This window comes from Thamnophis sirtalis, unplaced genomic scaffold, assembly GCF_051295495.1.
Source record: "Thamnophis sirtalis isolate CommonGarterSnake01/CBP01778 unplaced genomic scaffold, rThaSir2_p1.2 scaffold_15, whole genome shotgun sequence".
Classification (NCBI taxonomy): Eukaryota; Metazoa; Chordata; class Lepidosauria; order Squamata; family Natricidae; genus Thamnophis; species Thamnophis sirtalis.
In genome coordinates, this window is record NW_028261395.1 from 38,378,114 (window position 1) to 38,448,709 (window position 70,596).

The 70,596-nt window shown below is 45.6% G+C and overlaps 3 protein-coding genes across 3 annotated transcripts in view; 2 read left to right on the forward strand and 1 right to left on the reverse strand.

The window, feature by feature from the left end:
- Nucleotides 1-4,589: 4,589 nt before the first annotated feature.
- On the forward strand, nt 4,590-27,036 carry RCC2 (regulator of chromosome condensation 2). Its single transcript, XM_087701954.1, is given in 13 exon segments — nt 4,590-4,815; nt 4,818-4,930; nt 7,139-7,232; nt 12,361-12,504; nt 12,627-12,758; nt 15,050-15,138; nt 16,038-16,152; nt 17,590-17,756; nt 18,944-19,124; nt 21,364-21,469; nt 22,046-22,118; nt 23,723-23,800; nt 24,817-27,036. Coding segments are annotated over 13 exon segments (1,608 nt in total). The 5' UTR covers nt 4,590-4,604; the 3' UTR covers nt 24,922-27,036.
- A 2,242-nt stretch (nt 27,037-29,278) lies between these two features.
- LOC106543110 (protein-arginine deiminase type-1) lies at nt 29,279-53,922 on the reverse strand. The gene is made up of 16 exons (XM_087701824.1): nt 53,737-53,922; nt 50,086-50,269; nt 48,492-48,564; nt 48,147-48,208; nt 47,507-47,624; nt 46,479-46,604; nt 45,470-45,648; nt 44,543-44,646; nt 43,743-43,854; nt 42,312-42,419; nt 38,699-38,853; nt 37,082-37,220; nt 35,130-35,223; nt 34,119-34,210; nt 32,916-33,074; nt 29,279-30,890 (listed from the first exon to the last, which is right to left on the reverse strand). Exons 1-16 carry the CDS (start codon nt 53,826-53,828, stop codon nt 30,657-30,659), a joined length of 2,031 nt encoding a protein of 676 aa, XP_087557950.1. The 5' UTR covers nt 53,829-53,922; the 3' UTR covers nt 29,279-30,656.
- A 15,085-nt stretch (nt 53,923-69,007) lies between these two features.
- The window catches only part of LOC148042561 (protein-arginine deiminase type-1-like), a 21,190-nt gene continuing 19,601 nt past the window's right edge, over nt 69,008-70,596 (forward strand). The window contains exon 1 of the mRNA XM_087701995.1: nt 69,008-69,159. Coding sequence (XP_087558121.1) covers nt 69,068-69,159 — 92 coding nt within the window. The 5' untranslated portion in view covers nt 69,008-69,067. The remainder of the gene's footprint in view (nt 69,160-70,596) is intronic.

The following is a 70,596-nucleotide window of genomic DNA, read 5'->3' on the forward strand; positions in this document are numbered from 1 at the left end:
AGTCATCCTGTCCTTCAGAGGGTGCTGTGCAGACGGGAGAGGGGGCCCTTTCCGGACCAACTCCAATCCGTTTTTTCTCTCCTTTCCTGCCCATACATGTGTTTCTGTTTTTGTACTGGCGGGTGCCTATTTATATTTAAGTCGATCTGGTGGGTGGGCTCTGCCCAAGCTCTCCCCCCCCCTTCTTCAACCCCCCCTTCACAGGAAGTAGTGCAAAACATTTAAAAAAAAATTCAAAAGCTTTGCTTTTAAACCCACCCACCCCCGCTCCAAAAAAAAAAAAAAAGAAGCATCTTTGGGTACTGACTTATGCATTTGCAACCCAGCTTTGCCATTCGGATCCACGCTGCCATTGGCAGGAAGGTGAAAGTTTGGCGACGTGTTTTATTTTCTCTTTCTTTCTTTTTTTTTGCAAGATTGACGGAAGGAGGGGGGGATGTCAAAGACAGAGAAAGACTAAGGAGGGGGTGGATTTTTTTTAAAAAAAGGGGGAAGGAAGGCGGATCCACGTGGTTTAATCGGAGACAGACAGAGGTCCCATTGTTCAAAATCAATATAAAAAAAAAAGGCAGGCAGAGGAAACGGGGGGTGGGTGGGTTTGAAGGGACGCTGCAGAAGGGGGGGGTGTCTCCTAATTCTTACATCGAGGAGTGTAATTTTGCAAAGAAGCCTCTCTCTCTTTTTTTTCCCTCCCCCTTCCAGAGCGGGGTGGTTGAATAAAGCAGCCCACCCTTCCAGAAGACGGCTCTCCAGATCTTGCAAAGTTTGTTTGCATCTCTCTCTCTCTCCCCATCTCCTCTTTTGGGGTTTTTTTTTTCTTTTGATTATTTTTTTTTTTTGCAAAAGCAAGGAGAAAAAAAAAGGCAGGTGGAAGGCGGCTTTTTCCCCTCTTTTTTTAAGGCCTTGGGGGGGGAGGAAACAGACGGAGGAGGAGGAAGAGGAGGAGGATATATTTGAGAGTCTCGGGGCAAAGGCCCAGCCCCCCCCCTAAAAAAACGAGAAAAAAAAAGTCAAGAAGAGGAGGTGGGTTTGAAAAAAAAAGAAAGAATGAAAAAGAGGAAGGAAAGAGGGAGATAAGAAGGGCCAGGGGCGTCTGGTTTGGAAGAGAGAGGGGGGCGGGGGTCGTGGATTGTTTTGCATTGGCGGAAAAAAAGTCCCCACCGGGAGGGGGAAAAGGTGGGTGGTCGCGTTTTGTGCAAAATTACCTTTTTTTTTTTGCAAAAGGGGAAACGACGGTGGGAGGGAGAAACGGGTGGAGGGGGGTGCTACAATGCCCCCCCCCAAAAGCGAGTTGGAGAAATCTCTCCTGGGTGGGGTGGGAAGTCTTGCATTGGGGGGGGGCTTCCCTTGCAAAAAATACGGGGAGGGGGATTTTTGGCTGGGAAATCGTGCATTGTTTGGGGGGGGAGGCGAAGCGGGGTTGCGTTCAGACCAAGACGCGTGTCCGGGCGATTCGGTTCCCCTCGTCTTTGTTCGGCGGCTGGCTTGGTGGTGGGATGGTGGGGGGGGGGGGGAAGGAGGAGGGTCCGATGTGCCCAAATCGCCCTTTTCTTCCCTTTTTTTTAAAAACTTTAAAAACAAAAATAAATTCGTTCTGCTGCCTCCTTCCTTCCCCGGGCGAAAAGTTTGCAAATTCTGATTTTTAAGTTTTGCAAAAAAAAAAGATCCTGACTGTGCATGGAGGGAGGAGGGTGGTTAGGCAAAGGGGGCAGGTAATCTGGGGTTATTTGCGGGGGAGAGAAAACTTAGGGGGAAAGGGTAGCAGAGAAGGGTTTTGGAGGGGAGGGGGACTCAGGACAGACGCAGGGAGGGGGGCACGAGAGAGAAAGGAAGAGATTCCCTCCCCCTCCTGCCTTCAAATCCCCCCTATGTGAAAATGGGGAAGGGGGTTTTCCCTTGGAGAGGAGAGGGGTCTATTAGGGTCTGGAGGATGGGGAAAGGGGTCTTCTCCCCCATTTCAGAATGGGAAAGCGGCCTGCGGAGTTGGGCAGCGAATAATGAACTTTTAAGGGTCTTCTTTTAAAGTGGGGAAATCCCCTGTTTTTCACCCCCACCCCCAAAAAATACAGGGAAGGGGGGGATAGAAATCTCCCTGTTTGGGGGCCTGGGTTACAAAGGGAGATGCGCTGGGAGGTGGGGGGGGGGAAGATGAGAGGCCTCACCTAGTGGCCTCCTTTCCTCAGGTGAGGGAGGGGCTTTGTGGCCCTCTAACACCCCCCCCCCAAGCCTTAACGTGGCTTAGAGGGAAAATAGACCTGGGGGGTGGAGAGAAAACAGGGGGAAAGGGCAGCAGAGGAGGATTTGGAGGGGAGGGGGTTTCAGGACAGATGCAGGAATGGGACATGTGAAAATGGGGAGGGGATTTCCCTTGGAGAGGGGCAAGGAGAGGAGGGGGTCTTTTGGGAGAGGATCTATTAAGGTCTGGAGGATGGGGAAGGGGGTCTTTCCCCCCCCTCCATATCTGCACCCCATTTCCAAGTGGGAAGCGGCCTGCGAAGTTGGGCAGCGAATAATGAACTTTTAAGGGTCTTCTTTTAAAGTGGGGGGGGGGTTCCCTGTTTTTCACCACCACCCCAAAAAATACAGGGAAAGCGGGGATAGAAATCTCCCTGGTTTGTGGGCCTGGGTTACAAAGGGAGATATGCTGGGGGGGGGAGATGAGAGACCTCACCTGGTGGCCTCCTTTCCTCTGGAGTGTGTGAGGGGCTTCGTGGCCCTTTAACACAGCCTAAACCTGATTTCTGATTTAGAGGGAAAATAGACCTGGGGAGGGGGGGAGATCTCAGTTTGTATTATTAAGATTTCTTTCCCCTAAAAATGGTTTTTGGGGATGGGGTAGACATGAAGGGATATTTTTGCTGTAAAAATGCAAATTTTCCTAATTAAATTTCTCCTTCTGGTCCATGTTTCTGCCCGCTTTTGTTTTTTAATCCACAGGGTTTCTCTCCAGGCCCCCAAACTGGGTTTCCAAACCCTGGGAGCTCTTTATGGGGGTCCCTTAAAAAACTAACCCTGATTGATTTATTCCTGTTTATTCCTTTTATTAATGTTTAAATATTAATTATTTATTCCTATTTATTACTTGATCTCTCCCAACAGCCTTTCCACCCCCCATTTTTGGGGGGCTAGGTGGGGGACATGACCCATTGGGGGGTTCAAGCCCACCCAGATCATGGCTGAATTGGGTAACACCGTTGGGTTGGAAGTTGCTTCAGCCAAGCAAGCCAGGTTTCTAATCCTGGCTAGTTCCAATTTGGTTTCCTTGGAACAGGGAGGAAAATGGGGTGGTGGGCTGGGGTCGCCCCCCCCCAGGACTCCCAATTAAGCATGTCGGGCTTGTGAGGCATGCTCACCCCCCCCCCAACTTAATCTTGGTTTCCACTCATTCTCTCTGGGACTGCATCCTGGCTTGTTGAGGGGCTGAAGGTGCCCATTTGGGGAGGTTTTGGCCTTCTCTGAGGAGGGGCCCAATGTAAGCCTGTCTTTGCCCCCCAACATTAGGGGTTTGGGAGGGTCTTCCTGGGCCTTAGAGACTTTTTTTGTCAGAATAGAGTTGGAAGGGACCTTAGAGGTCTTCTAGTCCAACCCCTGCTCAACTTGTGGAAAACCAAGGAAGAGCGTGGGAACTTTTTTAAAGAAAAAATTCTCCTTTTTGTCTCACCTTTCTTTTTCTCTCCCCTTCTCAACTTCCCCTTTTTTTCTTTTCCTTATTTCTTCTCCCATCTTCCTGTGAGGGAAGAATCATTTTTAAATATTTATATATTGTTTTATGGGGGGGGGGGGTTTCCCTGTCAGCTCTGCGAACTTCCTCATTTTTAAGGGGAAATGAGCAATTTATGAGGGGGGGAAATATCAAATATTGTTTTCTTCCCTTCAGTCTTTACAGCTTGGGTCACTTCTTTTCATTTTTTAATATTTATTTTGGGATTGTTTGCCTGCCAGGTAGGGGGAGGAAAAATCCCCTCATTTGTCAGCTATAAATTCATTTTTTTAGCTGTGGGGAAAGGAGGAAAGATGGGGCACTTCTCGTTTCTACTTTAATTTTCAGCTGCATTTTTTGTGTAAAAGTATTTCCATGTTAGGATTCATGCAGGTCTTTTTCAAGCTGAAACCACTTGAAGATGTGAGGACTTCAACTCCCAGAGTTCCTCAGCCAACATGGCTGACTAGGGAATCTTGGGAGTTGAAGTCCGTACCTGTTAAAAGTGGCCAAGCTTGGAAAAAAACATGTTAATTAAGTTAATACTATCTCTCTTCTGTTCTGCCCCTTGGGAGCAAATCCCGCTGAATCTAATGGGTTTTTGTGATTTTAGGCATGCACATCCAGGCATTTCCCACAAAATGCAAGATTGTGCCCTTAAGCAAACTCCTGTGTGGAATAATAAAATAACCTCTCTCACACACACCCTTACACATCCTTGTAAAAAGCTGTGTAGAGGCTAAACTCACAGCCTTGCAGCAGGTAGGAGGTTGTGAGAAGACACAATTATTGTCTCTTTTTTTTTTAGAAACTTTGGGTGAATTTCCTCGCTTTTCTGGGTTCCTTCCTTATTAATCTTATTTCTCTCTCTCTCTCTGTTTGTAGAAGATAGGCGGTTACGAAGATGCCCCGGCGGAAGGCGGATGCAGCCAGTTCGGGGAACGGCACAGGGGCAGCGCGCAAACGGGCAAGCACCGGCCGGGGCCCCGCGCTGAACGCCAAGAAAAAGAAACGGAGTGGTGGGGGCAGCAGCAGCAGTAGCAGCAACAATGGTGGCGGGGGCAGCAGTGGAGAGGAGCAGGACGGACTGGTGTTGCCCATACTCTCGGCCCCCGGAGAAGCAAGAAGGCGCCCCGGCCCGGAGGGCGAGAACCGCAGAACCCCCCCGGCTTGCAGTCATCCCAGGCCGCCGTGGTAGTCAACGAGCCCGAACACACCAAGGAGCGCATTGTAAGGAAAGATCAGTCTTGCCTATCTGGGAAATGGGTCTAAGGCTGTGATGGTGAATCTAGGGCACGCGGAGCCCTCTGCGGGGACACAAGCCGTTGCCCCAGCTCAGCTCTACCACGCATGCACGCACCCTCCCGCCCATTAGCTGATTTTCGGGGCGCATGTGGGAGACACTTGCATGCGCGGGAGGTAACCTTTTCCTCCTCATTGTTCTTCACCACCCACAGAAAGAAAAAAAAGTTCTCCAGAGCAGAGTACAGACTGAAATGCAGGACTAGATTGCTAGCATTTTGTTGGCCAGTTTTTAGCTATTATTATATTATTTGGAAACATTAGCTTTTTTTATTTAATGCAAAAATGCTGCAGGCATTTAATTTTTATCCATACTGCTTTTTTTTTTTAGGATTTTATTTCTTTTAAAACACAAATATTTCATCATTCGTCAATCATTAAAACATCGAAGTACAATTTTTTTTGTGTGTGTGTGTGCCCCTCCACCCCCCTACCCCCTCTCCCCCTCTCCTCCCTCTCCTCCCCCCCCCCCCCCCGACTTCCCAGAACCCGTACACGGTATGGATTTTTAACAAACACAGTCTAAAATCTATTGGGGAAAAAAAAGAAATTAAGAAATTAATGACATTCTGCATTGACCTTAGCTTCTTCTTGCTGAATTAACTTTAAACAATTTAAATCATTTCTGATCTTAAGCATAGGCTAACTGGAATTTCTTGGTCCCGTATTTATTTTGTATATAGTCAATCCATTTTTTCCAGTCTCGTTTATATCTCTCATTTGAGTGATCTTTAAGATATGCCGATATTTTAGCCATCTCGGCTAAGTTTGTGACTTTCAGTGTCCATTCTTGGATTGTAGGCAAGTCTTCCTTCTTCCAGTATTGCGCCACCAACAGTCTTGCTGCCGTTATTAGGTGCAAAATCAAGTTAGTCTCTACCACTGTAAAGTCAGTACATATACCTAGTAAAAAAATTTATCCATACTGCAAATGCATTCGTTCTTAAGATTTGGGAACCTCTTGCCTCTTCTGGATCCCATCGCCTCTGTTTTTTTCCCTGGTTGGAAAGTTGTGTGAACACAGAAATTTTGCACCTGTATCTTACCCCCCCCCTTCCTTTCGATATCTGTGTTTCACTAACAAGTTTTCCACAAATTAAAAACTCATAAAATAGCTGTCCGTGTTTCCTCTTTTATTTCTACTTGGAAACCACTTCTGGACTTTGCGCTTGAGGTGGGGGAAAAAATGAAACTGATTTTTGGTTTTACTAATGAGTTAGAATTGTTGTTATAGAAGTGGCTGGATTCATTATTATGAAAAAGTGAAAAGTGGAGGATAGATGTTAATGCCTTATTTTACTGCACCAAAGGATTTGAACGTCAATGCCTTTTTTCTTTTTCCCTTGCTTTCCCCCACTGTCCCCTTTTTCCTTTCCTAATTTCCCTAATATTTGCTTTTGTACCCTGTTTTCCCCGAAAATAAGTCCTCCCTGGATAAAAAGCCCAGTCAGGCTTTTGAGCACATGCGCTAAAATAAGCCCTCCCCGAAAATATTTAAACGCACGCTCAGCTGGTCCCCGCCATTTCCTGTGGCGGAGGGGGGAACATGCCCCACGCATCCCATATGCACCTGCCATCCATGTGGAATGGCCTCATGGAGGTGGCTCCCGCAAACCCTCGCTACCGTGCCCCTTCTCTTAGTGGCGGCTGCAAAGAGCCACAGGCCCAGTGACGCTAAGGCTGGGCAAGAGTGTGCCATAAACAGAGACAGAATTTCCAGCCCTCTCTTGATCAGCTGATCTGCAGGCCGTGGGCTGCACCTTAAAAATAATAAGACCTCCCAGAAAATAAGGCCCAGCAGTTATTTTGGGGGTCAAAAGAAAACAAGACCCTGTCTTATTTTCAGGGAAACACAGTATTCTTTTTGTATGTCGCATTGTAAATTAATAAAACTAGAAAAAAAAATGTTGGGGAAAACCGCTATCCGTGTTTCCTTCAATAAATGCAGGATTCTCTTTATTTTTGCCGTAGGCTAAAAATAATCTTTTCTGCCACGGATGCTTAAAACCCTCCATTTTCTGTAAAGGATTTCGACCCAATGATTTAGCCGTCCGCTTTAATTCTTGATTCTCATGGTTCTCGGGACTTGACACCACAGCTCACTTCTAAAATCAAAGCTTTTCTTTCCCTTTTCAGAAGTTGGAGGGCTCGAAGTGTAAAGGACAGCTTTTGATATTTGGAGCCACCAACTGGGACTTGATTGGCCGGAAAGAAGTCCCAAAACAGCAAGGTAAGTAAAGCATATTTAACAGAACAACAGAGTTGGAAGGGACCTTGTAGGTCATCTAGTCCAATCCCCCTACACCATTTCTGACAAAGCAGTGGAACAACTTGCCTCCAGAAGTTGTGAATGCTCCAACACTGGAAGTTTTAAAGAAGATGTTGGATAACCATTTGTCCGAAGTGGTGTAGGGTTTCCTGCCTAGGCAGGGGGTTGGACTAGAAGACCTCCAAGGTTCCCTTCCAACTATGTTATTCTGTTCTGTTCTGTTCTATTCTAAGTGGCAGTCCAATCTCTTGAAAGTTTCCAGTGTTGAAGCTCCCGCAACTTCCGTTCCATGGGTTGATTGCTCTCACTGTCAGAAAACTTATTTTATCATTTTGGATTAAGTGAGCTGAGGGTGCAATCTTCCCGCGTGGAAACACAATTGAGGAAGGCCGTTGCTCCAGCCAGCTGTGGCTGCAGCCGATTGCTCTTATTTCTAAGAGAACATCTGTGACTGGATTCAGACAAGGGCAGCTGTTGTTTTTTTTTAAGGCTGGGTTTCTTTAATGGGTTCCATTAGACTTTTATTCCAGAAGAAATATAAAGCACCTCTTTTTGGTAAAAGCTACGGCTGAGCGTGATGATGCTTTTTTCCCCTGGAGCACTGCCTTCTTAAATAAACACAGGGCAAGAATGCACAGGGACCCACCCAGAGTAAAAATGAAATAAAATTTTAAAAAATCATGTTCGCCAGCTGAAATGGTGGAGAAACCAAAAAATAGCAGTTCCTAATTCAGAATAAACGGTTAAGTTTTCTGCACCAGTTGAGCCAGAATTGTGGGGTTTATAATATAGCAGTAAGCACTTAGACTTATATCCGGCTTCACAGGGCTTCACAGCCCTCTCTAAGCGGTTTACAGAGTCAGCCTCTTGCCCCCAACAATTTGGGTCCTCATTTGACCCACCTCGGAAGGATGGGAGGCTGAGTCAACCTTGAGTCGGTCAGGATCGAACTGCTGGCAGTGAGCAGAGTAAGCCTGCAATACTGTTTTCTAACCATTAGGAAGGCAGGAAAGAAAATAGCGATAAGAACTTAGACATATATATCATTCACAGTGCTTTTACATCCCTCTCTTAAGTGGTTTTTACAGAACCAGCCTCTTGCCTCCAACAATCTGGGTCCTCATTTTAGCCACCTCGGAAGGCTGAGTCAACCTTGAGCCTGGTGAGATTTGAACTGCCAAATTGTAGGCAGCCGGCAGGCAGCAGAAGTAGCCTGCAGTAGTGCACTCTAACCACTGCACCACCCTGGCTCTTTCTTGGCTAATGGCTAGATCTGAGGGAGGTGGAAGGTTTAGAAATAGGAAATTTAAAGAAATTCAAAATTCTGCATTGATCCAAGCATGCATTTTTTCTGCCCTGGAGGTTAGGGTTAGGGTAAGAGTCGTACGTTTTAATATTTTGGGGAGAGGACATATTAAAGTTACTAGTCCCTTAGTTGGGCCAGTCCAAGCACAACTTGTCATCTTAATAATGCAGATGGTCCTCGACTTACGACCCCAGCTGAGCCCAATCTGTGTGTTTATGAGTTTTGCCCCATTTTACGACATTTCTCGCCACAGTTGTTAAGTGAATCCCTTCAGGTCTTTACTTAGTAGCATGGTTGTAAAGTGAATCAGCTTCCCCATTGACTTTGCTGGTCAGAAGGCCGCAAAAGTGGATCGCATGATCCCGAGACACTGCAACCGTCATAAATATGACTCAGTTGCCAAGCGTCTGAATTTTGATCCCCTGGCCATGGGCTGCAGGGATTGTAAGTGTGAAAAACAGTCATAAGTCATTTTTCTCAGTGCTGTTGTAACTTGGGACAGTCACTAAATGAACCCAAGGACTACCTGTTCGTTTAGCAACCTTTGGAAGTTACAGTGACACACTGAAAAAAAAGTGATTTACACCAGTCCTTGCACTTAAGACCGTCACAGCATCCCCATGGTCACGTGAAAAATTTTTTGGCCTCTGATAGTGTTAACAATGGTTTTCCCAGTTGCAATGGATGGCTGTGAAGGTTGGACCATAAGGAAGGCCGAGCGCCAAAGATCCTCATATGTTTTAGCCTCCAGTCCCCTAATCATCTTGGTTGCTCTTCTCTGCACTCTTTCTAGAGTCTCCACATCTTTTTTAAATCGTGAATGCAGTATTCCAAGTGTGGCCTTACCAGGGTATTAGAAAGCGGTATTAACACTTCACGTGATCTTGATTCTGTCCCTCTGTTTATGCAGCCTAGAACTGGGTTGGCTTTTTTGGCAGCTGCTGCACACTGCTGGCTCATATTTAAATGGTTGTCCACTAGGACTCCAAGATCCCTCTCATAGTTACTACTATTGAGCAAGGTATCACCTATACCAGTGTTTTTCAACCACTGTGCCGTGGCACACTAGTGTGCCGTGACATAGTGTAAGGTGTGCCGTGGGAAAAACACTTTATATATAGTCAATATAGGCACAGAGTTAATTTTTTTAAACATTTTCTAATGGTGGTGTGCCTCGTGATTTTTTTCATGAAAAAAGTGTGCCTTTGCACAAAAAAGGTTGAAAAACACTGACCTATACCGTATCTGTGCATAAGAAAGGCTGAGCGCCAAAGAATGGAGGCCTTTGAACTCTGGCGCTGGAGAAGACTCCTTCCTGCGAGTCCCTTGGACTGCAAGGCGATCCAACCAGTCAGTCCTATAGGAGATCAACTCTGGCTGCTCTTTAGAAGGCCAGATCCTGAAGAGGAAACTCCAATACTTTGGCCATCTCATGAGAAGGAAGGACTCAATGGAGAAGAGCCTCATGCTGGGAAAGATGGAGGGCAGAAGAAGAAAGGGACAGCAGAGAAGGAGGTGGCTGGATGTAGTCATTGAAGCAGATGGCGTGAGCTTGAATGGACTCCAGAGGATGGTAGAGGACAGGAAGGCCTGGAGGAACGTTGTCCATGGGATCGCAATGGGTCGGACAAAACTTCACAACTAGTAACAACTTATTAATGGTTGCAGCTTTTTGGATTCAAATGATCAAGTCACATTTGTGAGCTTCCCAGCTGGTTTCCGAAAAGCAAAGCCAATAGGGGGAGCCAGATTTCCTTAAAGACCACATGACTCGCTTAACAATCAGGACAAAAAAAAGTTCATAAAATTAGGCATGACTCTTGTAACAACTGACTTGCTTAGGATTGGACATTCTGCTCCCAATTGTCACAAGTCGAGGAGTAACTGTAACTCATTAAATTTGTCCATCAAAAGTCAGTCTTTCTGAGAAGTAGCCAGAGTGGAACAAACACACTGTAATTTTCAACAAAATGACCTATTTTATTTCTGTGCATGTTCTAATTTCAATAGAATGGAGTTAGAATAAGAGTTGGAATCAGAATTGGAATAAGAACAGAATAAGAATAGATTGTCTCCTGCAAACTCCACTCCCCTTTTATGTCCTCTGGGAGGGGCCATTCATCTTCCACCTGTGGCCTTACTCCCAAGTCGATCTCTGTTCCTTAGCTGTTCCCGTCGTCTGGCAACTCTGGGCATGCTCACACTGGGAACAGGCTCCAGCTGTTCGTCTCCCTCACTGATCTCCGACTCTGAAGGCAGCTGATAACTGGCAGATGGCTGTGGCCCCCTCTCTGCCTCCGACACAGAGCCCTCATCCGAACCTTCCCCAGACTCCAGGACTGGCCCATGTTCCTCCCCAATCTCCTCACTGTCCGAATTTATTGCCAGCTCCATTGGCGGAGCCACAACACCCACAACCTTTCTTATCTCGTCGCGGTCTCCAAGCCAGACTGAGCCCCTTTTGTTGTGCTGTCTGGCTTTAAAGACATCTGCACTCAGCCTGTAATCTCCAGCAAGAGAGCCCAGGAGAGGGGGCAGAGTCTGGCTGGCGCAAGGCGAGGAGGCACAATAGACGGGCATGTAAAATGCATGAGGCAACTTCAAGGCCTCCAGCATCTGGTTCTTTCTTGCTGAGAACCCAGGAAAGTTCATTTCTGGAACTTCCTGGGGAAAAAAACACAAACTCCGTAATGGAAGTTTTAGTCTAAAGCGAAATACCCAAATATAATTTTTTTTCTGCTTTTTTCAAATTTTGCATGTTCACTTTTTACTCGTTTGTTGCTAATTTCCCCCTGCTAATTTTTCCAAGCCACAGAAGAGAATCTAATTGGCTGACATTTTGAGTCTTCTTAAAAGTAAATTTAAATATAAAGAAGAACGTAAATTCTGAATTATGAACAGTTTTAGCAACAAAGGAGAACTCCCAGCAGCCCAGTCTCTTTCAAAAAATGCAGGCCACAAGGGGGAGTTCTTGCACCTGCTTCCTTATGTTGTTATGTTGTTTTATTTTACTTTTTAAAAAAAAAATCCCTTTATTCTCCTTTTTTTATATGTGTTTGGCGGCAATTCTCTGGGACCATACAGCCCATTCAGCCATGCAAGAAACAAATTGTGGTTAAAACGTCCCAGCTTAAAGAGTTGCATAAAGGCATCCCAGGTTATTTAAAAGGCTGAACAAAGGGATTTTTTTTTTTAAAAAAAAATGTTCCTATTTCATTGTATTCAGATATTGGGGAGGGAGTGTCCTGATCGAGGCCTCCCAAGAGCAGGAAGCCAACTCCAGGTCCCGACAAAAATCCCTTTTATTAATTGACTGTCAATTCTGCTCATTCACATCCAGCAAAGTCTTTCAAGGGTGGATTTACAGTCACAGACCTTCTCTGGCTTGGAGAGCTGCCAGACCGATATCTGCAAAACTTGGCAAGGAATCTCAGAGCCTCACGAATCAATTAAGTGAACTAATTGTCTCTTGTAAGCTCCACTCTCCTTTCGCTCTTCTGGCCCCATCTCTGCCTCCGACACAAAGCCCTCATCGGAGCCTTCCCCAGACTCCAGGACCGGCCCATGTTCCTCCCCAACCTCCTCACTCTCCGAATCTGCAGGCGGGCGACAACAGGGAGCTGGTACGATTTATCTTGCTTTTCTGATTGTCTCAGTTCAGGCTACCTGTGTGGTTGTATATTTTAATCATTTATATACATTTTTGGTTGTATACGCTGCCAGGAGTCCCATTAGAATTGGGTTGCTAGACCAAATTTGAACTAACAATAATAATCTTTGCAGCTGCTTATCGCAACCTTGGCCAGAACCTGTGGGGGCCGCACAGGTACGGATGTCTCTCGGGACTCCAAGTCCGGACGGTAATTTCGGGCCCGTGTGCCGCTCACAACCTCTTCATCACAGTGGAAGGGAAGCTGTGGAGCTGGGGTGAGTTTTCGTTGTTTCGTTTTTGTGTCTCTTAGCTGGAGTTGAGCTTATCAAGATCTCAATGGGAAAATGCACCGAGCAGACTCAAAACTGTGTGTTTCCCTGTGTCTCTCTCTCCCCAGGGCGCAACGACAAAGGACAGCTGGGCCATGGAGATACCAAGCGGGTCGACGCCCCCAAACCTATCGAGGTGCTCAGCAGTGACACAGTTGTGTCGGCCGCTTGTGGGCGCAACCACACACTGGCCCTCACAGGTATTTTGGTGCCTTGGGTGGTGTCTCTGTGACTTTCCCTTTTCTTATAAAGTTCTGCCAAGATATTTTAGAATAGTGTTTTTCAACTTTGGTCGTTTTAAGAGGTGTCGACTTCAACTCCCCAGCAAGCTATGAATTCTGGGAGTTGAAGTCCAGACATGTTTGGGTTTTTTTTTGCTGGAAATCAGAATTTACTTCCAGTTGGCCAGCAAAAAAATTTGCCCTTTGGCAGGAATGGGTTTGCTTAACTGTTGCCACAGAAGTCGTAAAATCGGGCATAAAATGTTTTATAGGTGGCATTTGCTGCCTGCAAGATTGGCCAAAGTGTATAAGAATTCCTCTGCCAAATGCTGGAAATGTAACCAGATTTCAGGAACCTACTACCACATGTGGTGGAGGTGTAGGAAAGCAAGGAATTACTGGGAGAAAGTTCATAATTGGTTGGAAATGATAACGGAGCAACCTTTTGAGTTCAAACCAGAAACATGCCTCTTAGGTATACTATCGGAAAGTTATGATATATTTAGTGCTACATATATTGACGGCAGCAAGAATTATATATGCTAAATATTGGAAAAAATGTGAATACCCCTTCAGACAAGGATATAATTAGGAAAATTTGGGATTGTGTCTACATGGATAGATTAACCTTAAAATTTAAAGATAAAGAAGACTCGAAATAGTATCGGACATGGAATAAATTTTATGACTGGATAGAGACAAGAGGCAGAACTGAGAGGGAAAATAAGTTTGTGAATGTCAATAATTGTTAGTATGGAAAATAAAGTTGTATAAAACTGACTATAGCAAGGGAAAAATTGTAAATAGTCTAATGTAAGTAGAAATTTAGTTAAAGCTCTTTTTCTTTATTCTTTTTGGTAACATTACTATAATTACTGTTATTATATTATTGTTATAGTGACTAGCTTGGGTGTTAAGATTTACTATTAACTTTTCTTCGGCTTTGCTTTATTTGTAATTATTATCCTGACATGGCACTGTCTTTTCAATTAAATTTTTTTTAAAAAAGTCATAAAATTGGGCAGGATTATGTGGTGACTTGCTTACTGACTTTCAACCACTGCCCCTGCCAACTCCCAGCCACCTCAAGCCACGTCACAGAAAGGGACCAGGAAGGAACATCCCGGAAGCTGGCCTCTCCAAACTGCTCCTGTAATAGATCCATGGTATAGCTTCCTGGGGCTGTCAAATAATGCTACTCTCCCTCCTCATCAGCTCTCTCTACTACCACTAATTGGCACCATGAATTCCTAGGATAGATGGCTTGCAGGCGGGGGGCCCAGCCACAGCTGAACTGCGCCACCCCTCTGCGGAGGAACTGGGCTCCCGACCGGCCTTCGCTGGGCTGCATGGTGGCTTCTACATCACATGAGAGATAATAAAAAAGATATTAGATTGTGCAGAGATGAATAGGTTGACAATGAAAATAAAGGATAAAGAGGAATCGGGGAACTTCAAGACATAGGGAAGATTTTATGATTGGCTAGAGAAATGAAACTAGAAAAGAAAGTAGGGAGAAGATAAAAGTACCCAGACGACACACTATTAAATGGAAAAGTGGGGGGAAGAAGGGGAAAACAGAAAAGAAAATATTAAATATATAAGTATATATTCAAGAGTGAGATATAAAAGGGGAGGGGGGACATAACTAGGATAGACTAGTGAAGGTAAGGGAATAAGAAATGATACTAAATTATATTTGGGTTGGCGGAAATACCATCCCAAGGAAACATGAACTTTGAGTTTTGAAATGCACACCAACAACAATAGAAAAAGAAAGGGAGAGAGGAGGAGAGAATGAAAGGAAGATGGTGGAAAGAAGAAAGAGGTAAGGAGAGGAGGATGGAAGGGAGAGAGAGAAGGAAAGAGGGTAGGAAGAAGAAGAATAGGAGTAAGAAAGGGAAGGGAAGAAGGAAGGGGAAGGAGAGGAGGAAGGAAGAAAGTAGAGGAGGGAGGGAGAAAAGAAAGACAAAACAAGGTGGTGTTACAAAAAGAGGAAGGGATGGTTTTGGTTGCACCGTAGGCTGACCACTGTCTCCCCCACCCCACCCCCCACCCCCAAAAAATCTGGCACAACCTCCTCCTTCAGCACCACCTCTTCTTTGGCTCCCGCCTCCGTCAAAGGCTGCAGGCCTTCTTCCATCCCCAGTAATGAAATTGTGGTTTTAAGTTGAGAATGACCTATCTTAAGATGCATTTGAGCTTTGTGTTAGGACTGGTTTTGACCAAGTGAGATAAGAAGGGTCTTTTTAAAAATCTTTTCCTTCTAGAGAACGGATCCGTTTTTGCTTTCGGAGAGAACAAGATGGGGCAGCTTGGATTGGGGAACCAGACTGACGCCATTCCTAGTCCTACGCAGGTACAAGAAGCAGTTTTTCAAAATGCAACATTGCCTCCTGTTCCTAATTCAACGTTTTCTCCCGTTTTTCCCATTTTCCCACTGCCTGAACCTACTAACCTCCCTCAACTGGAAACATTAATAATGTTCCAGCTCCTCTTCCAAAAACTTTTAAGATCCAATTTGCCAAAGAGATGTGTATTTAAAAGCAAAATTTAGACAGGCTTGTACTAATAGCAGTCTGAAGTATCCTTGAATTCGTGGCGCTTGTGTTCTGACCGATGCTTCCCAAGGGCATGAAGCCAACTCCTGGTCCCGACAAAAAAAACCCTTGTTTTAATTTCCTGTGAATTCTGCTCATTCACATCCAGCAAAGTCTTTCAAGGGAGGATTTACAGTCATAGACCTTATCTGGCTTGGAGAGCTGCCAGGCTGATATCTGCAAAACTTGGCAGGGAGTCTTGGAGAGTCACGGAAAAATGAAGCGAACTAATTGTCTCCTACAAACTCCACTCCCCTTTTGCTCCTCTTTTATGTCCTCTGGGAGGGGCCATTCACTGCCCACCTGTGGCCTTACTTGCAAGTCAACCCCTGTTATTTAGCTGTTCCCTTCGTCTGGCAACTCTGTGCATGCGCACACTGGGAACAGGCTCCAGCTGTTCTACTGATGTCTGACTCTGAAGGCAGCTGATAATTGTCGGACGGCCTTGACCCCATCTCTGCCTCCGATACAGAGCCCTCATCAGAGCCTTCCCCAAACTCCAGGAGTGGCCCATGTTGCTCCCCAGTCTCCTCACTGTCCGAATCTGCTGCCAGCTCCACTTGGCCACTGGCGGGCCACAACAGCTTGGAGAAAAAGAGAAGAAATGTGTTTTTCAGTGTTTCCTTAAACCTTTGTGTGTGTGTGTGTTTTCTTTTAGATCATGTACAACGGCCAGCCGATTACCAAGGTGGCTTGCGGGGCAGAGTTTAGCATGATTATGGATTGCAAAGGGAATCTTTACTCGTTCGGTTGTCCTGAGTACGGACAGCTAGGTAGGATTCTCTACGGTCTTGGATGGCTTTGGGGATACAATACGGAATTCTAATCTGTCGGACAATGAGACCGAGTCAGATAGAGATTAGAAGAAGATAGAACTATGATAAAACATGAAAGCACAGTTGACATAGATTTTAGGAGAGACTGGAAATAGAAAAGGTCTGAGAGGAGTAATAAGGGTGTACCTTATGAACGGTTTACTACTGCGTGTGAGGTCAGAGTATGCAGTGTAAGGTATGAACTGCAACAGTACCAGGAAATGTTGGTAATACACAATGTATGTACAATTAGTGAAAGATGTACTGTATTTTTCGGAGTATAACGCACCAAGGTTTTGAAGAGGCAAAATTTTTTTAAAAAGTTTTTGCACTCTGCAAACCTCCCCAAAATGGCCTGTTTTTGGGGGAAATGGCCCCGTTTTTGTTCTAAAAAGGGCATGAATAGCTTTTAGGAGGCTTGTAGAGTGCTCCTGTGGGGGGACCAAAAATGAGCCAAAAAATGGCCCGTTTTTTGTCAAAAAAAGGGCATAGATAGCCTTTAGGACGCTTGTAGAGTGCTCCTGGGGGCTGGATGGGGCAAAATTGAGAAACTTATTTCTGCCCTCCCCAGCCCCCAGGAGTACCCTACAAGCCTCCTAAAAGCTATGCAGGGCCATTTTGGTGAAAGGGGTGGGGTTTCAGGAGGCAAAAAATGCTGTATTCAGTGTATAAGACGCACCCAGATTTTCAGCCTCTTTTGAGTGAAAAAAGGTGCGTTTTATACTCCGAAAAACACAGTAAATGTTAATGTAATTACATGCAAACATTAAATATTGTAATGTGAGAGAAGCTGTAAAGGAGAAACTGATCAGATTACACCATTGTTCCAGCAATTGTAATATAGCTGATATGTTAACAAAACCTGCGTCTGTAGAAAAGTATAAAGATTAGGTCAAAGCATTTGCATTTTCAGCTGCATAGCTTTAAATGTGAGGAGTGTCAGGTAATGAGGAGGATTTAATAGCTGCCAGCTGATGTAAGGTTGTAAGCTGTAAGCTGATGCAAAGAGGATGATTCAGCAAAATATGATATCGCCTCTTTAAGACTGATACAAGTCTTAAAGAGGCGATACACAACACAAGTCTTAAAGAGGGAATACACCACACAAGTCATTTCTCTTTTAAAAGGTGTCTATATATAGGTGGCCATTAGAGGGCGTTTCTCGTCGTGTATCTCATTTCTCTCCTTGTGTTCGTAGCTGAGTGGTAAGAAATTTATCTACCATGTATTTGTCTCTATATATGTATATATCAACCACTTAATTGCCTAAAAGCATTGTGTGCTGTGTTTTGCTCCTGGGGTTTTATCTCATAATAATAGTCACACTGCCAAACCTCTGACAGAAAGTTTGAAGGACGCCCCTTAGATTCAAACTTTCTGCCCCCCCCCCAACAGGGCACAACTCTGATGGGAAATTCATCGCCCGAGCCCAGAGGATAGAATACGACTGCGAGCTGGTTCCCCGTCGCGTAGCCATCTTCCTTGAGAAGACCAAAGATGGGCAGATCCTACCGGTCCCGAACATCGTCGTGAGGGATGTGGCGTGCGGTGCAAATCACACGGTAAGAGATTTAGTTTGGTCTGTGGTTTTGTGTTCAGCGACAAACTTTGGCTGCAGAAAAACAGGGGAGCCACAGAAGAGATTGAAAGTGGGTCGGCGTGCTGACTTTCTAAACGATTTCTTGCTGTTAAGTGTCACAGCAGGTTGGAGTGGATGAGGAAGAAGACTTTAAAAGGTTTCTCTGATGTTTTCAATGCCAAAGGAGGAAAAACACCTCGTTTAAATGTTGCCGGTTCATAGGATCTGACTGGAATTGCATTCTTGCCTTAAAACGGACCCTTCAAAATGAAGAATAGAAGCTAGAAGGAACTGTTTTGAGGCAAAAACTTTTTTTTTTACCAAAAAAACTATCCATCAGTCTGGAACCTAGTTGAAGAACATTTCATCTCCTCCTCCTCTTCTTCTTCCTCCTCCTCCTTTTTCTTCTTCTTTTTCTTCTTCTTGTGGTTCTCCTCCTCATCTTCTTCTTCCTCCTTTTTCTTCTTTTTCTTCTTTTTCTTCTTCTTCTTGTGGTTCTCCTCTTCTCCTTCTTCCCTCCTTTTTCTTCTTGTGGTTCTTCCCCTTCCTCCTTCTTTTTCTTCCTCTTCTTGGGGTTCTCCTCCTCCTCTTCTTCTCCTTCCTCCTCCTCCTTCCTCCTTTTTCTTGTGGCTCTCCTCTTCCTCTTCTCCTCCTCCTCCTTCCTCCTTTTTCTTCTACTTCTCCTTTCTTCCTCTTTTTTCTTCTTCCCCTTCTTCCTTCTTTTTCTTCTACTTTTACTTTCTACTTTCTCCTTTTTCTTCCTCCTTTTTCTTCTTGTGGTTCTCCTCTTTCTTTTCCTCCTTTCTCCTTTTTCTTCTACTTCTCCTTTCTTCCTTTTTTCTTCTTCCCCTTCTTCTTCCTTTTTCTTCTTCTACTTTCTTCTTTCTCCTTTTTCTTCCTCCTTTTTTTCTTCATCCTCCTTTTTCTCCTCCTCCTTTCTACTGCCTTCTTTTTCTTCTCCACCTTATTCTCCTAATTGTCCTTCTGATTCTTCTCCTCCTCCTAATTCTTCTCCTCCTTCTGATTCTTCTCCTTCTCTTTTTCTTTCTCTCCTCCTCCACCATCACAACCTCCACCTCCTCTTTCTTCTCCTTTCCTTCTCCTCCTCTATCACCTCGCCTCCTTCTCTTCCATCTAGATTTTAATTCACAACCTCCTGCCATTCTCCAGCTCATCCTGGACTCGCAGAAACGTGTCTTCTCCTGGGGATTTGGCGGTTACGGCCGATTAGGACACGCGGAGCAGCGGGACGAGATGGTGCCACGGTTAGTGAAGCTTTTCGACTTCCCCGGCCGTGGGGCTGCACAGATCTACGCGGGCTACACCTGCTCTTTTGCAGTCAGTGAAACAGGTAGGCTTGGTCTTGCAATCGGTCAACGAAGGAACACTTCGAATTTAAAAAAAAAACATTATTTTTGCAAGCTCCTGCTGTCAGTATATATATATCACAAGGAAGTGTACTTCTCTCTCTCTCTCTCTCTCTCTCTCTCTCTCTCTCTCTCTCTCTCTCTCTCCCTCCCTCCCTCCCTCTCCCTCTCCCTCTCCCTCTCCCTCTCTCTTGTGAGAACTGCTGCCTGTTTTAATATTATGGTTTCCAGTTAATCCAGTTCTCTCTCCGGCTAATGGAGAAAATTAGAATGTCAACTTCTCCTGTGCGTTGCTTGGAGAGTCCAAGCATGGGTTAAATTTGTCTGGTTGCCCAAGGACTAAGTTCAAATTTCTTTAACCACGCCTCCTGTTCCTCCTTAAGGCCAGTTTTTTAACTCAGTCTGGCCCGTTAAGGACACAGTTGAGTGAGTTCCAGCTGTTTTTGATAATTCGGCTTGGACTCTCCCAATTGTGCACAGGTGTTGTTTTTTAGTTTATTGTTTTTATTCCTTGGGTATTTTTAAATTATTTTTTAAATTTTAAAAAATTATAATTTTTTTCCTGCTGAAGGGGTGGAGCAAGGAGCGAGCTAGTGGAGGTGTTTGCCTTCCGTGCCACTCAGGTCGGAGGCAATACTGGTCACTTGGTTGGGCTATTGGTTGGTTAGAAGGGACCTAGCGATCGCAGGAGGAGTGAGGACACCGCGGCGCTTCCTTTTAAGCACCAACATTTTTTTTTATAGTTCAATGGAAACCACGGCGAGCGCGATTGATGGCCACCACTTTCTGACCACCCCCACAATGCGCGGTGGCCATTTTAAGCCTCCATTTTTGCACCCTTTTTTTATATAAAAGTTTTTTATTTTTTAAACACATAAAAACAAACATATAACATAAAAATATAATCAATTACATATGTGTTTAGCATGTGGTTGGGTCACAAACATTTGTGCATCACCGCTTTCAATTGTGTATATAATCAGCAATTATCAACCCAATATACATGAGTACATTGTTATTGTAAATCATATATTCAGTTTACTCATAATTTCTTAATTTTAGACATGTATTCTAAGAATTAAATTCATATGTATGCCAACTATCTGTCACATCATTATAAATCTATTTAATAATAACATATCTTTATAGTATCACCTGTTCTGACCCCCCTTGTCCCATACCAACGCACACTCCGAGCCAAAGATAAGTTACGGCATTTAATTAACAGACAGCAATAGCAGTTAGACTTATATACCGCTTCATAGGGCTTTCAGCCCTCTCTAAGCGGTTTACAGAGTCAGCATATTGCCCCCAACAACAATCCGGGTCCTCATTTTACCCACCTCGGAAGGATGGAAGGCTGAGTCAGCCTTGAGCCGGTGAGATTAGAACCGCTGAACTGCAGATAGCAGAGTCAGCTGAAGGGGCCTGCAGTACTGCACCCTAACCACTGCGCCACCTCGGCCTCAGACAGATCCTTGGCAGCAAACCGGCACAGACAAGCTTGGGCAGCAATCCAGCATAGATAAGCCGTGGCAGCATTCCAGCCTGCCAAGCTCACAATAATGTTCATCAAACATTAGTTCCTGCATTGAATTCTGCAAGAGGGGCGTGTGCACAAGCAGTCCTTTTATAGTCTGGAGAGGAGCCTAATGACCACCAGCTGAGTGCAATTACCCCCTGTACTTGTGCAACTGTTCCTGACGCCTAGTAGCTCTTCGATGGCGTTCATCCAGGAACAACTCACTACTGGCCTCCGGCTCACTCTCCCTTGTCTCCTCCCCACTGGTCCAAGGCTCAGGCGCTTCCTGGTGCCCAACCAGCCTCTCTGCGCCCTGCTCAGAGTCGGAACCCTGTCCAGGGTCCTCCAGAGCCGACTCATAGGGCCCCTCGCTGTCGGAGTCTGGTGACAGCTCCAACGGCTCCTGCTGGGTCACAACATTTCTTGTAGCATATATAAAAAAGATTCACCAACGTTTTATATTTGTGTACCATTACTTTCAACTGTGTGTAAAATCATAAAATATCTATCAAATGTATATAAATACATCTTTATCGTTGTGTCTCATGTGTTCATGCTTTTGCACACTCTTCTCTGGCTTCAAGCCGTGCTTCAAATTTGCATGACGTTTGTTTGTTAATAGGCTCACAGAGAGCAGGCATCCTTGTGAACAATGCACAAAAGCAAAACAATTTTTTTCCCCTCCTTGGTACCTGCTGCAGGAGGCCTGTTTTTCTGGGGCGCGACGAACACTTCCCGAGAGTCGACGATGTACCCCAAAACTGTGCAGGATCTGTGTGGCTGGAAAATCCGCAGTTTGTCCTGTGGGTAAGGAAGCGGTTTGATTCTTCTCTTCTGCTTTCCTTTCTTTTCCTCTTTTAGTCCTGGAAGAAGCGTTTGTGTTCTGCAGGAGAATTCCTGTGATCCAGCTGTTAGCTATGCTGGCTGGGGTTTTCTGGGTGCTTTTATTTGGAACCTCTGTAGGACGTCTTCTGTAGGACACAGTGGCTAAGACGCTGAGCTTCTTGATCAGAAAGGTTGGCGGTTCGAATCCCTAGCGCCACGTAACAGAGTGAGCTCCCGCGACTTGTCCCAGCTTCTGCCAACCTAGCAGTTCGAAAGCAGGTAAAAAAATGCAAGTAGAAAAATAGGAACCACCATTGGTGGGAAGGGAACAGCGTTCCGTGCGCCTTCGGGAGTTGAGTCATGCCGGCCACATGACCACGTAGACGTCTTCAGACAGTGCTGGCTCTTCGGCTTTGAAACGGAGATGAGCACCGCCCCTTAAAGTCGGGAATGACTTAACATGCATGTGTGAGGGGAACCCTTTACCTTTTTAGGCTGCCTTCTCTCCACTTTCTACATCTGCAGTTCTTTTACAGTAACTTTCTGCCTCATTTTCAGGAAGAGCAGCATCATAGTGGCAGCAGATGAGAGCACCATCAGCTGGGGGCCTTCTCCTACCTTTGGAGAGCTGGTAAGGGGGTGGTTGTAGCTGATTTTATTTTCATAAATTTATTTGCCGACCATCTCACAGCAACCCCTCTGAGACCACAGCTTAGATCAGTGGTTCTCAACCTATGGGTCGGGACCCCTTTGGGGGCTGAACGACCCTTTCACAGGGGTCACCTAAGTCCATCGGAAAACACGTATTTTCGATGGTCTTAGGAACCGAGACACCAATTTTATGGTTGGGGGTCACCACAACATGAGGAACTGTATTAAAGGGTCATGGCATGGGGAAGGTTGAGAACCACCGGCTTAGATGGTTGCTTGGCAATTTTGTTGGAGATGGGCCTGACTTAGAACCCAGCAAAGGGGTTTTTCCTTTTATTTTCTCTATGAAGTTACCTGTTTCCCCACTTAGAAAGTGTGGAGACCAGATTGGAAAATGTGGAGACCATATGGGAAATTCCAAGGAGCATAGATTCTTTAACGCAGGGGGTCTATTCGGGTCTTTTCCCGTGTAGGATTGAGATTGTCTTGGCAACGTTTCGGCAAGGCCTCACTCGCCATCTTCAGGCTGGGTTTGGGGCTTAAAGCGTGGTTGGAGCTGCCGTCTTTCTATAAATCTTGGTGGGGGTGTGTGGAGTGCTGGCTTTGTTTCAGTAAGTGGAATGATTGGTTGTGTGGTTGTATCATGATTGGTGCTGGCTGTGTGTCCGTTGTTGTTTCGTGTTGTAACAGCCTGGGTGGTGGGTGGGGCTCGTTTGTTGACTAGGGCTGGTTTCCAGAAGTTTGGTAGGCGGGAGGTATTGTCACGTTTATTCATGTTGTGGGGGTGTTTCTCTATTTCGATAGCTTCCATAATTATTCTCTTGTTGAAGTGTTCAGTTTTGGAGATTAACCTGGTTCCTTCAAAATTAAATTCATGTCCTGTAGCTTTAAGGTGCTGTAAAAGGGAAGAAGTTTTTTTTTCTTACTGAGGTCTTGTGTTTTGCAATGCGTGCATTTATTCTCCTGTTCGTTTGTCCTATGTATATGTAAATTATATTGTTGTAAATATATTGTAAATATACTATGTAAATATATTGTTATGTCAAAGCACCTAGTATGCCCAAATATGGGAAGGAGCATACTGCTTTCCTTTTTCGTTTCAGCTCCACCCTAGTAGCCTTCCAGGCAGAAAATTATTTTTGTATTGCATTTTTGCTGATAAATAAATGAAGGCAGACTAGTATAGATCTATTTCAAGCTATTTAGTTCTCATCAGCTAGTCATACCCTTAGCTGGGATTCTAGGATGGAGCTAAGAGGCAAAAAGGAAGCAGTATGCTCCCTCCCATATTTGGGTATACCAGGTGCTTTGACATAACACTTAATCATTTCCTTGGCTCAGCTGATAAGGGAGGAGAGCTTGTGGCTTAGAGGTTAATGTAACTGCCTAATATGTAAAAACAGCCCAGGTACGAATCCCAGTAAAGATATGGCTAGCTGATGACAGCTAAATAGCTTGAAATAGATCTATACTAGTCTCCCTTCATTTATTTATCAGTAAAAATGCAACACACACACACGCACACACGAGAGATGAAGCCTGCTAGATCCCTTCTGATAGAACTCCTTCCTTTGTTTTGTTCAGGGTTACGGAGATCACAAGCCGAAGTCATCAACTGCTGCTCAGGAGGTGAAAACGCTGGATGGGATTTACACAGAACAGGTAAAATGGCAAGCTTATACATAGATAGGGTGATTGTGGGTGGGTGGGTGGATGGATGGAAGGGAGGGAAAAGACAGAAAGGAAGGAAGGAGGGGAGGAAGGAAAAAAGGGAAAGGAATGAATGGGGGGGAGGGAGGGATAGGTGAATATTTATTAGATACAGACAGGGAGGATATATGTATATATGTATGTATGATAGAGAAAGATGGATAGGAGTATGGGAGGGGGAAAAGAAGAGGTTTTAGCGGGAAGAGGAGGAAACAGGGAGTTTGAGAGGAGGAAGGAGGGTTTTCTGGGGAGGAAAGAGCTGGAAGGGAAGGATAGGAAGGGATGCCTGGGGAAAAGGAGGCCTGAGAGGGTAGGGAAAGAGGCTTAAGGGGAAAAGGGAGAAAGAGACCTGGCGAAAGGGAGAGGGAGTGAAGGCAATAGGGAGGATAGGAGAGGCTTCTGTGGGCCAAGCCGAAGGGAGAGAAGGGGGATAGGATAGGGAAGCTATATGAGAGAGGGGGAGACGGGGAAGGGAGGGAGGGAAAATAGGTAGATAGACATGGAGAGACCGAAGGATAGGTAGAGATAGATGATATATAGATGATAGCGAGAAAGAGAGAGAAATAGGGTAGGTAAACAGAGAGAGATAAAACCTTATATGTTAACATTGCATAGAGAAGATCAAACAATTCTTAGAACCTAAGGCTAAACCTGTGTGTTGGTTTATTTAATAAGCATTCCTCAATCTTCTCCTCACAAGTTGAGCGCATTCAAACTAAAGGGCAGGGATATTGACTTGCACTCAGCCACGCCTGTACGACGGACACTTTCATAGGGCGTACAAAATACTCGGCCTCTGCATTCGGGGGAGCTGCCTCCTAACGCAGGCAGCCACCTTCGTCGAATGCGCAAACGGGGACGAAGGCGCGAAGCCGTCGTGCGGATCATTTTGTGCAGCATCGCTCACCCCCCCGCGAAGGGAAGTGTGGTTTTGGCGATCCACGCAAGCAGTCCCATCTCTTTCACAGGTCGCCATGGGCTACGCGCACTCCTTGGCGATTGCCCGCGACGAGAGCGAAGCCGAAAAGGAGAAAATCAAGAGATTGCCAGAATACAACCCACGCACCCTCTGACCCGGGCAGGGGGACTCTTCCCTCAACCAGGCGAGCTGCCGAATGCACCGCGGTCGGCGGTTGGCGAAGAGAGACCGCGGGGCCCCTCCATGTGTTTTGTTAGACTTCTGAGATATTGGTTTTTATACGCCATTTGAAGTTTTAACTACCTGTTGCTAGGACTCTTCCGTGCCCTGCTCCTTCCACCCCATCTTTTTCTCCCAAGGTGGCTTGTTTGTATTTTGTATTTCTTTTGTATTTTTTTTGTGGTGGTGGTGGTGGAGGATAAATTGAAGTCCATTCATCCCTTTTTCGGTCACTATAGTCCGATGGAAACTTCAGGAGCATTTTTGCCCCATTTGTTCGTCCCCTCTTTAAGCCTGTTTGGGACCAGTAAGCCAGCATTGAAAGTTTTTTTTTTTTTCTACTGCAAAGAGTGGCCTATGCTTTGTGTTTTGTCCCCGAAGAAGGTGCTATTATTGTTTTTTAATTCCTGTGCCTTTTTTTTTTCTAATTTCCCTTGGTATGATTGGGCACCAGGCCTCTTGAGTTCAAGAGTTCCCATTGATTTTACGTTGAGCGATTTGTGGCACTGTGTTTCCGGGCTGCCACAGATGCTGATTGGCATTGAGTTCTTTTGTGATGCCCAGCGTTGCTTTCTTACAACTTGGTGTGGTTGGGCATCTGGGGGAAGGGGAGACTTGTACATTTTCCTTGAAAGTGGCAATTGTTCTGAGATTAGGTGGCTGACCACACACACCACAGGAGGAGTTTAGAACAATGAAGTGAACTTTTTGCCTTGAAACATATCTGGAGTGAACTAACACTCACTCTCTCTGTCTCTCTCTCCCTGTCCCTTTCTCTCTCTCCCTCCCCCTTTCTCTCTTTCTCTCTCTTCTTCTCTCTTTCCTTCCCTCTCTCCGTCACCTAAATTCTGGTACTTAAGCTCGGAAAAAACCTCCTCCTCTTGTTTCTCTTTTTCTCTTTATTGGTTGGGATCCACTTTGCTGGAAAGTGAAAATTTCAAGCCCCTCTTTTGAAAGAGCTATTTCTTTAGATCATTGAATGGCAGCTGAGAGGTGGGTTCAGACTGACGGCCTCCTAAAACTTAGAATATTTTGAGCCTGGGAAATGCTGCAGACCCTTTCTCTTGAACCCCTAAAGAGGTAAACCACCTTTTGATCCCTGATTGAGAAAACTGCAAAAAGTTTCCCAGAAAAAGCAGGAGATGCGTTTCCAAGCCTGATGGGAATTTAATGCACAGCTGTCTTTATTTTCCACCATTTCGTTTTTTTGTGGGAAGGGAATTTTGTGCCTTGAAAGCTACACACATTGCTCTCTTTTTCCCCGGTTGGTTTATTGAGAGGGACAGGATGCTTTCCCGTTTTCACCATCATTGGCATCTCTCGATGGGTTTTAGCCACCTTTCAACCTGCTAACTTTGAGTTAGAATAATGAGCAATCAATCAGGAAAAAAAATTAACGGAAACCCACCACTGATGGATGGCACTTGGGGAAAGTTGGAAGGCGGCACCTACTGACTTGATGCTAAATTTTCAAGTGAGCAAAATCAGGATTGCCAATTTACGTTATCAAACGCTTTCTGAGCATCCAAGATTAATGCTAATTGTGGATGTCGACTCTTTGCACAGGTCTGTTTCAAAATATTTTCTCCTCCTTTTCCTGTTTTGGTACGTTCCTAGCTTCTGATACCCCCTTTACTGTTTCATTCATTTTTCCTGATGTTCCTCTTCTTCATTGGTGAGGGACTTCATTGTGGGGGACCGACAGACACTTTCACCATCATTGTAAGGTAGCGGGGGATAATTTATTTGCCATGGGAGAGAAAGAAGGGAAAGAGGTACTTCCATTTTCACCAAAGAAACAACTGTTTTTGTGCTAATTAAAAAGTTTTTTGATTTCGACCTGGTTGGCCTAAAGGTTTTGAGTTTAAAACTGCTGACTTTTTTTTTCTTCACCAAGGTGAAGGGCTCAGCGGTATGAGAACCAATTAAAGTTAAATGAGATGGGGGAAAAAGTTTTTAGCCTAGTCTTGTCACTCTCTTTTGTTTTTCCCTCCACTTTTTTTTTATATATATATTTCTCAAATGTTTAAATAAATGATGGGTTTGTTTAGACTTTGCAGTCTTCTCCTTCTTTCTGTACTGACCTTACAACAGAGATGATCCTGCATTTTATATCAGGACCTGTTGCCTAGCCAGATATCTTTAGAACAAATCTGCATTCTTTGCCATGCAAATTATTGTTAATTATTGTTAACCGTATTTTTCGCGGTATAAGACACACTCCCCTCCCCCTAAAAGAGGGTGCAAATTTGGGTGCGTCTTATACACCAATTGTAGCCCCGCCCACCCGCAGGCCCCCATCAGCTGACCTCTCCAAGTCCTCTCAAACGGAGCTTTTGGAGGCTGCAAAATCAGGGTTCCAAATAGCATCTAAAAGTAAATCAGAGTCCAAGGCAAAATATTGCTCAAAGAGAGCCATGTTGGCACATCTGGGACAACCTGATTCTGAAAGCTTCCTGGTTTTCCCCACCCAGTTGAAAGTTCAAGATCTTTCCTTCACACCCACAAGTCCATCACACGGTCCAATCTCCCACTGCCATGCTGGTAGTTCCACCCATCCAGTTCCGGTCAGGTGCAGAGGTACAAAGACAAAGGATGACCTTGGCTTTCTAGAAGGAATTTTGTTATGGCTACATCGCATCTAACTCCATGCCACCCCCCTCCCATTTTCCCACAGTAGAAAATGCATAGCAGAATGATAGAAAGCGTGGTAGGCCAAAGATCCAAAAGAAAAGATGGCTGCAGGCCTAACACTCAGCCTCTCAAACGGAGCTTTTGGAGGCTACAAATTCAGCTTCTCAAACGGAGCTTTCAGAGAGTGAAAAAGGAAGGTGCAAAGGCCAAAATGCAACCCAGAACAGCTGCTGCCTTGTTGGACCGGTTCCGCACTTCATCTGCTGTACTCACTGGAGCGCCCTTTGATGATCAGCTGCATTTTTAAAGCTGCGTATCTGCCCCGAGGCGCACCCGAACATAGTGAAGAGGGTACTCGGATGAATACTGATGGATGCTGGTAGACAGAGGCGGAAATTTTTTTTCTTATTTTTCTCCCCAAAAACTAAGGTGCATCTTATACTCCAGAGCATCTAATACTCCAAAAAGTATGGTAATTCTTTAGCTGGTTGAAAGCAGGACATGGAATTATCTGGAAAATATGATAAGTTGAAGGTTACATAACTTATTAAGTGGGAAGATAGTGGTCTGGTATGAAGCTGGCAAGATTTTTCTGGAAGCATTTAGAGTTTTAGGAAACTTGAGAGTTGAGAAAAATTTAATCCCAGAGGGAAAGGGATGCAGAATCTTCTATTGGAACAGAAATGGCCAAGGAGAGAGTTGTAGAAATGTAAGACTTTTGAGTTGTTTTTTAAAACTTATTCTTCGCCTGGAAGAGACAAACCATCATCTGAGTCAAACTGTGAACCCCCAAAGGAGAAGAATGAAGGCAGCCTGCTGTTACAAGGCCCCACTTTTTGGAGAATGGGCTACTGCTTGCTTGGCAGCCCCAGAGCACTTTTACTGAGATATTTTGGGGTTGGGTTGAACTCTGGAGAACATCTGCTGATATTCTAGTGCTCCCCACATAGGTGGTCTCTCCAAGACACAGAAAGAAAGAGTAGGATCATCAAGGAGGTTGGATGGAAATGTTGGAGATGGTTGAAGTCAACAGGGAACTGTCGGTGAAAAGGACCCGATCACGGGCCTTCCTGTACTTTAGGGAGCAGAAGTCCAAAACTCTTGGGAGGGTCTCCATATTTTCCATGTAGAGGCATTGACAATAATAGCCCCTCGCTCTGATTATTTTTGAATCCTTCCTTGCTATGTACAGGTAATCCTCAAGTTACGACCACAATGGACCCCAAATGTTCCGTTGCTAGGAGAGACATCTGCTAAGTGAGTTTTGCCCCATTTTACGGCTTTTCTTGCCACGGCTCTTAAGTGAATCTCTGCAGTTGATAAGTTAGTAACATGGTTGTTAAGTAAATCTGCCTTCCCCATTGACTTTGCTTGTCATAAGGTCGCAAAATGGGATCGCTTTGGGACACAGAAACGGTCATAAATATGAACCAGTTGCCAATCTTCTGAATTCAGATCACATGATCATCACGGGGAGGGCTGCAAAGGCCGTAACCCTGAAAAAACGGTCCTGTCACTTTTCCCCCCATGCCGTTGTAACTTTTGAATGGTCTCTAAGCGGACTGTTGTAAGTAGAGGACTACCCTCACCTCTCATTCTGCCTTTTATGACCGTATAACGGGCGCATGGATTTAAAAAAAATGGAACAGAAGGCTTAAAAGTTCTTCACAGTTTATTCAAACCACTGGTAGATTCGTGAGAAAAGCTTGTGCAAGTTTTCTTTTTAACACATCAAATAATTCAACAGCAGCACGCATTCCATTCAAAAATAAGCACCCAAAGAAATATGGACCTCACAATCATCACAACCCCCCCACCCCCCAATAATGCCTCTTTGTAAATCAAGTGATTTGAAAATGATAGGAATCAACACAACATCAAAATGTGGATTAATTGCTCCTCGTTATCACTATTTTGAGCTGTACCCTTGGAAGGGCTGCCGGCCTTCGCAAGGCATCTGGGGCCAGCCACTAAGTACTTTTAGGTCAACAATTGTTGTTCTTCAACTCTGTCATCCCAGGTTCAAGACTGGACAAACTTGTTTTTTTGGAAAACGTTCATACCTCTGTTGGAGAGTCTACCTTTAGGGTGTTTTGGGGGATTTCTTGATTTGTGACAATCTGACCTGGCTACTTATCTACTTGACTAAATCGGAGCTGGTCAGGTTTGGTGAGGTGACAGAAATAACATTCTTGGAAGGACCATGAACCAGCTAGGACAGGGGCCAGCAACCCGTAGCTCTGGAGCTGCATGTGGCTCTTTCATCCCTCTGCTGTGGCTCCCTGACGCCAGTCGGCACCACAGTTTTGAGAGGAACATCCGGTTAGGGGCAGGGGGGAAGCAGAGTGTTCCAATAGGAGACCCTATGCCAAGAGGCAGGTTTTCCGGTCAGCTCCACAATTGATAGGGCTTGCGGTTAGGAGAAGTGGAGGAAAAAGGACGCCGCACTAGGAGGAGGCTCTATGGTGGGGGAACCGGACTTCCGGTCGGCTCCAGAATTGAACGGGGGGCTTCTGGTTAGGACCTTTGTAGCTCCAACCCCTGAACGAGGGCTATGAAATGTTTTGTTGGACCTCTAGAACTAGGTTTTGGATTGTTGTGCGTGGATAAGGAGAAGGATTAGAGAAAGGGTGTCAAACACCCATCATCATGTTGTCGTCACGGGAATTATCAACTTTTCCCCTTCGCTAAACCGGGGGTGGGCGTGGCCAGCATGTGGTGCTTCGTGGCCCGTGAGTTTTGATACCCCTGCTTGAACTTAGCTGCCCTCTGTTCTTTTGGGTGATTGGGGAACACAACTAACAACATTTTGGCAGACCTGATACACTTAGAAATGAGGAAAGCCTTCTTAGATATTCTTTAGAGGAAGTCTAAATCAAAAGAGAAGCTTGCAAGCATCTTTGTAATAACCCAAAGAGGAATAGCCCAGGAATTCTTGGGAAAGTTACTGGATTTCCTGAGGAAGTGCGGGAGAAGACACACAAGGCCTGTCTCGTCATCATCTTCGGGTGGAAAACAGAAGGCGTGATGAGGCCCTCAAGGCTTCATGTTCCACCACTGGAAGGAAAAGGGCTTCCGCCGGACATTTGTGCCACAATGAACATCGCCATGTTGGAGGTAGTAAGTTCCGTAGTCGTCGACGAAATTGCAGGACAAGCCTAAGGGCTCCAGGAGACGGCGGACCTCTTTCTCCAAGCAGCATTGGCCGTCGATGATGGGTCCAAACGGCTTTGGGATGCCCAGGTGTTTCCCCAGGACAATCATATTTACCTGCAGAAGGGAGATAAGCAGCGGTCTAATAGGTTAGATTGCAATCAGTTTTCATGATTTTGGACCCTAGTGAAATGCAATGAGAAGGAAACCCATAACGTTTTAACAGTCTTCTTCTCCATCTACTTTTAAAGTCAAAAGTTCTTTACTAGGGACAACTAATTAAGTCTTAGTTACCGTATTGTTCAGAGTATAATATGCATTTTCCCCCCTAAAGGAGGGTAAAAATTTGGGTGTGTCTTATTCACCGAGGTCTCTGCCTCCCATCAATTTACCTCCTTGTAGCAAACGGGCGAAATGTGGCTTGCGAAGGTAGCAATAGGCTATGACACTCCCTGCAGCCTGAAACAGCTGGTCATAGGGAGGCGTCCTGAAATTGAAAGTGAAACCGGGTGTTTGCTGCAAGGAGGCAAATTGCTGGGAGCCAGAGGCAGATTTTTTCTTCTAATCAGGCTAAACTGAAACAGGCTGTTTGCTGTTTGCAGCAAGGAGGTAAGTCAATAACAACCATGTTTCCCTGACCCTCGAAATAAGCGCTTGGCCTTATTTTCGGGGAGGTCTTATTATTTTTGAGGTGCAGAAGGCAACGAGCGTGGTCAACTCATGGCTGCTGCTGTATTGCAATATTTTTGGGGAGGGCTTATTTTAGCGCATGCGCTCAAAAGCTTGATTAGGCTTATTTTCCGGGGAGGTCTTATTTTTGGGGAAACGGTATAAATGCCTATAAAATGTCCAAATTATTACACTTATTTTTTAAAGATTGCTTTATTATTGTTCTAGACAACAAAATGAAGAAGCTTTTTAAACTATATGCTTGATCTGAAGAGGCCCAGTACTATTGTATTTTCTTTTAAATTGCAGGGAATATGTATACTTCCAGAAAGCCTCATCAATTTTTAACAGCATCTGTACAAGTATAGTCAGAAATGTAACACCACAAACAGTGTATATCGTCTGTTTGCTGCAAGAAGGCAAATTGCTGGGAGGCAGATTCCCCCCACCTTGTTTTCCTCCCCCAAAAGCTAGGTGTGTCTTATATTTTGGAGCGTCTTATACTCTGAAAAATACGGTATCCATCTGGATTGTGTAGCTTCATGTTAGAGCTGTTCAGAAGGATGCTGTAGAAGACACAGCTCTGGATTCACCCAATATTTCGAGCCAAACAAACCCTGGGGCCACACACCCTACTGGGCCGTGGCCTACTCATAATTTGGGCCGCACAAATGGCTGGCTGGAGCGCATGCGCACGTATTTGCATAACTTGCATGAGTGATAGGCCAGTGGGCACTTGCATGCATGCCAGCTTGACACGCAAGTTGAGCTGCACATGTGCGCCATCTCATACCGTGTTCAAGGCAACAGGTACCTATTACCACATGTGGTGGATGTGTAGTAAAGCAAGAGAGAAAGAACACACAGGTTCAGCTGCACATGTGTGTGCTAGCCCATGCCCTGCTGAAGGGTTGCGTGTGTGCTGGCTCAACGCAGCCCAGTTCCCCTCTTCCCCCAACAGCCGGGGTGGCAATCCCCAAACAGTTGGGACCGCTGTCCTTTAAGAGATTCTTGTGATGTGTGAATCTAACCAACACATCAAAATTGCGTGTTGCGTTTCCTGTCATCCCACACCACCCTTGCCTGGAGAAGGGATGGCAATCAGGAGCTCAAATCTGGCTGCCGGCTGACCAGCCGAGGTGGCGCAGTGGTTAAATGCAGCACTACAGGCTACTTCAGCTGACTGCAGTTCGGCTGTTCAAATCTCACCGGCTCAGGGTTGACTCAGCCTTCCATCCTTCCGAGGTGGGTAAAATGAGGACCCGGATTGTTGTTGTGGGCAATATGCTGACTCTGTAAACCACTTAGAGAGGGCTGAAAGCCCTATGAAGCGGTATATAAGTCTAACTGCTATTGCTATTGCTAAAGATGCCCTCTGCTTCTTCAACCCAAGTTGAATTAAGCTAAACCTTTGACTGGTGGGTGACATCTTGGCTGGTTCTTTTCAAAAAATATTTGGGGTGGGAGTCTTACCATGTCTGGGAAATAAGCCTCAGCGGAAGCCTGGACCACTTGAGTAATAGACGAAGGCAACCTGAGAAAAGGATGGAACAGCTGAGGTATCTCAATGATGTCTTCCTCTTCCAGGCCCAGCTCCCTTTTAAGGATGTGTTTGTTCCAGTCAATACACTCCTGAAAAGGAAAGTAAGCTTCAGTGAATAAAAAGGAGTAGGGAGAGGCCACACTTAACATTTTAATATTTAAAATACTTAAAATATTAATATTTAAAATATTAAATATTTAAAAATGATAATATTTCAGTGCCCACAAACTGACTGCCGGTAAAACCATAACTTCCCTGCAGGCAGTCCTCGACGTATGCCCACAATTGAGCCCGAAACGTATGTGGCTAAGTGAGAAATTTATTAAGTAAGCTTCGCTCCACTTTAACATTTTTCTTCCCATGTTTGCTAAGTAAATCACTGCGGTTGTTGAACAGTTGTTAAAAGGAATCTGGCTTCCCCATTGACTTAGCTTGTCAGAAGGTCGCAAAAGGGGATCATGATCAGATTCGGACAGTGAGGAGGTTGGGGAGGAAGATGGGCCAGTCCTGGAGTCTGGGGAAGGCTCTGATGAGAGCTCTGTCGGGGGCAGAGTGGGGGACCAGAGCCATCTGCCAGTTATCAGCTGCCTTCAGAGTCAGACATCAGTGAGGCGGAAGAACAGCTGGAGCCTGTTCCCAGTGTTGCCAGACGAAGGGAAACAACTAAAGAACAGGGGTCGGCTTGGGAGTAAGGCCACCGGTGGATGGGGAATGGCCCCCTCCCAGAGGAAATAAAAGAGGAGCGAAAGGGGAGTGGAGCTTGCAGGAGACAACTAGTTCGCTTCATTGGTTTGTGACTCCGAGATTCCTTGCCAAGTTCTGCAGATATCGACCTGGAAGCTCTCCAAGCCAGATAAGGTCTGTGACTGTAAATCCTCCCTTGAAAGACTTTGCTGGGTGTGAATGAGAAGAATTCAAAGCAAATTAACAAAAAGGGTTTTTGTCGGGACAAGGAGTTTGTTTCATGCTCTTGGGAAACCTCGATCAGAACACCTCATGTATGGCCCATGCTTAAATGTTTTACTGACTGGGTAAAGCCTTCAGTATCTGAACAAAACAAGGAATAATCCCTTCATCCTCTTTGTTGGATCACTCAGTTTCCAGATTTCATAGCGCAATAGATGGGTTCTTACTTGGCAGTGTCCATTCCACTCTCTTAAGAATTTGTCGGCAATGATTTCTGATATGGGACGGGGCTGCCAACCACTTCCTGTAGATTCAATTCCTATTTGGAAAAAGGAAAATGATTTGGTTATTGGTGTGCATGTGACTTTTAATCTCCAGTTAGAAGCCCAGTGCTTGGTGAGAAGGAATATTGTAATTATTCTATAATAGAGGAAGCTGTTTATTGCAACAGTTCGGAGTCCTTGCTTGTTCCCAGGGGGAGAACATGTTGGAAGGGAGAAACTCAACTCATGTTAATGTAATGGAGCCCAACAGTTGACCTCATCCTTTTCAGAAAATGAAGCACCCTTTGGAAAAATTGGACTTTCCAGGAGCAGTAGGATTCAAACATTTTACTATTCTGTTGGTCGTGGTGTGGCTTGGTGGGCGTGGCAGGGGAAGGACACTGCAAAATCCCCATTCCTTCCCCACTTCAGGGGAAGGATACTGTAAAATCTCCATTCCCTTCCCACTCCAGGGGAAGGATACTGCAAAATCTCCTTTTCCACTCCACTCCAGGGGAAGGATACTGCAAAATCTCCTTTTCCACCCTACTCGAGGGCAAGGATACTGTAAAAACTCCATTCCCTCTCCACTCCAGGGAAAGGATGCTACAAAATCTCCATTCCCTCCCCACTCCAGGGGAAGGAAACTCCAAAATCTCCTTTTCCACCCCACTCTAGGGGAAGGATGCTGTAAAATCGCCATTCCCTCCCCATTCCTGGGGAAAGGATATTGTTCTCCTTTGCAGGGTAACAGAAGAATACCCAGGTGATCAGCTGGGACTCTGATCAGCTGGGACTTGGTAGGCAGAGAATAAATGGGGCATGGCCAGCCAGAGGTGGTAGTTGCCAGTTCTTCGAACTACTCAAAATTTCCACTACCAGAACCAGACAGAACTGGCTGAATACCACCTCTGGTCCCAGTTCTCTTTAGTTTCAGTTCAGATGTCCTACACAGGAGGAAGAAGATAAACTGACCGTCAGGCATTTTGGCTTTCCCGTAGCCTTCCTTTTCCTTCTTTTCCAGCAGTTTATAGCAGGCGTTTGGGCTGGCCAGCAGCATGCGGAAACCCTGGAATGGGCGTAAGAAAGGGAGTAAGGCAGATAGGACAGAAAGAAGACTAGCAGACTAAAAATAAGAATTTAGCAGCTTAGGAGAAGCTTCACGCAGGGCAGCCAGCCAGAAACTGCTGAAAGGACACTTTGAACCACCACAATAGGTTTCTCGGTCCATCGTACAGGTGTGAAGGAGAAGGATGGCAAGTTATTTAGCAATAGCAGTAGACTTATATACCGCTTCATAGGCCTTTCAGGCCTCTCTAAGCGGTTTACAGAGAGTCAGCATATTGCCCCCAACAATCTGGGTCCTCATTTTACCCACCTCGGAAGGATGGAAGGCTGAGTCAACCCTGAGCCGGTGAGATTTGAACCGCTGAACTGCTGATCTAGCAGTAGCCTGCAGTGCTGCATTTAACCACTGCGCCACCTTGGCTCTTCAGCTTTTTCAGCTGAAAAAAATTTCAGCTTTTTCTCATGTCAAGGTTGTTAGGGAAGAGGTATTCCGTAGTAGAGTCCTGATGTTTAATTGGTTCCAGTGCTTGGTCTCTGCAAACCCTAGAGATTAACAGCTGGATCAGAGATCCACCTTGAAAACAGTCACCTGCTCAAACCTTAGGACTGGTCCTTGTCAATATCCCTCCTTGGGGTTGGACTAGAAGACCTCCAAGGTCCCTTCCGACACTTGTTATTCCTCTGGTAGCAAAACAGACTTTGTTTTTCCTTGAGGACATTTCGCTTCTCATCCCAGAAGCTGCTTCCATTCTATCAGCTGTTCCCAGTTCGATCTTCGGTTCTAAGAGCTGTGGTGGCGCAGTGGTTAGAATGCAGTACTGCAGGCGAATTCTGCCAACTGCCGGCAGTTCGATTCTCACCGGCTCAGGATGGACTCAGACCTTCCATCCTTCCGAGGTGGGTAACATGAGGACCCAGTTTGTTGGGGGCAAGAGGCCGACTCTGTAAACTGCTTAGAGGGGACTGCAAACCACTGTGAAGCGGTATATAAGTCTAAATGCTATTGCATTTAGTCCACTTGCCTTTAGAAAAAGTACCTTTGAGACAACCATGACCTGGATGACTGAGAACCTCCATAAAGGAATGTGGGTTGATTTATAGATCTTATATACCTCCAGGCTCTTAAGAATGGGACGTTGAAAGATTTGGTTAGGCCAATTACTTTGAGGGAGTAGGGCAGCTTTTGGGCACCAAGGACCGGTTCCCTGGAGAGAAGGATTTCCGCATACGAGAGTGGGCGTGGTTTCGTGTGCTGCCTGCATCCCATCAATGGGGCTTTGTTTATTCCCGTGGCCTGATTTCTGGCATGCCGCAGCCCGAAACCAGTTCAAAGATTAGGGGTTGGGACCCTTGGACTAGGGTTTCCCATGAACAAAACGTCTCCTGGTTGTGAATACTGTAAATGCAACCATATTTCATCCAAGGGTCTAGTGCAGAGGTGAGCAACCTGCGGCTCTGAGCCGCATGTGGGTCTTTCATCCCTCTGCTGCAGCTCCCTGTCGCCGGTCAGCTCCACAATTGATAGGGCTTTCAGTTACGACAGGTAGAGGAAAAAGGATGCTGCGCTTGGAGGAGACTCTATGGTGGGGGAACCGGACTTCTGGTCATGCTCCAAAATTGAACAGGGGGCTTCCGGTTAGGAACTTTGTGGGTCTTTGAGTGTTTAAGGTTGCCGACCCCTGGCCTAGTGGGACACTTTATAGAAGACTTAGGAGCTTCACCCCTGGGTGGAAATGCAGAAGGTTAAACAGTTCTCCCTGCAACTGTTCACCAGCCTCCAAAGCCGCCTTGACATATTCACTAATTACGCAAACTGGTCGCTTAAAGCTCAAGTTTGAAAGAAGACTATGGATCCATACCTTCCGGTCTGGGGCAGGTACGAAGGTGAGGAATTCATCTACGTGTCCCACAAGGAGCCAATCCGTGTAGAGTTCAATGGGAGATTGTACAACTTGGCCGTGGAGGAAATCCTTGACCAGTTGGGACATTGGGGCATTCCTAAAAAAATTTAAAAAAAGATGGGATCTGAATTCTCATGGTGTGTTAAACCATGATTTGTTAATGCACCAAAATGGATCGATTACCCGCCACCCTAAGTCATTGACGTTGAGTCCTTTATTGATTAGCCCTTGGGGTCATATCGAAGTGCAAAGTTCCAGAAACAAATTATTACTAAAATTTGATAAAAGCAATTTAAAATGGAATTGGATAAAATACAATTTTAAATGAAATAGGAATAAAATATAATTTTAAATGAAATAGGAATAAAATACAATTTTAAATGAAATAGGAATAAAATACGATTTAAAATGGAATTGGAAGAAAATACAGTCTAAAATGAAACTGGAAGATATAGATAAAATATGATAAAATTATATTTCGGTGTCACCCTTGCAATCTACCTCAATCGGTCCCACTTATGCAGATCTCAACGGAACCATTTTGTGTAAGGACGGTGCTCTGTTAAATGTTATTTTCTGGTTCTGGCTGCACTTAAGGTACGTATGGGGATCCCAATGGGCCATCCGTTTGGTATATGGACCAAGGTACCTGCCTCTCAGCCCGTTATACAAGCAACAATCAAATAGGACCTGGATGGCAGACGGAGCTATTTGTCGGCACACAAGGCGTTGCCCCCCACCCCCCGGAGGCTTCAGGAGTTTCCCTGACCCACGACCCTCCCAAAGTCACTTCCGGTTTGCTCGTAGGGCCATTTTTTGTCCTCCGGAGCCTTCAGGGAAGCCTCCTGAGGGCTCCTGAATGCTCCAGAGGGCTAAAATCGGACCTACAAGCAACCCAGAAGTGACTTCTGGTTTGCTCGAAGGGTTGTTTTTTCCCTCCTGAGGCTTCAGGGAAGTTCCTGAAGCCTTTGGGGTGGGGTGTGGGTCAGGGGAGGCTGTTTTTGCCCTCCCCAGGCTCCTATAAAGCCTCTGGAGCCTGGGGAGGGCAAAAAATGGCTTTAAAAAAGGCTGAACTCAGCTTGCCAGCACGTGTATGCGCGCTGGCCAGCTGACGGGGCAACGCCTCGCATGCCCTGACAAATTGCTCCGCGTGCCACCTGTGACACGCGTGCCATAGATTCGCCATCCCGGGCCTAGAGAGTTGCCCCTGCATGGCAATGGAAGCATGTGGTCTCCCTTTTCTATTTCAGGAGCTCAAGCCATGTGGTCCTGTCCACCATTAAAACCATCTTTCCAAGCAGCCTCCATGTTTCCAGAGTCTTTTTCCCCCACTTGGAGCTGAACCCAGAAGGACAAGAATCTTGCTAGGAGAACAATCACATTTCCCGTGGACATCCCTACTGACATTTGCGCCGAAGGCTGAACACCATTAACTTGAAGAGATGTACAATTCTGTGCGGATGCTAGGGCGAACTTCTCCAGAACTTCCATAAGGGAAGAGGAACCCCTAGAGATCTTCTGAGTTTAAACCACAGATATGTGAGAATGTCCTTATGGCCTCCTGCCATCACTTACCTAGGAAAAGAGGATCCTATTAGGATACGCCCAAGGGGATATTCCTTGCCTTTGACATTCACCGGCGGGCTGACTTCGAGATTCCCAAAGGAGTCCAGGCTACTAGGAGACCGCTGGGAGGATAGTTCCCGTTTTACATACCCAAAATCTGGACCCTTGGGAGGGAAAACGAACAGTTGCGTCAAATCAAATGGACATTATTCCATCATTTTTTCATTCGTACTGAGAGATTGAATCAGGGAAGTCCTTAAATTAAACTTTCCTACAGAGCCGTGATGGCGAACCACGTCTCCAAAGTGGCACGGAGGACCACATTGCATGGCACACGTGGCGTCTGCGGGGTTTCTAGCACATGTGCGTGCATGACAATCAGCTGGCCTTTGCTCGTGTGGCAGTGCCCAAAACCGGAAGAGCTGGTCTTCTGTTTTTCGGCTTCAGCATGTGCACCAGCCAGGTGATCGTCACACACGCAAGTGTGCCAGTAACCGGAAGACTAGCTGGCTGTGTGCGCCGGAAACCAGAAGTTTATTTCCCAGCATGCGCATATCCCCTGGTCAGCTCTTCTTCTGGGTTGTGGCCCTAATGAGCATGCACACCCATCACTGCTATACAGCTAAGATAGTCATGGGACTCCCTCGGAATGCTACCAGAGACTTAATGGCCAAATGCAGAGCAAGGCCAAACTTAGCAGAGAGTCAAATGAAACTTTTCCAAGCTTGAACCGACCAGATGAACTCATTGCTTCCTGCAAAATGCTCACGTCCGTGTCAGGCCTGCAGCGGTTCCTTTAAGAATCTTTGGCCTGCCACATTCTCATTAAGGGGCGGGGGGGGGGGAATAGCAAGGGGTAGAATGTGTTGTTTTCAAAATAAAAAATTCCTTTCTGGAAGCTCAAGGTCATCTTTTGTCTCCGCACCTTTGCACCTGACCGGAAGCTGCTAGGCGTGGGTGCTAGCGTGGAAGAATAAGATTGGACCATGTGATGGATTGTGGGTGTGGGGACAAGATCATGAACTTTTAACTGGGTGGGATTCTGATGTAATTTCCAGTATTGGGATTTCATAGCATAATGCCAAGATGTCTGAAATATTAAATTGGAACTTTAAGGATCGTTTTGCCTTGGACTCTGATTTAATTCTACGTGATACTTGGAACGCTGACAGTCCGTCTCGCTCCTCTTTTATGTCTTATGGGAGGAGACAATCGTCTCCAAGCCTTACTCCCAAGTCGACCCTGTTTTCTTAATTGTTCTGGCCTTCTGGCAGCTCTGTGTATGCGCACACTGGGAACAGGCGCCCGTTGTTCTTCTGCCTCACTGATACCAGGCTCCGGAGGCAGCAAATAACTACCAGATGGTCTTGGTCCCCTCTCTGACTCTGGCAATTTTTAGAATTGCAAAAAAAAAAACAACAACAACCCCAAAACCCCTCGTTAAATGCACTTGTGTTATTATGAAAGGGAAAATGGAATGTGGTTACCATTGGTGTAAACTCTGGATTACTCAATCAGAGTAACTAGAAGAACCTTTTGTTAATCATTTAGCTGATTAACAGGAAGCATAGAAACTTTAACGATCCTGACAACTGGGAAACACCTAATCACTCCACCTAGTGGGAGATTGAAGAGGTGAGAGACCTGAGATAGGAGAATATGACTCGTATCTCACAGAGCTTTGTTGGCCTTAGAGAGTCCCTTGTTGCAGTTCCTGCTGGAAGACAAGGGGACCATTCAGCGAATCCGACTGACAAAGAGTGTCAGATGTCTGGGGATGGGCTTACATGGTACGTGTTAGGAATATAATTCTAACGGTTGGGTTGGCAATATATAAATCATGTAAAAATTCTATACCTGTTTCTTTAAAGCCTACTGTAAAATGTGATTGGTTGCTGTTTTCCTCAATCGGCCATAAGAGGGAGCCAGAATGACTGTTAGCTCTCTGTTTGTTAGATGCTGAGCTGATCTGATCTGAGTGTTTTGGAAGCTGGCTGTTAGAAAGTGCCGTGAGCTATTGTAAGTTTTGCAACTGCTAACAAACTTTGAGTACCAGACTGATTGTATGATACTGGACTATGTTATTTGGATTATCCCTTAACTGAAAGACATTGATGACTGACAGTCTTATCCGTGCATGACTTGGACTGTTTGATGGACTTTGATACCTCTATTTCCACGAAAGTAAAAGCCTATTTAAACTGCAGTGTCTCTGTATGCTGGTTTGTGTGTTCTCCAACACAACTCTCACAACGCTTCGCTGAACGGGGAACTTACCTAACAGTATGGACATTTGGAAAACCCATATAGATTATATCAAATAATGACAGGGAGAAGCTCCTTCACATCCATAACAATCAGAGCCCTCATCCGAGCCTTCCCCAGACTCCAGGACTGGCCCATGTTCCTCCCCAACCTCCTCACTGTCTGAATCTGCTGTCAGCTCTGCTGGCCACTGGCAGGCCACAACAGATAACATCACAGGACGATGTGAGTTTGACACCTCTGTTCTATATGTATACGAGGTATGTGTTGGCTGGGGAGTCAGTTGCCTTTGATAAAAAATCTGGCAAGTGACATAAAATGCTTATAAAACTTGATCTATCCCGTCTGATCTACCGTGTTTCCCCGAAAATAAGACAAGGTCTTATTTTCTTTTGACCCCTGAAATAAGCACTTGGCCTTATGTTCGGGGAGGTCTTATTATTTTTGCGGTGCAGGAGGCTCCTTAACCGCAGCCCGCAGATCAGCTGACCCAGAGAGGGCTGGAAGTTCTGTCTCTGTTTATGGCACACTCTTGCCAGCCTTAGCTGGGCCTGTGGCTCTTTTTGTGGCCGCCACTAAGAGAAGCGGAGCAGTAGCTAGGCTTTGCGGGAGCGGCCTCCACGAGGCCATTCGGCATGGATGGCAGGTGCAAGTCGGGCGTGTTAGGCATGTTCCCCCCTTCCCCCCCCCAGAAACGACGGGGACTGGCTGCACATGCATTTAAATATTTTAGGGGAGGGCTTATTATTGAGGGAGGGCTTAATTTAATGCATGTGCTCAAAAGCCCGATTGGGCTTATTATTCAGGGATGTCTTATTTTCCGGGGAAACAGGGTATCAAGCCTACTTTTAATTTTCATTTTTCATTTTCATTTTCACTTTATTTGTATGCCGCCCTTTTCCCTGGGGGGACTCAGGGCGGCTCACAGTTCAAAAGGGGGGGGGGAGGACAAACAATTTACAACATGGAGACACTACATCATTTAAGAACACAACAGTCATACAATTCGAGTGGGGCTAGAATCGTTAACCCCAGGCCAGCTGGGACAGCCAGGTTTTAAGGGCTATGCGGAAGGACTGGAGGGTGGTGAGGGTCCGAATCTCCACGGGGAGTTCGTTCCAGAGGGTCGGAGCAGCCACCGAGAAGGCTCTCCTCCGGGTAGTTGCCAGTCTACACTGGCTGGCTGATGGAATTCGGAGGAGGCCTAATCTATGCGATCTTAATGAAGTGAACAAGATGTGAGACAACCAGGATTTTCATTTTCTTGCAAGTAAGCGTTGAAAATAAAATGCAGAGCTGTGATTTTTCAACAGCTAAGATCAAAGCATGGGGGTGGGGGTGGGTGGGAACCACTTACCAAAACCTCCTTAAAGGGGAAGTAATTCAGGCCTCTGTTCCTTGGGGAGTCAAAGACAACCGGGAATGTTTTGTGGGGAGCCTGGACGTAGCCAAACTCTATCTCGTCCTAAATTGACAGAAAAGTTGATATAAAATTAAGAGGTGTCGCCTCTTTATGTTGTGCAATAGATTACAGATCATAGAAACTTACATTTGGGTTTTAATCTGTTGAAAACTCAAGGCAAAGCAATTCAGGTTTGTCTAGTAAAAATATTTTTTTTAAAAAAATGTTTTAGGCATCATTTTGAGGTGTCCCTGGTCTCTGAGCTTGCTTGTTTTCTTGCAGACATTTAATTACCCTAACTTGGGAACGTCATCAGTGCTTGGGGTTTGTGGAGAGGGAGAGGAGGAGGAGGAGGAGGAGGAGGAGGAGGAGGAGGAGGAGGAGGAGGAGGAGGACGACAACGACTACTGTGGGGTCCTTGGTGCTCTCTGAGTTTTCTTGCTTTCTTGTAGAGATTTAATTACCCAAACGAGCAAGCTCAGAGAGCACCAAGTATCCCATAGACTTCCTCCTCCTCCTCCCTGCATACTCCACTCCCTCCTAGCACTGATGATGTTACCTAGTTGGGTAATGAAAGACCTGCAAGAAAAGAAGCAAGCTCAAGAGAGCACCAAGGACCCCATAGTTCTCCTCTTCCTCTCTGCTCACCTCAAACCTCCTAGCATTGATTGTAATAATAATAATAAGCTACAAATATTCTTTACAGGCATAGTTTTTATTGCAACAGAGTGCAAATAATTGGGATCCGTGAATATGGATAAGAATTTCAGGTGAACCTTTGATGTTACCACACAGATGGATGCATTAAGAGGAGAGATGCCACCTAGCCTTGGTTAAAAGCACCTCCCATTATTTCTGGAGATGTACAGGATAAGGGTTCCACCACAAAACCGCGGACGACAAAATCGCGGTCGACGAAAGCGCGCATTTGACGTCATCACAGCGCGACGAAAACATCGCGCTGTGATGGAAAAATGTAAAAATAAAGCGAAAACCTTACCCTAACCCCCCCAAACCTAACCCTAAACCTAAGCCTAAATCTAACCCTAAACCCAACCCTTAACCTAACGCTAACCTTTAACGTAAAATTTAACGTAACCCTAAGGCTCTAAACCTAACCCTAACCCTTAACCTAACCCTAAACCTAACCCTAAACCTAACCCTTACCTTTATGTGAATCGGCTTGCTTTAATTTTATTGTTATTTCAATTTTTAATTTTTTTCGTCGCGCTGTGATGACGTCAAATGCGCGCTTTCGTCGATCGCGCTTTTGTGGACCGCGGTTTTGACGGGTCACGCAGGATAAGAACTACCCCCGTTTCTTCTCCAGTAGCTTCAGGATCTTGTTTGACAGATGCCCCAAACGTCCTCTCGGCTGTGACCTACCTGGATCCATCGGTCGTCCCTATTTTTCTCTTCCGGGCTGATAATAAATTTGCATCCAGCTTTTGTCGCAAGCTTCTTTATATGTTCTACAAAATCCTTATTACCCTCGACACTGGATATTCAGAGGAATAGATGGAGATGTTGAAAGAAAGAAATAGAGAAGAGATAAGGGCTTGGGTCTTTGCCAAACTTGATAGTGGGGATACAGAAAGCTTCAAACATGTATGTTGCAGAGGTAGTATTCAGCCAGTTGGCATCAGTTCATCCGGTGGCAGAAATTTTTGCCCGTTCGGCGAACCGGTAGCGCGTGGCCGGCTGGCCACGCGCCCGAACTGGTCTCCTATCGCCAGTTTCTCACCCAGCCTGTCCAATCACTGCTTGCTTGCACTGCCTCTTTGCATACTGGCTCTCAAAGGGGCTGGCCACAGGCCCCTGAAAAATAATCCAGTTGGCGAAAAAGCAGCTGCTGTTGCCGCCATCTTCTTCACGCATGTGCATCCCATTGTCTTGCAGGTCCAAGTCTTCTGGAATGGGCCAGCCGCCGCGGAAGATAAGCAACCAAAGAGGAGGTGATGGGGAAGAAGTTGGGAAACGGGGGCGACTAGCAAAGGGAGGGCCGGGAAAAATCTTTTAAAATTCCCTACCTTTTCCTGTGGGCGTGGCAGGTGGCTGAGTGGGTGTGGGCGTGAGTGATGTCACATTGGCTGCACCCACTCAGTCACGTGCTCCCCACCTAGCCACGCCCACCGCTTTTAAACTTTTAAATCTCACCACTGGTATGTTGGTCCCGGAGTCCTTACCTGCAGACGTAAACCGTAACTGGCTGCAAGGTGTTTGGGGTCATGATCCATGGAGCCACCCGGAAGACCAAAGTATCCGTGAAAATGGAAGTTTCTAGGACCTCCTGAAGCAGGAAAATACCGGAGACAAGGACCAAGAAAAAGGTTGAATTCCAGAAAGATGCATCTACACATTTAAAAGTTACAAGATTCAGGAGTAGAGAGCTAAGCTTGGAGTAAAAAAAAAAACAGAAAGAGAGGTCAACATTCTCTTTAGTCCAGGAAAGGAAAAGGGGTAAAAAAGAAGCTCAAGATAATACCACGTTGATCCTCTTTAAAGATAAAGGTTCCCCTCGCGCCTATATGCTAGTCGTCCCCGACTCTAGAGGGCGGTGATCATCTCCGTTTCAAAGCCGAAGAGCCAGCGCTGTCTGAAGACGTCTCCGTGATCATGTGGCCGACATGACTAAACACCAAAGGCGCACGGAACGCTGTTCCCTTCCCACCAAAGGTGGATCCTATTTTTCTACTTGCATTTTTACCTGCTTTCAAACTGCTAGGTTGGCAGAAGCTGGGACAAGTAACAGGAGCTCACTCCGTTATGCGGCGCTGGGGATTCGAACCGCCAAACTGCCAACCTTTCTGATCGACAAGCTCAGCGACTTATCCACTGAGCTACCGCATCCCCACCGATCCTCTTTACTAAAGGAAATGTAAATTGATGATTTCATGATTCTGTTCATCAGATTTTCTACAGTAATAAAATGGAATTCCTGTAAGATTTTTGGGGTCTGTGAATAGCTGATAAATGAAGAAGTGAAGAAGGCCCTAGAGAGAGAGAGGTCCTTTGTTGACGATTGAAAAAGCATTTCAGATGCTTTCTCCATTTCCCTGTGAAAGGTGCTTCCTTCTCCCTCTTCCCCATGTTCTCTTTGATGTTCTCCATACCTTCTTGACGGGCTCCAGGAGTGAAGCATGGAAAGTGACAAGCCCCGAGAAGTCAACGTCTGGAAATTTCAGCCCTTCCACGTAGAAAACGCTCTCCACTTGACAAGGCTTCCGTTTCACGTGGTAGGAGATCTTTTCGGATCCTAGAACATGTTTGTAATATTTCTTCCCCTTCCTGTCTGTGAATCAAAACCCAATCGTGTTTTATTCATTTCTTTGTTTCTTGAAGGCAAACATTCATATCTTTATCCAGATCTGGCAGTTTTAAGCAGTCTGCATAATTAAACCCAAGCACATTAACCCTTTGAGATCCAAAGGAACTTGTGGTTGGCTATCATTGGTGACCAGAGAGTTGGTCAAACTTTTGATCTGTCGTAACAAAATTATGGACCTCCTCTTTGGTGCAGGGCAAGGAAGATAGGTATTGGTTTGATCCTCTCGAAAATACTCCCTTGTGCTCTCTAGATCATCATCATCATCTTCATTTAACGACCCCATAATCCCTTGAAGGGTGGAGTCTGGGCAACTGAATGCAGCCAGCAGAGTCTTAATGGCCAGATGCCCTTCCTGTCACCAATGTGGAGTTTTGTTCAGCAGATACATTCCCATTGTGCCCAGAGGGAGAAATATCTGCCTCTACCTAGGATCGAACTAACAGCCTCCTAATTGTAAGGCGAGAGCGCCACCTCTAGGCCATCGCACCACTCCTTCCTTGTTTTTCTCTACATGCGTAGCATAAAAGGGGTAACTGAACAACCATGGCTGCTTGGAGAAACTAGGACAGTGTTTCTCAACCTTGGCAACTTGAAGATGTCCGGACTTCAACTCCCAGAATTCCCCAGCCAGCATTCGCTGGCTGGGGAATTCTGGGAGTTGAAGTCCGGACATCTTCAAGTTGCCAAGGTTGAGAAACACTGATCTAGGATAAACATTCTCCTTTGGGTCTTTGCTTCATCTGCCTTCAGCCTCGGTCCTGAAGTCGGACCGCCTCCTCGCCTTCAACACTTACTTTTAAAGTAGAAGACCCCCACTTTGTCACAATCAGCTTTCGAGATGTGGAGAGTCAGCTGGTAATCTTCAAAAACTTCATTAGGTCCCTGAGTTGTCAGGATCATACGGGACATGTCCTGCAGGTCTAAAAGGAGAACCAATTCAATGTTCTGACCGAGGCTTCCCAAGAACACGAAACAAACTCCTTGTCCCGACAAAAAACCCTTTTATTAATTTGCTGTGAATTCTGCTCAAAGGAGGATTTACAGTCACAGACCTTATCTGGCTTGGAGAGCTGCCAGGCCGGTATCTGCAGAACTTGGCCAGGAGTCTCGGAGAGTCAGGAACCAGTTAAGTGAACTAATTGTCTCCTGCAAACTCCACTCCCCTTTTGCTCCTCTTTTATTTCCTCTGGGAGGGGCCATTCATCGTCCACCTGTGGCCTTCATCCCAAGTCGACCCCTGTTCTTTAGCTGTTCCCTTCATCTGGCAACTCTGCGCATGTGCACACTGGGAACAGGCTCCAGCTGTTCTTCTGCCTCACTGATGTCTGTCTCTGAAGGCAGCTGATAATTGTCAGATGGCCCTGGCCCCCTCCCTGCCTTTGACACAAAGCCCTCATCAGAGCCTTCCCCAGACTCCAGGAGTGGTCCAGGTTCCTCCCCAACCTCCTCACTGTCTGAATCTGCTGGCCGCTGGAGGGCCACAACATTCAATTCCAATTGAGCCAGAAACTCTTCACTTCTGGCCTCACACTTTCATTAACCACAATCTGGCTTTAGTTTGGTTGATGAGCTCAGCTATTCACAATTGTTCATGTGTCCGGTCACGAGAGCACAGCATGACCATTTAGGATAACTTTGGGGTGTTATATGGACCATCAAGCACCCATTCTGTGACCAGTGTAAATGCAAGCGGTCATCAGCTGAGGACTATCTGTACTTCAGCACCGTGTCTTTTACAGATTGTGGGTGTTGAAGTCCACACCTCTCCAAGCTTCGGAGGATGAGAAAAAAACGGCCCTTAACAATGGCTGCTGCCTCCTACCTTCCTTGGACGTCAGCTTGATATCCTTGTTGTCTTCCTTTTCATCTTTAGGGTTGTCTCGGTCACAGTTCACCAAGAGAATGGGACCTTTTCCATCCAGCCCCCACGTCCACTGGTCCTGCAGGGATGGGAAGCCGTGTCAGGGTGGACATCAGCAAAGGTGGGCTCCCTCTTCGGCTCTGCCTCCCCCCAGCCCGGATCTGTTCCTCCTCCTCCTCCTCCTCCTCCTCCTCCTCCTCCTCCTCCTCCTCCTCCTCCTCCTCCTCCTCCTCCTCCTCCTCCTCCTCTTTGTGGAGGCTATGAAAAATAACCACCATCTTCTCCGGAAGCCGCCAGAAGACAAATCTAAGATTTCAGGAGCCCTTGTGAAAAGCAGCGTCTGCTTCCCAAGTCATCCAGCGACAATTTCATTTATTATGTATTTATTCATTACATTTAGATCATTGCAATTGACCCAGTGAGTTCATTACAGCACCACCCCAGCCAGTTGTGCCCCAGATGTGTTAGCAAACCCCATCCTCCCCTGCCAGCAGGAGAAACAGCCCACAAAGCCATCAGTTTCCCAACCTCTCCGCTTTACGTGGCACATATTTTCATTCCTGTCATTCTACTCCAACCAAAAAACTTATTTGAATCTAACCTTTTGTTTCCCTCCTTTCGTCACCGTTCCCGAACGGTTTGTATCAGCATCCAAGGACATTTCTGCAGCAGGAAAACAAAGGAGGGGGGAGAGGAATGTTTTAAAACAAAGAGTCTTTTCACGATGCCCATTGAAAGCATCTGCTTGCACCCCAGTCTCATTTTTCGGTGAGAAAAGTGTATCTCAGGCCGTGTTGGTTAGTTGTCTGCTTTTGCCCTTTTCCCTGCTTGATCCCAGTCTGATCAGGGCAGGGTTCACCCATCCAGATGCGCTGAGTTACATACCTCCCCCTCCCCTAATTCACCTTTTGGGCGGTGCCAGGCCTCTGCATCCCTGCCAGCTTACCTATGCCGGTAATATGCAGAATCGCTTTGGCGATGGGGACATTGCCGTTACCTTCATAGTACGAAACTCTGATCTGCAATATACCATCAAACAGTAAATGTAAGTCAAAGGATATTGGGGATGGCACCCCTGAAAACCCCCTCCCCTCTGTAACACACCTCCGTTTTCAACTTTATAATCTATCAGGGCCCCTGTGCCCAAAGGAACATTGAATTGGGACATTTCTAATTTGCTTCGTGGTAGATAAACAGCAATAGCACTTAGACTTATATACCGCTTCACAATGCTTTTACAGGCCTCTCCAAGCGGTTTACAGAGCCAGCATCTTTCCCTCTACAATCTGGGTCCTCATTTTACCGACCTTGGAAAGGAAGTCAACCTTGAGCCTGGTGAGGATCGAACTGCTGGCAGTGGGCAGTCAGCAGAATTAGCTTTGTTCTAACCACGACTCTAATAAACCTTACCCTGCATTTTTATCTCACTCAGCTTTTAAAACAATTCTTGCATTGTACGTTGAGGAGGCTCCTCTGAAGGAGGAGAGTTTGAGAACCTACCAAATAAATTCAGGGTTTTTTTTGGTCTCCCTAGTTAGAATTCTCCACTGGTTCCCATTGCCAGTTTGAAGCACTTCCTCAATACCTGAACTTCATAAACCGGGATTATTGTGGAATAACGGAGTTGGAAGGGACCTTGGAGGTCTTCTAGTCCAACCAGCCAGTCCCCTTTCTCAAGATCCTATAGCAGTGATGGTGAACCTTTTTTCACCTCGGGTGCCAAAAAGCACACAGAAACAGGTGCTATCACACCACTCGCACTTGTGTTCCCACCCCCATAATTTAATTCCCCCTCACACCCTGCCTCCTGCACATGAACTCTTGACACCATCACCACCACCCTGCTGGCCCATACATGCGTACACGGCTTTCTTGGAGTCTGGGGAGGGCAAAAACGGCCTCCCCCGCTCTCCCGGTGGCCCTCCGGAGGCCAGAAACAGCCCCTTTTCCGATTTCCAATGGGCCCAGTAGGTCCGTTTTTTTTACCCTCCAGAGGCTTTCTAGGAGCCTGAGGAGGGTGAAAAACGGCCCAACCTGTAAACTGGAAGCTCGGGAATTGACTTCCGTGACTGCCGGTTGGGTTGTTTCTCTCCCTCCGGACGCTTCAGAAGGTTTTGCTCTGAAGCCTCCGGAGGGCTAAGAAGAGCCCAATGCGCAATGGAAGTCCATTCCTGAGCTTCCGGAGGGTGAAAAACGGCCAAAATTCAAGGCTGAAAATCAGCTGGGCAGCATGCGTATGCGCTCTGGAGCTGACAAGGCAATGCCTCGCGTGTCTTCAGAAATGCCTCCGTGTGCCCCCTGTGGCACACGTGCCATAGCTTTGCCATCACGGCCCTATAGCCTTTCAGACAAACGGTTGCCCGATCTCTTATTAAAACCTGGGTTTTTATAATATGCCCCCACAACGTCTGCCAGGAAGTCATTCCGCTGGTTTATTTATGATGATTTCCTTCAGGAAATCCCACTTGTAGGTCTGAAGAACAAATCCCAGGATCTGTTGGAGCAGGGAAGCAATCTTTGGCCTACGTTCCTCTCCTCACCTTTTCGTCATTGACTTGGTTGCTTGGCGCATCCATGGTGGCCCTGAACTTCACGCTCTTGTCCAGCGGCCATTTTGAGTCATGGCAGCAGGCCTTCGATTTTGTCATCTGATTTTCGATTTTGTAGATGTTCAGGCCTTGGGAGGCCCAGATCTCGAAGGAGGTCGCAGTCTTCGGGGCTGCCCTAAAAGGAAAGATGCCGTTCGTTGCAAAACTGTTCCCATTTAAGTCACAAAAGAGATTTAAGATATGCCGTTTCCTCCCTAAAGGTAAAGGTTCCCCTCGCACATATGTGCTGGTCGTTCCCGACTCTAGGGGACGGTGCTCATCTCCGTTTCAAAGCCAAAGAGCCAGCACTGTCCGAAGACGTCTCCATGGTCATGTGGCCGGCATGACTAAATGCCGAAGGAGCACGGAACGCTATTACCTTCCCACCAAAGGTGGTCCCTATTTTTCTACTTGCATTTTTTACATGCTTTCGAACTGCTAGGTTGGCACAAGCTGGGACAAGTCACCGGAGCTCTCTCTGTTACACGGCGCTAGGGATTCAAACCACTGAACTGCCGACCTTTCTGATCGACAAGCTCAGCCTCTTAGCCACTGAGCCACTGCATCCCTTTATATCCTCCATGCCTCCGTAAATTGCTTTCTTCCCCAGGAATAGTTCTGCTGGTTCATTGCCAAACCACCGCATAAATGTGGGTGAGATCAGACTCTTAATGTCCAGATTACTTTTCGACTGAAGGAATAAGGAGCTGCCCTCTAAGATATCATAGCCAATTCTATCGTTGGCTAATTCCAGCCTGTCAGAAATTGGGAATCTACCCCTAATGAATTTGGCAATGGAGAATTGACTTCCAAAATTCCTTTTTAGCCACTTCTTTCACACTGAAGCAGTGAAGGCAGAATTGACAGTGTGTTTCCAAGCTCCTTTCCCCCAAGCTAACCTGACCCAGGTAAATTCCACAACAATTCAACAATTAGCAATTATTTTAAACTGGGAATCCTTCCTGGTGTCTATGGAAATTCTCAATCATCCAGGCCCACGGTTGGTTATCCCGAAGGTGCTTTTTCCAAAAGGCAAAGGAACTTTCTTCCTGTCTTCTTCGAAAACATTTCCCTCTTAAAAGCTTATTGGATGAGGAGGGAAATGTTTTCAAAGAAAATAAGGAAGTCCAATTGCCTTTTTGGAAAAAAGCCCCCTTGGCAGTGGTGGGATTCAAATAATTTAACAACCGGTTCTCCGCCGTAATGACCAGCAGGATAGGTGGGGCTTGGTGGTCATGTTACTAGATGGGCGTGGCCAACTCAACATCACTCACGTTGATGGGCACTTCACCTTAGCTGTGACAATGTCACAATGGAAGAGCCAAGGTGGCGCAGTGGTTAGGGTGCAGTACTGCAGGCCACTTCAGCTGACTGTTATCTGCAGTTCAGCGGTTCAAATCTCACCAGGCTCAAGGTTGACTCAGCCTTCCATCCTTCCGAGGTGGGTAAAATGAGGACCCGGATTGTTGGGGGCGATATGCTGACTCTGTAAACCGCTTAGAGAGGGCTGAAAGCCCTATGAAGCGGTATATAAGTCTAACTGCTATTGCTATTGCTATTGCTAATGTAATAATGGTTAACCAGAGAGGCAGTTTCTGTAAGCAGGGCAATAAAGATTAGGCTAGAAACAACTTCCTCCCTTCCCTACAGAATTAGCCCTGTAAAGTGGAAAAAAACAAAAGGAGATTTCTTCCAACAACCGGTTCTCCGAACTGCTTAGAAAGTTTCCAACCGGTTCTCCCGAATAGGTGTGAACTGGCTGAATTCCACCATTGCCCCTTGGGACCAATTCTTCTTGATGTGAAGATACTGAGATGGGGAAGCGTTGAGCATCAAAGGAAGACCAATCAATTTCCCCCTGGGAATTGTGGCTATAATTTATCTCTTGCAACCAGAACAGGTGAAAACGTGGCAGTGTAGAAGCACACATTGGGTGTCAATCATTAACACATTTCGTCTGCATTTAGCTGTCTTTTTAAATGGTCTGTTTCCTGCTTTGTCTGTCTTCTCTCTCCACATTTAGTTCCCGTCTAATCCAAATTTAGTTCTTTGGCTTAATAAAGCAGTTCTCCAGGTCTTTATTCACGGTGCATGGTTCAAAAACAAAGGTAGAAGGAGGAACTATAAAGTTCTTTTTAAAAAGAGCCTTTGAGTGGTTATTGGTCCCTGCAGATCATCCTTAAGACCATCACATTCCTAAGGGGTTTTGTGGTTATGGAGTCTTTGAGCCCACCCAACAATGAAAGTGTTTTTAAGTGTGTGGTTTTGGCAAGGATTGTGCTGCATTCCCACCTGTGGTGACAACAGATTGGCTGATCCTTCACCTCCACCTGCACCCAGGTGACCTCACACCCTCCTCTGATTCTGTTGTGCAGTTGTCATTTCCAAGGTGTGCCCCACTGTCATGGTCTAATCGGAGCCAGTGTTTATTCAGCGCATGTATGCGCACACACATTCACCCCTGCGACAATCACAACAATTTCTTAAGAAGCCCAGTGTAAGCCTGACAGGTGTTGATAAATCCTGACAATTACAGTAACCTCAGATAGCTTCAAAATATATATATATCACGTAATAGAAAGAGGAAGAACTTAAATATTCATCAGTTTTGCCATGATTCCCATCCGAGTTTGTGATAAGTAACTGAATGACATAGGGATATTTTATGACATAGTAGGTGTCTTTTACCCCTATTTTTAGAAATTCAGCACCATCAGAACCTTTGTAAAATGAGCTCCCAGCCATCACTGCAAATCTAAGTTCTCCTCCTTTTTGGGTTGGGAAATGTTAGTGGTAAGTTTCTATAAAGTTTTTCTTTTTCTTTTAAGAAAAATGCTTCCATGGAGTGGACGGAACGAGCTCCCCGTGGAGATTCGAACCCTCACCACCCTCCAGGCCTTCCGCAAAGCCCTTAAAACCTGGCTGTTCCGACAGGCCTGAGGCTAAAGAGCTTTTGCCCCCTTCCTCGAATGGTATGGCTGTTGTGTGCTTTTAAATTGTGTATTGTTATGTTCGTCTTTTTTATCCCCTGTCTGTACCCCCTTTCCCTGACTTGAATTGTGAGCCGCTGGCTGGGGAATTCTGGGAGTTGAAGTCCAGACATCTTCAAGTTGACAAGGTTGAGAAACACTGGTTTAGGGCCTCCTGCTTGAGCAGGGGGTTGGACTAGAAGACCTCCAAGGTCCCTTCCAACTCTGTTATTTTGTTAGTTGGTTGCTGAAATTAAACCTATTGAGTTAAACTCTGGAGAACCATCTCCTTCTTTGGTGTCTAAGCCAAATCTTATCCCCCCCCTGATGGACGGACAAAAACTTTCTTCATTAATGGAAGACAGCAAACACCTTTGCTTCCTGTCTGCTCAAAATCTATTCTAGTGTCTTCTAAAACTGTTTGACTTCTAAACTTGGTGTTTAAGAAACCAAGTTCCTTATCCTTCGGCAGTTAATAGTTGTGAAATGTAGAGGCATGTATGCCGCAATTTTTTTTACTCTCTCTGCTAAATCTCTAAATCTTCTGCGAAACGGAAAGCATCTTTTAAGTTCTCCTTTTCTTCTGTAAATCAACAAAAAAGTTGCGTAAGGGGAATGTCTAGAAGATGCTTACCCATGGATGTCCAGGCAGAGTTCGGTGCCCAGGATGTAGACGGTGCTGGTAATGTTCTCCGTTGAAAGCTGGACACATCGCAGCTCAGCCATGCTGGGGTTTTTTTTCCCCCTCTCTTCCAGGGGTTTTTTGCTGGCTCTGGACTAAACATCCCTGAGCTGCAGGGAGAGATTTAAAAGGGGGAAAGGATGGGGTGGGTACCTGCTCAGCCTCTCCATCTTGCCATCTGATAGGCTGGTGCACACTCTAACCCCGCCTTCGGGGTTGCGGTGGCTGATTTGAGAACTGACAGCCCATGTTCTCATCCAAATAATGTAATCAGCTTCCACCCCAGGGAGGAGGAAGAAAAAGAGAAGGAAGTAGCCAGAAGGCGTGGAGACTTTCTAGAAAGTAGCCCAACCCTTGGCTGAAACAGGTTTATTCATTGATTTATTTAGATTTGATTTCTAGCGAGCCGAGGTGGCGCAGGGGTTTAGAATGCAATACTGCAGGCCACTTCTACCGACTGCAATTTGGCTGTTCGAATCTCACCAGGCTCAAGGTTGACTCAGCCTGCCATCCTTGGGACGTGTTTGTAGGGCGTGTCAAATTTCCAAACTTTCAATTTCCAAACATTAGGGTTGCTCAAAAGTTGTGACATGTCATAAAGATATTTTTGGTTATTTTAATCTTAATTTAGATGTGCTTGGACAATAACTACATAAGTATCATCACTTTTTAACATTTCGTTTGTTTCATTTCACAGGGTCAGCTGTCTTTCAGCCGAGGTGGCGCAGTGGTTAGGGTGCAGTACTGCAGGCCACTTCAGCTGACTGTTATCTGCAGTTCAGCGGTTCAAATCTCACAGGCTCAAGGTTGACTCAGCCTTCCATCCTTCCGAGGTGGGTGAAATGAGGACCCAGACTGTGGGGGCGATATGCTGACTCTGTAAACCGCTTAGAGAGGGCTGAAAGCCCTATGAAGCAGTATATAAGTCTAACTGCTATTGCTATTGCTATTCGTTAAACGTTAATTTTGTCTGAGAGTGTTAATACTGCTGGCCTCGTTTCCTGCGTGTGTAATAACGGATCTGTAATGGTTTCTAAAAAAAAAGAACAAGACTGTGAATCTGTAAGTTTGTCAGTTTTCTGTACAATTGAGTTCTCAAAGCAATTTTGGAGTAAATAGCCCTGCTCATAAACCCCATAATCCATCATCTGTTTCCTCCCCATATGTCCCTGGGTTTCTCACACCCAGGAAATGCCACGACCTGCAGTGGAGATGTGGAGATCAATCTTTGAGATCAGTAGAGCTTGAGGGCATTGCCACTCCCTTGTCAAAAGGGCACAGCCATCACAACCTTTTACGATCATAAATTTCACAGTTTTATTGTTCGAGGGAAAACACTTAGTTTGTCCAATAAACTTGGCGAAATGACCCTAATTTTGACGTTTAGCAATAGAGAAGAAAACCATCTCCAGATTTTTGATTTTTATTGACCTTGGTCATGCCTGCTTTTTTTTTTTAACTTGCTTTGTCCCATGCGGTGTGTTCCTTGTTGGTGGCAGCTTGTGGACTAATGGGTCATGCTTGCCTGATTGAGGTGTGTTTTGTTAATTAAACAACTAACTTTCCTATTCATTGAGTGTGTCATTTTGGGTGTGAGCCACATCTTAGGAGAAAATGGGCCTTGCAGAGTTTTATTCACCGCCATAAAACATGGGGTGGGGTGGCCTTGCATCTCTGTTCCCCCCTGGCTAGATTGAAGGGGGTGAATCCAAAACACCCAAGGGCAGGACAAGAAGCAATGGGTGGAAACTAATCAAGGAGAGAAGCAACTTAGAACCAAGGAGAAATTTCCTGACAGTGAGAACAATTAATCAGTGGAACAACTTGCCTCCAGAAGTTGTGAATGCCCCAACACTAGAAGTCTTTAAGAAGATGTTGGATAGCCATTTGTCTGGAACGGTATAAGGTTTCCTGCCTAGGCAGGGGGTTGGATTAGAAGACCTCCAAGGTCCCTTCTAACCAGTGGTGGGATTCAGCCGGTTTGCATCTATTCGGGAGAACCGGTTGGTAACTTTCTAAGCAGTTTAGAGAACCGGTTGTTGGAAGGCGAAGCGCCCATTGACCTGAGTGACGTTGAGTTGGCCATGCCCACATGGTCACATGACCACTGAGCCACCCTACCCAGCTAGTCATTAGGGCAGAGAACCGGTTGTTAAATTATTTGAATCCCACCACTGTTTCCAACTCTGTTACTCTATTCTATTCTATTCTATTCTATTCTATTCTATTCTATTCTATTCATTGCATCTCTGCTTAAGCACACAGGGCTGCTGGCTCTCCTGTTTATGGGGCTGTGTCATTAGTGTCATTGGATTTTCCCCATGACTTTCTAAGCCAACCTGTGATTAGGGTGGCCATACAGGTACAATTTGTACAAGAAGGGACATGGTGGCTCAGTGGCTAAGATGCTGAGCTTGTCGATCAGAAAGATCGGCAGTTCAGCAGTTCAAACCCCTAGCGCTGCGTAACCGAGTGAGCTCCTGTTACTTGTCCCAGCTTCTGCCAACCTAGCAGTTTGAAAGCATGTAAAAATACAAGTAGAAAAATAGGAACTACCTTTGGTGGGAAGAGCCGAGGTGGGGCAGTGGTTAGGGTGCAGTACTGCAGGCCACTTCAGCTGACTGTTATCTGCAGTTCAGCGGTTCAAATCTCACCGGCTCAAGGTTGACTCAGCCTTCCATCCTTCCGAGGTGGGTGAAATGAGGACCCAGACTGTGGGGGCGATATGCTGACTCTGTAAACCGCTTAGAGAGGGCTGAAAGCCCTATTTCCATTTCCAGAATGGAAATTTTACAGTATCTTGCCTGGAGTGGGGAGCGAATGGAGATTTTACAGTATCCTCCCTGGAATGGGAAGGGAATGTGGATTTTACGGTATGCTACCTGGAGTGGACAGAGAATGGAAATTTTACAGTATCTTGCCTGGAGTGGGGAGCGAATGGAGATTTTACAGTATCCTCCCTGGAGTGGGGAGGGAATGTGGATTTTGCAGTATCCTTTCCCCAGGAGTGGACAGATAATGGAAATTTTACAGTATCCTGCCTGGAGTGGGGAGCGAATGGAGATTTTACAGTATCCTACCTGGAGTGGGGACGGAATGGGGATTTTACAGTATCCTTCCCTTGCCACAGCCACCAAGCCAGGCCCACAGAACGGGTAAAAAAAATGAATTTCACCACTGTTTACAGTCATGAGAGACTTATCTGATTTATGGAGACACGAAGGATTTCCTGTGATGTAACCGAATTGTAATGTAATCTGTTGTTCCTGTTTACTACAGAGGCTTCTTTGAAAAAGCACTCCTGCCCCTCATTTCGAAGAAAAAAACTAGACTAATTGTGCACATCAGCACGTCCTCTTGCGTAGTGCCGATGTGAGTGCACGAGAAGCATTAGGTGGCGAAGAGATCAATCGGCTTCCTCAACTGAGCCGCAGACAATTTCATAAGCCGCCTTTTTTTATTTTTGACAATTTTGCAGAGAGCTCCAGGGGCCTGAGGAGGGCAGAAATTTTGCCCCCTCCCCTAGCCCCCAGGAGCAGTCTATAAACCTTCTACAGGCTATCTGTTAGGGATATAATCCGTCTTTGTGTGTGTGTGTGTGTGTGTGTGTGTGTGTGTGTGTGTGTGTGTATCTATATATTTATTTATTCACACACACACACACACACACACACACACACACACACACACACACACACAAGCCATGATTGAAATAATGTATCTGTCACTTTAAATGCTCAAGTGAGATGTGATTGGATGCTGTTGCTTTAATCAGCCATAAGAGGGAGTAGGAACTACTACTGTTTGTTCCTGTATGTTCTCCGTGCTTGTTGTTATTGGAGTGAATACTGTATATTGGATGGTGGCTACTTTGTATGTTAGTTACCTGTCTACATGGTGAATCATGAGTTGAACATCTGTAAACCAACATGTTGTATCATAGACTGTGTCTATAATTCAAGACTACTTATCACTTCTTTTGGAGAATGCTTATCTGTTCTGACCCCCCTCATCCCACACCAACACCTTCCGAGTCAAAGACATTTTCCGGAATTTATTAACAGACAGACAGGGCCTTGGCAGCAAACCCACACAGATAAGCCTTGGCAGCAATCCAGCCTGCCAAGCTCACAGTTCTGTTCTCCAACATTAGTTCATGCATTGACTTCTGCAAAAGGGGCGTGTGCACAAGCAGTCCTTTTATAGTCTGGAGAGGAGCCTAATTACCGGCAGCTGAGTGCAATTACCTCCTGTAACTGTGTAATTGTTCCTTACGTCTATTAGCTCTCCGGTGCCGGGCATCCAGGAACAACTCACTGCTGACGTCCGGATCACACTCCCTTGTCTCCTGCTCACTGGTCCAAGGCTCAGGAGCCACCTGGTGGCCAACCAGCCTCTCTGTGCCCTGCTCGGAGTCGGAACCCTGTCCAGGATCCTCCACATCCTCCAAAGCTGACTCATAGGGCCCCTCGCTGTCGGAGTCTGGTGGCAGCTCCAACGGCACCTGCTGGGCCACAACAGGTATGCATAGGTGGTTATTTGTATGAAAATGAAAAAATAAAAAAAAACTTTATTAAAAAAAATACATAAATAGGAGTCAATTGCCAAGCATCTGAATCTTTTTTTCAATATATTTTTTATTGATACATACTTGTTGTGGCCCAGCAGGAGCCGTTGGAGCTGCCACCAGACTCCGACAGCGAGGGCCCCTATGGTCGGCTCTGGAGGATGTGGAGGACCCTGGACAGGGTTCCAACTCTGAGCAGGGCACAGAGAGGCTGGTTGGCCACCAGGAGGCGCCTGAGCATTGGACCAGTGGGGAGGAGACAAGGGAGTGTGATCCGGACGTCAGCAGTGAGTTGTTCCTGGATGCCCGGCACTGGAGAGCTAATAGGCGTCAGGAACAGTTGCACAGTTACAGGAGGTAATTGCACTCAGCTGCTGGTAATTAGGCTCCTCGCCAGACTATAAAAAGGACTGCTTGTGCATATGCCCCTTTTGCAGAAGTCAACGCATTAACGAATGTTGGAGAACAGTATTGTGAGCCTGGCAGGCTGGATTGCTGCCACAGCTTATCTGTGTTGGATTGCTGCCAAGGCTTATCTGTGCCAGTTTGCTGCCAAGGACCTATCTGTCTGCTAAGAAATTCCGTAAAGTATCTTTGACTCGGAGTGTGTTGGTGTGGGACGAGGGGGGGTCAGAACACATACTTATGGCGGTTGTTTTCGCAATTTGAGGACTACTTTTATTGGCATTCTAACTAACTAACCAGCATTTTAGTCCAACTGTTCTTGTCTGACGTTGCTGGAAGGAAACGATGGCAAACATCCTGCATCCGGTTACACTGTGGGAATAAAATTTAACACTGATTTTTACTCTCCTGGAGGGCTCTCCGCGCAGGGTTTCCAGCTTGTTCAGGTAAAACAGTGAACAAACATGTGGCATTTTTTACACTAGGTAGGGGATTCAGGTGCGTTTTTCTGCTTTATAAAAACTTCTGAAATACAAGAGGAGCGAAAGGGGAGGGGAGTTTGCAGGAGACAATTAGTTCGCTTCATTGGTTCATGACTCTCCGAGACGCCTTGCAAAGATATCACCCCGGCAGCTCTCCAAGCCAGATAAGGTCTGTGACTGTAAATCCTCCCTTGAAAGACTTTGCTGGATGTGAATAAGCAGAATTCACAGGAAATTAATAAAAAGGGTTTTTGTTGGGACAAGGAGTTTGTTTCAGGCTCTTGGGAAGCCTTCGTTAGAACAACAGTAACAAAATGTGGTATTTTGTACACTAGGTAGAAAATTCACACCATACAAACTGATTTCCAGTAAAAGGCAGAAGTTCTCCATTGCATAATTAGTCCCCCCCCCCTCCGTTAAGCAACTGTTTACCAAGGATTTAGAAGTGTGAAAATGAAGTCAGAATCTTAGGATGCTCCTTTCCATACGACTTTTCGAAGAAGCTGGTTTGTAACATCCGACTTCTAAGATTTTATCTAGACTGCTTAGTAATTTCCTAGTGTCAGATCCTCTTTTTGGATCTAAGGATGGCATCCTTCAAATAATTGTAATAGGGAGCTATCAGCTGCCTGTTTTCACATCCTAGGTTCTTATTTCCTAACAAATAGGAAAAAAAGCATTTTTGGTTTGGTTTAGAAAAATCTGCATTCAATGGAAAAGGGGTATATTATTCTTTGAAATAAGGGACGTGGTGGCTCAGTGGCGAAGACGCTGAGCTTGTCGATCAGAAAGGTTGGCAGTTTGGCGGTTCGAATCCCTAGTGCCTGTGATGGAGTGAGCTCCCGTCACTTGTCCCATCTTCTGCCAACCTAGCAGTTCGAAAGCACGTAAAAAATACAAGTAGAAAAATAGGGACCCCCTTTGGTGGGAAGGGAATAATGTTCCATGCGCCTTCGGCATTTAGTCATGCCAACTACATGACCACGGAGACGTCTTCGGACAGCGTTGGCTCTTCAGCTTTGAAACAGAGATGAGCTCTGCCCCCTAGAGTCAGGAGCAACTAGCACATATGTGCGAAGGGAACCTTTACCTTGATCCTTTGAAATTACCACATAGTTTATACTACATCCTTGGTATCCCCAGCTGAGCAAAGAACTATGGTTTTATTTTAGAAAGATTAAAACCTCCCCTTAAACCAACAACCGCACATATTTCTTAAGCCTGTCCCACACCTCTTTTTATATTCTTGTGGAACCATTTCAGCAGAATGAGGGCAAACATTGGTTTCTTGAGCCCCAATATGCTTTCAAAGGAGAAATTATTAACTAGAGCTACACCTTATCAAATATGTTTTAAGTTTCAAACCAAGTAAAATTACAGGAAGCGAAACCCCACACCTCTAAAAGTGACACCATTGGACAGCCTGGTGGGACAGTGAAATCCTAGATTTAAAAAAAAAGAGAGAGATTTAAAGTCTCTGTGGTGTACTGGCGAAGATCCGGGTTCAAATCCACCCCCCTGGGGTGATTCTAGGCTCCGATTCTCTCTCAACCCAACCTATTTCACAGGAATTGAGATTCCCACCCTCTCAGGAGGAAGTCAAGATATCAAGCTATCATAATGCAAGTCCTTGACTTACATGGGTTCACTTAGTGACCATTTGAAGTTACAACGGCACTGAAAAAAGTGACTTACGAATGTTTTCCACACTTACGACTGTTACAGAATCCCCAAAATTCAGATGCTTGGCAATTAAGGTTTAAGGTAAGGTTTAATGGATTTGTATGCCGCCCAATCCTGAAGGACTCCGGGCGGTTTACATGAAAACAATTTAAAAATATTAAAAGAATTTAAAATACAACACAAAGTGAATTAAAAGAACACAACATACACTCAATCTTAGTGGGGCTGGAGTTCAATCAAGATCAGCAGCCCCAGGCCTGCCGGAACAGCCAGGTCTTAATAGACTTTCGGAAGGCCGAGAGAGTGGGGAGGGTCCGGATCTCAGGGGGTAGATCGTTCCATAGGGCCGGGGCAGCTACAGAGAAGGCCCTTCCCCGAGGAGACGCCAGACAACATTGTGTAGTCGACGGCACCTGGAGAAGGCCCATCCTGTGAAGGCCCGTCCTTATTGGACGCTGGGAGGTATGTGGCAGGAATTGACTCCTATTTATGTATTTTTTTAAATAAAGTTTTTTTTCCCATTTTCATACAAATAACCACATGTATACCATTACATAACCAACAGTATTTTGTATTATTAAATATTATCTCATTTCGTCTTACCATCAACCCCCAAGAGCTATCACTGGGTCTTCTGCTCTCCATATACCATATTTATACCCTATCCATCGCTTTCTTCTCCCTCTCTCCTCCCCCTCCCTACCTCCTTTCTTCCCTCTATCATCCTTCTCTCCTCTACATCCCCTCCCTCTCTCCTTCTCCCCTCTCCTCTTTCCACTCCTTCTTTCTCTCCTTCTCTTCCCCCCTCTCTCCTAACCGTCTCTTCTTCCTCTTGTCTCTCTCCTCTCTTCCATACTCTTCATCTCATTTACGTGGTGTATTTCAGCATCTGAGCGGGCTCCCTTTTATGTTGATGGTGTTAGTAATTGCATTTCAATAAACATCTTTAATTTGACTCCTATTTATGACGGTCACATAAGGGGTCATGCGATCCCCTTTTGCGACCTTCTGACGAGAAAAGTCAATGAGAGAAGTCAGATTGCAATCCTAGGCTGCATTAACAGAGGGATAGAACCAAGATCCCATGAAGTGTTAATATGCTTTATAATACCTTGGTAAGGCCATGCTTGGAATGTTGCATCCAGTTTTGGTTGCCACAGTATAAAAAAAGATGTTGAGACTGGAAAGGATGCAGAGAAGAGGAACCAAGATAATTGGGGGAATGGAGAGTAGAACATACAAAGATACGGTTGCAAGAATTGGGTATGTCTAGTTTAGTGAAAAGAAGGACTACCAGTGTTCCAATATTTGAGGGGCTGCAACAAAGAAGAGGGGGGGGTCAACTTATTCTCCAAAACACCTGAGGGCAGGTTAAGAAGCAACGGGTGGGAACTAATCAAGGAGAGAAGCAACTTAGAACTAAGCAGTGAGAATAATTAATGAGTGGAAGAGTTTGCCTTCAGAAGTTCTGAGTCTTCCACCACTGGAGGTTTTTAAGATGATGTTGGATAACCTTTGTCTGAAATGGTGTAGGGTTTCCTGCCTGAGCAGGGGGTTGGATTAGAAGACCTCCAAGGTCCCTTCCAACTCTGTTATTCCGCTTGGGAGAAAGAGATGGATGAGAAGTCAACTCAATTCTTTGTCCTTTTCTCTGCAGGTAAATATGCTCGTCTTAGGGAAACACTTGGGCATTCCCAAGCCATATGGACCCATCATCCACGGCCAGTGTTGCTTGGAAGCGAAGGTCCACTCCCTCCTGGAACCGCTGGGCCTCTCCTGCACGTTCATTGATGACTTTTTCTCCTACCACGTTTTGTCGGGAGAAATCCATTGTGGAACTAACGTCCGGCGGGAACCTTTCTCCTTTCATTGGTGGAATATTCTTCTATGAAAAAAAAACTGCCCATCAATTATCTCAGACTTCATTTTCTCAACCCCTTTGTCTCTGAGGTTGGAGAAATGCAGCAGCATGGAAAATGGTAGGAAAGAGAAGGAGAACTTTTCCGAGAGATAATTACTCAACACCTTCTCAAAATCTGTTTCAATTTTAGGTCTCTGAAAACACAAGGCAGTGTTCTGACCTAAACTTCCTGTAAAAAGCACACACTTAGTCCCAAAAATACCCTTAATGAGTCACAAATAGTTTGTAAATAGTCCGACAGTAGTCTGCCAAAGTCTTTCGGGCTAAGGCTGATAAGCACCCACCTTTATCTTCCTTGAAACGCTGCCAAAGACCTAATTGGCAATTAGCTCGAAGGCTACACGAAGCAAAGAGTCCAAACGGAGATTCAGAATTTAAACCGACCAGCATGAACAAAGTTGCTTCTGCAAAGGCACCTGTGCCTTTACTCCTCCTTTATGTCTTATGGGAGAGGCGAATCATCTCCAAGTCTTACTCAAAATCTGTTTCAATTTTGGGGCCCTGAAAACACAAGGCCCTAACAACTAACCGTGCAAGGAATGCAAGACAGCACATAAAATTGTCTGGCTTTCTGGAAATACTCTGTTTCTGGAGAAACCAGCGAGAGAAAAAGAAATTACCTGGAAAACCCAAATGATTATGTTTTCAGTGAAAATTACTCCAAAGCGATCACCAGATAAAACCACAAGGAGGAACTGCTGTCTTTGTAAGAAGCAAGAAATATTTACTCATTGTCTGAAGGAGGAAACAGTCACTATTAAATCTTGCAAGCATTTGTGGTTTCAAGGTATTCACTCCTGGGTTCTAAACAGATGCAAATCCAGTCCTGATTACTTGGCAGAATTTGCATGTGGGAATTATGGGATGTTTCCTGTCCATGGCTAGGCATAGGTAGATATAGAAGCTAAGAGTAGAGCGATGAAGGACCAGCTGCAAAAATCAGGTGCGAATCTGGCAAAAAAAAGGGGGAGAAAGATAGGAATCTTCAACCCTTTGGATTGAGATCGTTGGGGTTGTTATCTCAGCCAGGAATGCAAAATTGTCGAAAATAAAAACGTGCATTTATGAATTTGTCTCAGTCTCTCAGTGGTGCAAGCCGATCTCTTCTCCACCTGATGCGTCTCAGGGACTTTCATCAGCACCAGACATGATGTGCCGGATTAACCATGTTTTTCTTTCTAAATGAGGCCCACGGGTGCTTGACCTCGCAACTTGGTTCCATGATGGCGTGATCCTTAATTGGAAGAAATGTCCTTCTGGGTTCAGTTCCAAGTGGGGGGGGGGAACGTGACCCGTCAAAACCGCGTTCCACAAAAGCGCGGTCGACGAAATCGCGTATGTGACGTCATCACAACGCGACGAAAGAGATCGAAAAATTGAAATAAAAATTAAATTACAGCAAGCCGATTCACATAAAGGTAAGGGTTAGGTTAAGGGTTAGGGTTAGGTTTAGAGCGTTAGCGTTACGTTTAGCGTTAGGTTAAGGGTTAGCGTTAGGTTTTTCGTTAGGTTAAGGGTTAGGTTTAGGGTTAGGTTTAGGGTTAGGTTTAGGGTTAGGTTAAGGGTTAGGTTTAGGGTTAGGGTTAGGGTTAGCTTTGGGGGGGTTAGGGTAAGGTTTTCGCTTTATTTTTACATTTTTCGATCTCTTTCGTCGCGCTGTGATGACGTCACATACGCGCTTTCGTCGACCACGATTTTGTCGTCCGCGGTTTTGTGGTGGAACCGGGGGGGGAAAGACACTGGAAACCTGGAGGCTGCTTGGAAAGATGGTTTTAATGGTGGGCAGGATCACAGGGCTTGAGCTCCTGAATGGAAAAGGGGGACCACATGCTTCCAGATGTTGGGTGAGGAAGAAAAAAGAGAGAGCGAGATGCTGAAAGCCCCCGGTTTTATGCCCTCTCTGGGCTTTGATCTTGTATTCTGATTGGTTGTCAGATTCCCATGCAGGGCCAACTCTGTACACCAGTGTTTCCCAAACTTTTGACATATGTGTACCCCTTCTATAATTTTCGTAACGCTGAGTACCCCTCGTAAAAAACATATGCGTTAATAAAAAATCAAAATATATTTCTTTTTTCTTTTTTGGGTACATACGCAAAATAAACGAAAGTTATATTATAACGAACATTTATTTGATTCAATGAGAAGGATGAAATTGTTTATGTTGAGATGACAGATCATCATAATTTGGTTCCCTGGTGGTTAATTTTAATCTGAGATGCGGTTCCACGTCCAATAGTCTGTTCCTTTTTCTCGACTTAATGCGTACCCCCACCAAACTCTTCCCGTACCCCTGGGGGTACGCGTACCACACTTTGGGAAACACTGCTGTAGGCTGTGCTTTGAGTCCAAGTTTGATTGAGCATTGCTTCTTCCCAGGTGCCATGTGGTGAGATCCGTAGAGGGTTAATCCTACCTTTGTCATGTAGAGTACCCTGGCTCAGGCCTTAATGGTTCATTGTCAAAGTTGGGGGCGATGAGTTTCTTCCTCCCTTTTAGGGGGAAATAGGCTGCCCAGTTGTGCAAGCCAATCCCTTCCAAACTTGATGCTTCTCAGTGACTTTCATCAGCACCACACAAGAGGAAGTGTTGATTAACCCTGTTTTTCCTTCGAATCGAGGGTCAGGGCTCCTTTTCCAACTAAGCCTCTTTAGCAACAGGAGGTCCTTGACTTATCACCATGTATTTACCGACTGTTCTGAGTTGCAACAGCACTGCAATAAATGACTTGTGACCAGTCCTCACAGTTACGACAATTGCAATGTGATTAAACTCCAGGGGCTCGGCAACCGTGGCATGACAAAACCGCGCTAGTCAAAATCGCGGTGATAAAATCGTGGTGCTAAAGCCGCGACGTCATCACCGCGCGTCATCACCGCCGCAACAACAGCGCGGCAACAGAAGGGCGCTTTAAAAGGGCGCCGCGGCAGAAAGCCGACTTCAATTAAGGTAAGCGTTAGGATTAGGTTTAGGGGTTTGTTTTAGGGTTAGGTTTAGGGTTAGGTTTAGGGTTAGGGTTAGGTTTAGGTTTAGGGTTAGGGTTAGGGTTAGGGTTAGGGTTAGGGTTAGGTTTAGGGTTAGGTTTAGGGTTAGGTTTAGGGTTAGGTTTAGGGTTAGGTTTAGGTTTAGGGTTAGGTTTAGGGTTAGGTTTAGGGTTAGGTTTAGGGTTAGGTTTAGGGTTAGGTTTAGGGTTAGGTTTAGGGTTAGGTTTAGGGTTAGGTTTAGGGTTAGGTTTAGGGTTAGGTTTAGGGTTAGGTTTAGGGTTAGGTTTAGGGTTAGGTTTAGGGTTAGGTTTAGGGTTAGGTTTAGGGTTAGGTTTAGGGTTAGGTTTAGGGTTAGGTTTAGGGTACTGAGTGCTTGGGAATGCGCAATTTTGCCCTCCGCGATTATGTCATTGCGGTAGGGTCGCGTTTTTCCTTAGCGCTTAGAACGGCGCGAATTAGTGTTCGCGCTTATGTCTCCGCGGATAAGGGCTTCGCGGATTTGTGGTGGAACCCTAGGCAACTACCATGTTATTTACAATATTATCATTGCCACAGGCTTGCAACCTTCCCAGGCAGCTTTCGAACAAGCAGTCCATAGGGCAAGCCAGATTCGCTTAATGACTGCGTGATTAACTTCATGACCACATTCCTCCCATCCAGATCCGGCCAGGTGCAGAGACAAAGATGACCTTGGATTTCTTTCTTTCTCTTTTTTTTTTTGAGAATTTTTTTTATTGTTTTAGTTAAGCAAAAAAACACACACAAAAAGAATAATCTTTCGTGACATCTTGTAGAAAGCGTATCGATTGGTTACAAATATATTTCGTGTGTTTCTTCCACCATCCTTACATATACTTCATTCAAACTGAGTTGTACCTTTTAAGTCAAGAAAGAAAAAAATGTGTATTTTACTATCCCTGTACCACAATTCTCATTTGATTACCATTATTTAAACATGTTTTTAATCTAGAATCATTTATATTTAAAGACGCAACCACCTACTGGCATTCATTTGCAGTTTCAATAGATCTCCAATAACATTACACCTTTATGACATATTCTAAAAGAAATTCAGTTAAGTAAGATATCTAAGCATTCTCCCCCATAACACACCCGTATGTATCATTAAATATTATCCATTAACATTTCCTTGTTATTATTGTAGTTTTACTAGAAGTTATTTACTGTTTATCTCACCTCTCCTCTCCACAGGCCCACACAATGTTATACCTTTATAGCCGTCTTTAAACAATGATTTATTAATAAGATTTATAGGACTCTTCCTTCAATCCCAAATTAGTTAATTACGTGCTAAGAAAATAAACATTAAACATCTAAGACAATCTAAGAGATGTTAACATTTCTACTTAACAATCACCAAAAGTATACATTAGCATTTCTATGGCCCGGTTATTTATCCTAACGAAGGTTATCATTTCACTATTAGTATCATAGTAAATTATGTGTTAACGAATAAACATTCAATGGTTATCTAGAACAGTCTGTAAAGTACTAATATCTCTACTTATTAATCATCAATAATTGATGACCTTGGCTTTCTAAGAAGAATGCTATTATGGCTGCATATCACCCAACTCCATATGGTTCCACCACAAAACCGCGCTCGAATAAACCGCGCTCGAATAAACCGCATAGCTGACGTCATCAACAGGGCGACAACAGCGCGGAGACAGAAGCACGCTGTAAACGCTAAACCTAAAATTAACCCCTAAACCTAAAGCTAACCCCCTAAACCTAATCCTAAACCTAACCCTAAACCTAACCCTTAACCTAACCCTAAACCTAACCCTTAACCTAACCCTAAACCTAATCCTAACCCTTAACCTAACCCTAAACCTAACCCTAACCCTTAACCTAACCCTAACCCTAAACTTAACCCTAACCCTTAACCTAACCCTAAACCTAACCCTTAACCTAACCCTAATCCTAACCCTTAACCTAACCCTAACCCTAACCCTTAACCTAACCCTAAACCTAACCCTAACCCTTAACCTAACCCTAAACCTAACCCTAACCCTTAACCTAACCCTAAACCTAACCCTAAAGCTAACCCTAAAGCTAACCCTTACCTTAAGTTGAATCGGCTTGCTTTCAAAGCGCTATTTAAAGCGCCCTTCTTTCTCCGCGCTGGCTGTTGTCACCCTGTTGATGACGTCAGCGACGCGGTTTAATTGGGCGCGGCTTAGTCGAGCGCGGTTTTGACGGGTCATGACTCCATATAACTCCCCGCTCCCATTTCCCCACAGTAGAAATTGTGGCAGGCCTGAAATTTTTTTTTAAAAAAAAGATGGCTTGCAGGTTTGACAGTCAAGGTTATTGCCATTTGCAATCTTCCCAGGCAGCGTTCCAAGAAGCAGTCCATGGGTCAAGCCAGATCCACTTAATGACTGCACGATTCACTTGATTCATTTAACAACCATAGCAAAAAAACGGTTGTAAAATTGGACGCGACTTAACAGCAGCCTTGCTTAGAGACAGAATTTCTAGTCCCAGTTAAGGTTGTAAGTTGGGGGCAACCTGTATGTCGAATCCAGTGGTGGGTTCCAGATCCCATTGCAAGTGTTACGGTGCAACGGGGCCGGGCATCCACCACATGAACGCGCGCAGCACACGCATGCGTATTTATCGCCCACGATGCTCCATGACGCTCCAGCTGCTCGACGGAGCGTACGGCACAGGCGCCGTATGCTCTGTGCGCAGAAGCCCTGAACAGCTCAAATACAGGTAAGGTGCGAGAGCGGGCGGGTGGGCCCTCCGGAGCACAGTACCAGAACGGTACCTGGTGCTCCTAGCAGGCACCGGTACGCCCGTACCGGTGCGAACCGGTTGTATCCCACCACTCGTCAAATCTAATCACAGGTTGGCTTAGAAAGCCACAGGAAATCTAAACAAACAAACCAACCTGTTTCAGCCAAGAGTTGGGCTACTTTCGAGGAAGTCTCCACGCCTTCTGGCTACATCTTCCTCTTCCTCCTCCCTGGGGTGGAAGCTGATTACATTCTTTGGGTGAGAACATGGGCTGCCGCCTCCCAAATCAGCCACCCCAGCCCACAAGGCGGGGTTAGAGTGTGCACCAGCCTATCAGATGGCAGGATGGAGAGGCTGAGCAGCTACCCACCCCACCCTTTCTCCCTTTTAAATCTCTCCCTGCAGCTCAGGGATGTTTAGTCCAGAGCCAGCCACCCACCCTAGAAGACAAGGGTGAAAAAAAAACCCAAGCATGGCTGAACTGAGATGCGTCCAGCTTTCAACGGAGAAGGTTACCAGCACCGTCTACATCCTGGGCACCGAACTCTGCCTGGATATCCATGGGTAAGCATCTTCTAGACATTCCCCTTACGCAACTTTTTTTTTTTATTTAAAGAAGAAAAGAAGAACTTAAAAGATGCTTTGCGTTTCGCAGAAGGCAGCTGAAATTTAGCAGAGGGAAAAAATTGGGGGGGCGTATGTGTCTGTTCATTTCACAACTAGTAACTGCTGGGGAAAAGTGGGGGGGGGGCGGGGAAGTGGTTCACTAAAGAGCCCGAGAGCATCTTTAGAAGGGAGCGAGGCATCTCAAAAAAAGACATACGATGCCCCGATTTCTGAACATCCCTCAGAGTTTGCAAGGAAGTCCTCGGTCAGGTAATCTGCAAGGCTAATTTGTTTTGCTATCTCAAGGAGTTCTCTGAAATGCTGACAGGAAGCAGAAAAAAGTGCTTGGTATCACAGAGAGAAGGGAAGGGCCCCGTTGAATTTCCATTCAGAATTGATGGCAACACAATCCATCTCGTTAGCAAGAATAGGATAGGATCTGGAAGGGACCTTGGAGGTCTTAGAATAGAATAGAATAGAATAGAATAGAATAGAATAGAATAGAGTAAGCTTATTTATATAAGCTGGGAGCTTATTTTACAAAGATTCTGGTGGTTTTTGGCTTTGTAAAAATAGTGGTAAAACCCACAGACTTTGTCCTAAAATATCCCTAGTCCAGGGGTCGGCAAACTTAAACCCTCAAAGAGCCATTTAGACCCATTTCCCACAGAAAAGAAAACACCGGGAGCCACAAAGTTCCTAACCGGAAGCCCCCCGTTCAATTCTGCAGCTGACCAGAAGTTCAGTTCCCCCACCATAGAATCTCCTCCGAGCGTGGTGTACTTTTTCTTCTACCTGTCATAACCGAAAACCCTATAAATTGTGGAGACAACTGGAAAACCCTCCCCTTGCCATAGAGTCTTCTCCTGGAGCACTGTGCTTCTCTCCCCCCCCCCCCTGGAAGCTCCTCTCAAAATTGTGGCACCGACTGGTGACGGAGCCGCAGCAGAGGGAGGAAAGAGCCACATGCGGCTCCGGAGCCGCAGTTTGCTGACCCCTGCCCTAAAGTCATTCAGTTACTTAACACAAACTCAGATGGGAATCATGGCAAAACTGATGAATATTTAAGTTCTTCCTCTTCTATTACGTGATATATTTTTTGTTGAAGCTATCTGAGGTTACTGTAATTGTCAGGATTTATCAACACCTGTCAGGTTTACACTGGGCTTCTTAAGAGGTTGTTGTGGTTGTCGCAGAGCTGAATGTGTGTGCTGAATAAACACTGGCTCCGATGAGACCATGACAGTGGGGCACACCTTGGAAATGTCAACTGCACAACAGAATCAGAGGAGGGTGTGAGATCACCTGGGTGCAGGTGGAGGTGAAGGGATCGGCCAATCTGTTGTCACCACAGGTGGGAATGCAGCGCAATCCTTGCCAAAACCACACACTTAA

Excerpts from the sequence above, each read along its gene's own strand:
- LOC106543110 (XM_087701824.1), bottom strand. The coding sequence starts at position 53,828 with ATGGCTGAGCTGCGATGTGTCCAGCTTTCAACGGAGAACATTACCAGC. Across the intron at positions 48,565-50,085 it reads ACCAAGTCAATGACGAAAAG|ATCAGAGTTTCGTACTATGA; the intron begins GTGAGGAGAGGA and ends GGTATATTGCAG. Across the intron at positions 48,209-48,491 it reads TCTGCATATTACCGGCATAG|AAATGTCCTTGGATGCTGAT; the intron begins GTAAGCTGGCAG and ends TTCCTGCTGCAG.